Genomic DNA, 71,795 nt, shown 5'->3' on the forward strand with positions numbered 1-71,795 from the left:
TTGATTAGTACTAACCCTAGATTCTTGCCCCTAAGAAAGAAATCAATCCTTTCTACTCGAGCTCCACCATGTACTATTTACATTACAACCCAACAAAAAATGAAGGCTCTAGTGTATAACAGAACAAACGATGTCGAGCTAAGAGCACCCTAATTCCTATATACTATTGCTATATGCTATATAATATTAATTAATAGGGTGGATGTAAGAATCCACAGCCGATCGTGTCCTTCAAGTCGCACGTTGCTTTCTACCACATCGTTTCAAACGCCATAACATTCCTTAGTTTTGAACTAGTATGTAATTGATTCAATTATGGAATCGTGAATAGTCATTGATTCAACCGGTACATAGTAATCTAAAAATTTCACTTCTATTGGTTAATTTCTGAAGAAGTGTCAGAAAGAATTCAATTTAACTTAACCCCATATTTTATTGTATGAATATTTTTTTATTTACAATTCTAATATTAGAAATAAGACAAAGAAATAAGATCTTTTTGAATCTTCAAGTGACTCCATAGAACAGATTCGTCTATCTCACATTTCTTCGAGTCCCAAGAACTCATAAAAAATCCTTAAAAAGATTGAATTTTCAAATTAAATAAACTTATTCCACCCCTGGAAAAAGAGTTGAAAGTCCATCTGCACTAGGGTCTGAGGGTACCTCTGCTTACACATCTTCGTCTCCTCCCTCCGCTGGGCTTCAGCTTTACCCAGAATGTTCTAACAAACAAATCCCGTCTTAGGGGACTTGAGTTTGTTTAACACATCACTTTCACACATCAAGCCCACTAAATCTTGCTTTTTAGGGCATTTATTCTCTGAAAGAAAGACAATGAAAGGAAATGATTTGATTTTCTTATGTAATTTCTCTTTTACAGAGAGAAACCAAGATCTGATGGCTTGCACGCCTGCGCTTTTGAACTTTTTAACTTCGGCAAAAAGGTAAAATCTCTCATTCCCCTTATTAACTAACCTTTCCTAAATCTTATTATTATTTCGTACAACTCAGTGTTATGAGCTGTAAAAGCGAACCTTTTTGAATTTGAAATAGGGATTTTCTTACCAGTAATACGAATATGATATGAGTTTAATATTGTAAACTTTCCCTTTTTTAATTTTAAATAGGCATATGCTTTTCTTACAGGAAGAGTCTTTTTTTTCTTTTTTGTATATCGAATTTATGCATATTTTATATATTATTCGTCATTTTTTTTATATCTAAAGAGTCGCTGAAATGTAAATGTAATTTGACCTCGGTCATCTCGTCATTGGTAGATAGTTGTTTCCACCATCTAACGCTCTCCGGTGTCCACGTTCACTGACAATCACGAGAGACAGAGGGCGAATAAGCAGGCGCATCACTTATGAGAATACTAAGGGGCACACCAACCGAATCTCGACATAAGAAGGAACTAGATCACATGAAAGAAGATTGCTTCCTTCGTATAACTTATCTACTGGCATACCAAACATCTAATCGAGCCTAGAATCCAATCTCACTCACTTATTCACTTATTCTATTTCGAGTTAGCCCTCTCCACTTGCTTTCAACTCTCGTGCGTGATAGGGTCGCGATTACCTTATAGCTAGTTATAGATCGTTGCCCATCATTCAGCGGTTTAGGAATCGTCTTTCGCTACCATGAGATGTAAGCGCAACAACGAAAGTGGTTCACATCACATACGTAATTTCTACAGTTGCTTTTGACTAGTTAAGTTAAGGCTGCTTTACCTACCTCTCCTTAACAGTCGAGCATCGCTAAAGCCCTAATGGAGAACAAGTTCTATTGTCTAGTGATCAGAATGGCTTACCTCCTGCTGGTAATTTGTCTATAATCTTACTCGATATATATTTCAGTATTCTAGACCAGGAGTTTACGCGTGCATACCCAGATTTACCATATTATCGTTTTTTTAACGAAATCTTTATCATTTTTCCGTGTAATCATCTTGAGGAAAATAATATAGAAAAGGATCTATTGGATGCTTTCTTGATGGAAGTCTCTCTGGAAGGAGATGTAAGCATTCTCACTCCTGGGAGTGGATCTACTCAATGTAGAGATGGTAAAAAGATTTGGATAAAAGAGATAGGGTTAATTAAGATTAGGAATACGGAATCATGAATCAATGACTATCTACGACTTCTTTGCTAAACCGGTAGAAGGATGGTAGCGGGCGGGGAACTTTACCAGAAGTCCTATCTATAAAGATAGATTTACTAATCTTACATCTTACTAATGCTAGATTTAAAACTATTCCATTTGACTTTTTCAAGTTCTGTTATTCCTCCTTGCCCGCAGTAGGAAAGAGTGTTCTAGTACGGATACGGACTAGAAGTACTATACTTTGAGATCCTTCCGGCTCTCGCATGTAATAGTCATAGTCCGCAGTGGTATATCCCTTTGAAACCGTAGCAAGCCCAATCTCGTATCAAGCTTTATGTGGTATAATCCCTGTCTTTCTCCAACTAGTCCATTAGTTGGTCTATAATCTCCTTCGTGCCGTCAGTAAGATTGAAATCCCTCACTCCGTTCAGAATAAAGCAATGTAATTCAGGACCTTTCCAGTCAGATAGTTCGTTTAAGCAATAGTACTTCTAAGTAGTAGCTCGCCGTCTCTATGCAGCGAGTGGAGTGCAAGGGCATAAGTAAAGCACGGACTCGGAACGAGACATGCTGCTCAAGTCAGTCCTCCTTTCCTAATCATTAAGTAAAGGATACTCTCTGACAGACACTGTTGCTCCCTGCTATCCTCTAAACAGGTCAGTCAGTAGTAGAATAGTACGATTGCCTGGCGGAGCTTCCTTTTCTTTTCTGTCAAACGCCATTCTAACAGCTTGAAAACAAGCCCTTCTTGCGAATCTGCCTCCGGAAAATCTTTCTTTTATTAGTTGCATCCTCCTGTGACTCAAAGACTAAAAGCATTTCCCTTGGTATAGATTTTGACTGATGATAGGGTTAACGAGATAATTCCTATTTATTACCGCGGAGTGGGTACTCTAATCATTCAATTCTAAACCTTGAAAATATATATTTGAGAAGGAAAAGAATAATCCCAAGAAAAAAGAAATAATAAGATAGAAATAATATAACACCAGAAAGCCACTCTTCTGACGTGTGAACAATTCGGTAAAAAACCCTAGTGAAAAACTATGTATGTATGTATTTATAGTATAGCTCATAGAGCCGGTCACCGCATTTGCTTCTTTCGTGATTAACATAGATCGGAATTCACTTTCTTAGGAAAAGGGCTTGGCATTCAAACTTCGGTAATCTTGTTTTACGTGTTCGCTAGTGATTAGCTTATATTAGACAATGCTCTTCGCTTAAGCTTGCTTTTTTCCTGAAGCGTTGAGCTGCTGCTAGAGCAGATGAGATCCTTGTATGTAACTGAACTAGGCATAGATAGAGTAGCGTTCAAGCCAACCAAATCAATCACGATGAAATTCCAATTGTTGGAACTAAAGTCAGTCACTCCCTTTTAAATTTGTGGAGTTCCACCCGTATCCCAACCTCCGATGACCAAAAAAAAAAGGTGTGTCGGCTACTCCCTCTCCCCTATTTCGAAAAGGGAGTTTGTGACTGGATCGCCTACGGACATTTGTTCTCTTATGTCATTTCATTCATAAGCACATTCGTCTTTTTTTCCCCTTTCTATAATAAGAAAGAAGGCAAGCTTCCTCCCCGGCACACTTGCTAGATCTTTGAATGAATCATCGACTTGGGACCTATTCTTTCATTTTTCTGGTGAGGGGATCTCGGTCTCACTAACAAAACTTTACGATGATACTTTCCAAGATGGGCCCTCTTTTTCTAATAGATCCACGTAGGGAATATGTCCTCCAAACGGCATGTCATTTGTTTGCTTCTACTTTTCTGGCTGACATGGTAGCCGATGATTAGCCTTTTATTTTATTTTATTTTATTTTAAGGCGGGGCATATTTGACTTTACGACTAGTATCAGTGTACGGATACCAATCTCGATGTCTTCCCCTCCCTTTGTGAGATTTTTTGAGTCTTTCAATTGACTTACGGTTTCCCTCCTGCCCCCTCTGTGCCAAGGAATAGAACATTTCTTTGATTGATAGGTCAGATAGGAAGCAGACACGCAAACCAAGTCTTTCCAGTCGGTGCGCTCATTCCGAATTTATTTGTACCGCGCAGAACTTTCACTTATATATGCTATTTTTTGCATAAGGGCCCAAGCGGAATCCTTACGACAAGTTCGCTTAGGGTGTTGCTAGCGTAGGAGGACTGCGATCGGCCTATATACTACCTTACCTGTTTTCGAGTGTGGAAGCAAGCGGTCCTTTGTTTTGTTTTGTTAAGGCTGTTCGAGTTCTATTATTGACAAGGTTCAAAGCCATAAAGAATCGATTTCAAAATAAAATGCTAGCAGATGGCGGGCCCCTTTCACTTGGGCTAATTCCCGCTTTCAAGCGTAGGCTGCGATGTGGCATAAAGATGAAGATACTAAGGTGGATTGGAACTCATGGTCAGCTTTCTTTCGTCGAGGTTACTTCTGCATTAAATCCTGGCACAGGGTTTTCGAACATCACTATATGCTAATTCTCGGAATTTAATATATTAAATAGAAGAGGGCCCATCTTATTGCTCTTGTTGGCAGTTAGTTCGATTCAGCAGTGACGAAAGGTTATCCTATTCTAATGATCCTCAATTCAAAGTCCTCAAGGGCTTGTTGGTCTTGGTTTCGATTCCAGACATGAAATTCGAGAGAAAGAGCACAGTTAAGCTTATCCATCAAGAGGTTCCGGCTAGAGCATAGACCACTGCCGTTCTACAAGGTGCATACACCAAGAAAGAAGGAGGTCGATTATCATACCCCCTTTACTTGAATTTAAAGGTGAAGAACTCCTCATTGTGATCAATTCTACTTCAGCCTCCAAAGAAGGGATCGTCCGAGTCCAAGACTACCTTATACTTTCCTGGCTTCAGGCAGCCAACCCGTTAGTCTGAATATTAGTCGAATTCAAATTCAAGACAAAAACTAGGTTCCACGTCAAAGTTTACCTGGAAGACTCTATTAGGGAATAGGTCTATTTCCCTCATCATGCCATTTCCTGTCCTGGATGAGACTCTATCTATATCTTTCACCCCCTTTTGTTTTGTTTTGTTTTGGAGACTTAAATAGTTTCTGTCTAGCTTCCCTTCTTATTTTCCTCTGTATGTAAGCGATTACTCCATAGAAGCTTGGCGTTCCAATGATATACTTCACGATTTTGATTGGCTTAATCCCAAAGCCCCGCCCGAACGGATTCTACATTTAGCATTTCATTCAATCTTTGTTTATTGGCAGTACTCAGTCTTGTAGGAGTGGAATGATTAGGCGTATTTCCTATAGGAAATACATATTTATTACTAAGACTACAATCTTTTCGACGTGAACTAGAGCATTCATCTTTGGCGGCAATAGAATTAGCAATAACAGTTAAATATACCTATCCTTGGTTGGATTATTTCTTATTTCCTATTTTCATAGGAAACTCTTATACGCAAACTCTCAGGCTTCTTTCAAGCCTTTGCTTCACTCACCGTACGAAGAGGGAAATGAAAGAAAGACCTTAGAAGAAGGGGAAAGCTGAGAATAAGGTCTCTCACTCTCTGGTTTGGCATTCAGCTTGTGTATCGAACTCAAAGGAAATAGCCAATTACCTAACCAAAGAAAGGGGAGTTGAAGGTTTATCAGTGGTAATAGAATAGCTAACTAGAGTTTTATAGACAATATTAACACTTAGACTCCTTCGCTCTTCTCCTTTTAGGAGAGTTGAATTCCACCCTTTTTTCCTCCTCTCCCAAAGTTTGTTTAATTCCATTAAACCGGACTACGAGAGGCCTTTTCTTATGGAGTAGAGCCTTTCCCTTTTAAGGCAAGGTAAGCTTATTCCATGCCATCTCTTGCTAACTGCGCATTCTATTTCTCTTTCCCCATATCAGTTGCTTCTCTTTTCTGATCCACCTATTTTTTTTTACCTGGGGAGTGCCCCGGTGTCATCCATCTAGTTGAAGTCTTCATGTAAACCCTTCTCCTCTCCTCTGCCCCTCATCTTATTAGTATTAGTAGAGCTCAAAGCCACACCCCCCAAAAAATAGGCATAGACACCTGAATAAACAAAGGCTTGACGCAGGCCCAAGCGGACTCAGCTAAAATGTCAAACGAAAAGTCATAACTAACTAACAGAATAGGAGTACTCATGAAACCTTGGATGGTCGTCAGGTATAAAAATCCGGAATCATTAGAACCGCAGGCCCGGCCTGCTGACTCTAAAGATACGAGCTCCAGCTTTGCTTGGATTTCCCAAAGAGGAGTCATCTGTATTAAGCTTCAACCACTCTGAACTAGGAGGCTTCCAACTGATCAGTCTTTCCACTCTAGGCTTTTTCTCTCCCAAGACATTTAGTTGCTCATTTAGAGAATCTGAAAAGATCTCAACCTGCCGAAAAATAAAATTCATAGGATCATGAAGTAGGTTCCAGCCTTCTTCAAAGAAAGACTTCTTCCTCCACACAAGTACCACACTGTTACTGCAAATAATCTTTAAGGTTATAAGCCAAATCCCTACTAAGCTGAGCCTTTAGATTAAAAGCAATCCCATTTAGCGGGTTCAAAGAGAAGAACTTCCCATGGCAGTCCCTATCAACAATTTTCTCCGATATCCATTGACTATAAAGGCAATTTCTAATTGCATGACAAGTAGACTCAGCTTCCCTCCCACATCTTTCAGACTCCGCTATATGACGTCTCGCTCTTTTAAAATTGGAAGCGGTCCTTGGCCCCAATCCAAACCAGGTTACGCACTCTTTGTGGAGTTTGCAAAGACCAAACAACCTATTTGCTTTTTTCCCACTCTTGACCTGCGAGATGACTTCACCGAAAAGGATCCATTAGAGGTAGCAGGCCAGTCAATCTCATCCTTCCCAGATTTTGGAGGATTCACAGTGATAGCCGCAATCTGCAGACAAGAGGAGGAGATAGGTAAGAAATGCTGGAATAATTTCCAGTGTCCCCAGCATCTCTGCCACAGTGGTTTGCCTAGCATCCAAAGGAAGAGACTTAATACTTTTTTCCATCTCCCCCACCCATTTATATTTATATTTATATTTATCAGTCCAGAACTGAACTTTTTTGCCATTTACAGGAAGGCAATTCAGACCTGCTATAACAGTTTCCATGTGATTCTTAATATCTCTCCAAGTAGAAGATTTTCTTTTCACCTGACAGCTAGTATCTAGAATATTACCACCCTTTAAATACTTAAATCTCAAAGTTTTCACCCTCTTGTTCTTTTATCATTCATTCTCCAGCAAAGCTTGGCAAGTAAAGCTCCATTGATATCCTTAGCTTTTCTCAAGCCAAGACCCCCCACACGCTATAGGTTGGCAAATTGGATCCCAATTCACCAAGTGAATTCGCCCTTTGTTCTCCGAGTCTCCCCACACAAAACCTCTATTTAAATTTAAAGGATCCAGGCAATCAGTTACTATTCCTGGCAACTCTACCGTTTGCATTGTTTAATTTGGGATCGACGAGGTCACAGATTTAGCTAAAGTCACTCTTCCCACCATAGAGAGGGTAGAGGGAAGCCATCCCGCCAGCTTTTGGTTTACTCTTGAAGTTAAGTCTCCATAAGTAGCTTTAGTAATTCTTCCATGCACCAAAGGGACCCCCAAGTATGACCTCAAATTGTTTGTAAGCGGGATATTGGTCTTTTGGCTCAAACTTATCGCAAGAGCATGACATGCTTAGAGTAGAACAACTTAGACTTTGTCACATTAAGACGTTGGCCAGAGTGGTGACAAAAAAGATCAAGACAAGACTGTATAGCCTCAATTTGAGAGAAGCTTCCGCGAACAAAAAGACATCATCAGTAAAGATCAAATGAGTGATAGGCGGACATTCTTTAGCAATCCGAACAGGTCTCCAATCCCGGTCCTGCACACTATCCATAATGATATGATTCAACTTCTCAATGAAAATGACAAAGAAATAGGGTTCAAGAGGGTTCCCCTGACGCTCACCACGGTCTTCCAAAACAAAACAAAACAAAACAAAAGGTGTAGTGTACTTTTCTGGTGGGTATTCTGATAAACAGCAGCTCGCTTGACCTTGCCCGCCACAAAGCAACTATTGCACACCGCTCTCCTTGGCCTTTTCTCATGTGCGCTGGTGATGAAGCATAGTCCCTTCCCACATTGAATATCAAATCGATATTACCGATTTCTCAATGTGAACTATGCTTAACACATAGAATTGGAGTATGTTTTCGGGGAGAATTTAGGCTTACACAAGATTTATAGGGGAAGAGTTCCCCATCTCTCTTAGCCGTTGTGTCTCTTGAAAATGCCTAGGAGAAAGGTTCCTTTTTACTTATTTATTTGTTCGTTTGGATTCCGCTTTCACATTAATATGTGAGAACCAGGGGCGTAGCGGTAATACAGAAGAGTGCTAATGCCCTATCTAGTGTGCATCTTAGGAAGAGAAGTGGGCAAGGTCAGACTCAATTCATAGGCATATTAAAGTAAAAAATTTTCATTGTTTTGCCCCGCTTAAATTAAACAAATTAGTAAGACAATCTAAAAATGCTGTTTTTTGCTTAAATTCAACTGTAATTTTATATAATATGCCTAACATATTCATATTCATATTACAGTTAATTGTTTTGTATTTTTTGTATGGTTAAACTATTAGCACCTCCGGTCAATCTTAAACTCTTGATTGCCCCGGATTCCGGGCCAGAAAATTGAGTCTCATATATCCCTTTTATCTTTTATATTCTCGGAATCGATAAAGACTGTTATTAGCTTAGAGCAGGAAGAGGTTTTCTTTCCGTCCAGCAGGTAACCTCAGGCCGCAATAAAAGCTTGATTCGAGGTACGAACGCAAAAACAAAAGCCCCTTAAGGTAATCACCCAACTCCCCTTCTCCGTCACTTGTTGTAAAGTGCTCCTTGCTTTCGTCCGATGGAATGAGTCAATGCTTAGGCTTTTTCGTGCTCGGGCCAATCAAGAAATTCTCTTCTTTCGAACGATGAGGTTCGGCATCTGCTTCACTGTGAAGAAGAAAAGAGAGAAAAACAAAGCAATGCTCCGCCCCGCTAGACGAAGCTCTCTCTTTATCATATCGAACTCCTTCCCTTGATAGCCTTGAGTTGTTGGTTACACCGCACCGGACTCTCTCTTAAGCTGCTTCTCTTCTTTGCTATCGGCCGAGGCAGGCTTTATAAGCCTGGTCGACGAGAAAGCCTGGGATGTGAATTCAGCTGCGCTCCCTTTTCGTATGAGAATTCCCAGGGTTCCAATCCATGCGCGAGACCAGCCCTCTTTTGGCTTGGACTATGTCTCCCGTGGGCTGTAGGTATTGGCAACGCCTTAAGTCGCTACACCCCGGTTTTCGATACCCCAGTGGCTCTGTAGAGATCGGGATATATTTGCTGAACCTACTGCCCTTCCACCTAAAAGGATCATAGATAGAATCCCTTTGGCTCTCCACCTGTCAACCAGAGGCCTTACAGGTATGCTAGCCTGCAGAAGGATGTCCTGGAGAAACTAGTGAATGAAATCTGGGGATCACCATTCCACATTGATTCCGAGAAGACCAGACGAAACTCCAGGAGTGGAAGGATCTGGTGGATGCTTTCATTGGTCAGCTAAGTTTGCTGTGAACAAAAAGGCATTTGCAAAGTCCCACCCTAACGATTCTCACCCTAGCCTCGGCTTCGCCTTCGGTCTAGCGGGGCGCTATACCCTATTCTCTTATTATTATTATATGCCTTCGGCTTCTTCTTAGCCTTACCTTCTCGCTACCAGCAAGAACTCATTCTAATCGTAAGATTCTTGGGGTCTGATGCTTAGCATCTTAGCATTAGCATCAGGGTGCTTTCCATACTTGCACTGCGTTCACAGTCCAAAGCTACTGATACTACTGCTTTGCGGGCAAACCGGGTACCGAGAAGGTTCTAGTACAGTGAATCCGATCAGCAGAATAGAAGAATGTAAGAGGGACTAAGAGCTGCAAAAGATCTTCTAGCTCCGGGTAATCGGTTTAGTGGGCAGTCGTCTGTCAATGCTTAACAACAGTTGAAAGCGGACTATCCATCTGCCTTGTCGCATAAGTAGCGACCTGCACGAATGGTGTAACGACTGAAGCCAAGCCACTTGGCAATGGTGATTTATATAAATAGCTAGATTATCGCGAGATGGCATCTGTAGTCAGTCTGTCATATCCTCTTCTTATGTCTATCTTTCTTAGCTTTCTTCAACAATCCTTTCTTTGAACTCTTTTTCTTTCCCTTCGCTATTCTTTGGTTTATTCTTTCCTCAATTTTCGGAGAATGAGGCGTAGTCTTATATCAATAGATCGTCGTGGCATGAAAAATTATCCTACCTACGCTACGGACTCCTCCTCCTATTGATCAGATCTCTTATCTCTTTATGCAATTTCCATTATCTGTTCTACTAAATAATTTCATCTCATCGGATAACCTTTAAGCTAATCGTCTTTTTTATTATAAGTGCCTTCTATTAAGGTCTTTGCCTATCGGGCTAGATAAACTGACCTCTCTCTGCCCTAGGCATGTTCCATTAAAGCCGTTTAGGGTAAGCCATGTCAAGACGAGACATCACCATTCCTGGATTCGGGCAATGGGACAGGTTCACCAGAAAAAAGAAAGGAATGTAATAGAATAGGCGCGTTGGCCCTATAAGATAAGAGATCGAACCTAAGAACAGAGAAAAGCAGCTGAAACCCCGAATCCCCATTCACTCGATCGACAGAAGGAAATGACCGATGGACCCCTTATTATCTTTGTTATTAGTCAACAGTCTCATCTCCAACTGAATGATCGGGCGTACTACGACTAAGAGAATAAGGGAATGGTCCCAGATCCAGATACACTACACATTCACGCCCTCCTCCGACTGCAGACGAAGATCGAGTTCGAATTGAAAGTTTCCAAGGCGGAAGACATCAACTTAGAAAGCAATCGAAGACTTAAAACCTAAGATAGAAGTTCCACGAATCACCAGTCCCGCCATACAAGACAATAATAAAAGAAAGAACATGTCCTACAACCGCATACACATACCCTCGATACAAAGCAAGAAAGAAAGCAAACTCAATCCTCGCCTCGGGATGAGCTCCTTAGCTAGTCCCAGCTAGAAGAAGTCAGCTTGCTTGCTTTCCTGGAATGGGAATGGAAACCTATTGGTTCTGCAGAGCTAAGCCGGTAAGCAATCCTCTTCATTCTGCGAGCTAGAAACAATCCTGACTTCCGGGCAATCAATCAAATAATTTCCTGGTTTTCCATTCACAGAGGGTAAGGTGCCAGTCTCATGAAAAGGCTAGCAGGCAAGCGAACCAAGCCAGTTCCTTTATTGATATTGATTGACAGAGAGCAAAGAACTAACCGGTGTTAGCAGTGTTTCCGGTCTTGCCCACTTCTCACTGTACATGCCAGTCTTTAATGCCAGGACACAAATTATTTTTAGGAAGAGTGAATAGCACTTCCCGGTCAGTTTCCTTTCTTGCTTACCGGAGAAGGAAGAGATCTTATCTTTTACTGTAAAAATAGATAAAGTGGAAAGATATGACTTGCCTAGCTCTGTGGGAAGCAGCTGCCAAAGAAGACCAACCTGTAAGCAGACTTTTCGGTAAGCATTCCTTGAGAAACTCTCGCCACCTTCAAGCTAGGTTTAGATGGAGGGAATGATTGAACATTAGTCTGAGTAAGGGAAGTCTCTCACTTTGAAAGAAGAAGCAGCTATCAGTTACTTCCTTCCCGACTGAGACTGTCACTCTCTTCTAGTGAGAGAGTGAGACTAGGACAGGTAAGTGACTGGCTACACAGACCTCTCCTTATCAAGCAATGAGCTGGGATTGGGGGATCTTAAGGCACGGAGAACCTACTGTATTTTATAGTACACTCAGGAGTACTCCTTAAAAAATGTACAGAAGGAAGGCACACTCCATTCAAGGCCCAATGCTCACTCTCCCCGCGCCCCCCTACAGGAAGTTAAGGTCAGTACTATAAGGAATATCTCAAGTTTGAGTCTTTCCCAAGCGAGTGTGGATTGACATCCATTTAGTTTAAGTCCTATCCTAAGCCTTTTTTAAGCCCTTCAAGTTCCAGCAATTTTTTTATTTTCTTTCCCCCCACCATCTAGAGTGAGAGTTTCCAGACATCTGCTAGCTTCTAGGAATGAATCGACCGGAAAGGACTCTAGCTCTGCGCGATGATAGTATAAGTTATAAGTATGGTAGAAATTGTTCTGATTGTTCAGTTCATGATTTATAAATTAAGTCTTTTTTGAAAGGCCAGTAAAAAAACACTCTTACGAGTGCATTACAGCCATTAGTCTTTCCCAGACATCCTGATCCTGTTTAGGAAAACCATCCAGTTTCATTGGTCAGTCTCGCCTCTGGAGTCCATCGTTAAGCCTTGAAGTAAGCTAAGCTTTAATCGAATACCTTCTATATGCTTGCCATAAGAGAAGAACCTTTTACCTTCCCAGCCGATCGTTTATGGTTCCTTTTAGTACTACTTCTATTGCTAGGTCAGCCAGTGAGAGGTCTGTTACAGCCCGACCAGTCTCCCTATAAGTTACGTCTTTGGGAGAAAGCTTCCATTCATTGTGCCTTTCCCTTCAGCCAGTTTCGTTCCATGTAGATTGCAGGCTAGTTTCCATTATTTCGCCATCCTATATCAAAAATGGCTCTATCCGGGTAAGCAATAAAACCAGTTCGAATGGTAGTTGCCTGCTAGCTTAGGAAAGTTTCTTACGCAAGCCAGTTAGACTAATCCTGTGAGCAGGGAGTCCCTTCCCTTCCTAAAAGTGGATATGCGATCTTTCCTCAAAAAGGAGAGATAGAATGGGATCAAGACTCAGTCAGAATGGGAACTCCTTGCCAGTTTCCCTACTCTATCTAATCAAGAATAGAATTTGAAGTAGAATTTGAGATCAGAGCAGGACATAAGAAGAAAGCACATTGCCTGCTTTTCACTCCTAAGTCATTACTTTCGTTCGTAGACCGAAAAGTAGTAAGGTTTTTATGTGTAGTTGAGAGCGGCATCCTCGTGTGCAGCAAGGAGCGGAGGGGGCAGGTCCCCAATTCCGCTTTTTCGATCTCCGTATGTCACTGGAAAACTTGGACATGAAGGAAAGACCTTCTCCGAAAGAAGTTGCCTTTGGTTCGGTTCGTTCAATCAAAACTACTTATAAAAGGCTGTAGCCACATTTGCCTTCAAAAAAGAGTTAGCCACGTAACCATTTTTAAATTTTCTCTTAAGTCGGAACTAGAGGCAATGAATATTGGAAGGAGTAATGCGCTTTCTTTTTCACGTTGTTACGAAAACGTCTTTCTGGATTGAATATTGGTTCAGGACGGGCCTTTAATCCAGCCGTAGAGTTTGTTCTTTCTACCTCTTACCTACCTCTCGAACACATACATGCCAAGTTCCTTTTATTAATAGGACTCCCAGTTAAAACTTCCATTTTATAGCATGGGTCCGACCTTTTACTAACCTATCTATCTTTGGTAGTAGTGAGTGTAGCTTCCTTTCCATAGGGAGCTATTGATCTCTGGTCTCTGGGAAGCTCTGGTAAGCCTTAGGGAAGCAAGAACTGCTCCGGGATGTCTACTCTTCAGGAAGTGGAACTACTAATGGGAAGCTCTTGAGTCACCCTAGAGCAAGATCCACTAAGGGAAAGAACCCGCGCTTATTGAAGCTTTGATTCAAGCGGCACGATTAGACTAGGGAAAACCGTGTTTTTAGGGGACTGATAGGGCTCCTTCTCTCTTTCAATTTCAAGCATGAAAAGATCGTCTTTTTGTCGGAGAGAATCTATCTATTCTAGATACCTTACCGCTGACTTGCCTTTGAGCCTTCCTTCAGGGAGGATAGCAAGAAAGTCGAATGCCACAGGGTAATGCCTTACCGCTTTTCACCTTGCTTGGAGTTCGATCCGCCTATGAACTCTTCTTCATACGCTTACTATCTTAACTCTCTTACCGGAATGGCAAACCCTAGAAAAGAGTTCACATCCACTACAGCTTCGTCCCAAAGCTTCGATGGAGATGCCAGTGCCTATTCAAGGCTTTTCCTCTTTCCTTAGGCAGTTGCTTCGGGAGAGAAAAGAGATATTCGGCTTTCAAGCTTAGAAGAAAGAATCTTTATCCTATCCCGCATCCCTTCTACCTTACTATAAGCAATTCATCCATGCCTGCCAAAGCCGTCCATCCCAGATTTAACCGAACCTAAGGACTTTCTGAACAGCCTTGATTGAGGGAGAAAGCCCTTTCTAGGGCAGGGGTTTACACGGAATATAAGGGAGAACTTTGGCTAAAAGACTAGAAAAAGGTCTTCTATTAACCCTCAGAGAACTTCAACTCCCTTTCGGGAGAGAATTGGCTACTTTCTTCTCGTTCGATCCGTGTAGTCTAGGGCAGTAGATTCGGTATCTAAATGAATTCGCCACGCTTCCTTCATTGCTTTATTCATGTCTGGACTTCCCGAAAAAAGGAATTTCCCTACCGCTTAATAAAAGAAAGTTAGTCTTAACTAAGCATAAGTCCTTTACTTTCGAATGATTGCTAAGCCTCTTTCTTACTACTAGTGGCATTTCTTTAAGAGCGCATTCCTCCTAACTCCTAACAGCTTCTCAAGCAGCTTTTTCTGCGCATCTTCTCTTTCTTCTTCCTTCCCTAAGCCTAATCCCTAATCAAGCAAAGCCGGACGCTGTCAGGAAAGTGTTCGGTGCGGTGCGAATTCAATAGCAACTGGCATCCTTTTCTTCGTCGCTAACACTGGATATGCCGAGGTTATTCCGAACTGGGATTGACCCGGCGGGGCCACAGATGCATTGGCAAAAGTACCCGTACCTGTAAAAGCGGAAAGGGCTTATCTTAGGACAAATCCCTTTCCTCGATTCTAAACCTCTGCTCTGAATGCTGACGACCGGTAATGGCCTATCGCCTATTGAACAGAAAGCCCTTTTAGTTCATGTGCAGCCTATGCAAACAAGCCCTTATATCAAACAGGCGTCTAAGAAGTCCCTGCCCTTTCGATTGCGGATGCGAGAACATAAGTCTCACAGCTCCTTCTCGAGCAGTAAGAGCTCCTTCCGTCGTCCGATTCTATGCCTAATATACCTGCTCTTCAAGGATTAACTCTTTTGTGCATGGGTGTAGTTCTACTATGGATTCAATTCCTTCAAACAGCTTATTCGAAAACAATTCTTCCTTTAGCTGCAATGCAAGAGAGGAATTCCTTTCAAAGCCAAATCGTCCTTTTTCAAGGTAAGGAATCGGGCGCATTAAAGCAAGGGCAAAGCAGAAAGGTAAGAAATCGTTCTCCTTCTCTTTTAAAACTCAAACTCTCTTTCACTCCTGAAAGTCAGTCAATGTTGGCTGACTTTCATGGTGTTGGTTCGAAAGAAGAAGAACCAACAAGATAAAGATAGGGCGGTCTCCGCTCCTCTCTAACTAACAGGAGAAGCGGAACATGTAGCTTTTCATCCTTGCTTGATCATCCTATCAGTCATGGTAACGGATTGAATATCTCTCTTTCGGTAGCTGGTTTGACTGTTTGTGATCGAACAAAACAAAAACAAGATATATCGTAGTAAAGTAGAGCTAGACTGCATGATTGGCTTGTAGGAGAAAGATAAGAAGGATTCTAGCCAAGACGGAGATGCAAGCTTGATTTCTGTCTCTGCTATTGGATGTCATAGTGTGGCACGCACTTTATCAACTCTAATGTTACCGGGTCTGCCTTATGTGATTTGAAAAGCTTTCGAAGAAGAATTTTGAAATTCCTTATTAGGTCTTAAAACGAAAGAAGAAATAGTGTGGGATGAAAGTCCGGGCATTGATATCAAGATTTCGTAGTTAGACCGTTGATACCCTGCCTAGCTGAATAACTGACCGACGGCGGAATGGTAAGCTTCCTCGTTCACTTGCGCGGGTCGGCACTTATTTCGTATGTGATGCAACTACAATGCTTGAGAGGTCTAGTGATCGGTCTCAAAAGCAAGATGGTAATGGTCAAACAGAGGAATCGAGATAGATGTCTGTCTCTGCCTCACCGTAAGGCTTTCAGGTTGAGCTGCCATTTCTATTGGCCTGTCCTGTGCCAGTCGAGGTAAGGAGCTGATCAGGGCATTCATCTGTCGGATTAGTCTAACTCGGTCAATGCATGGATTAATGTTCTCAGTATGAGTTCTTTCTTTCTTCATTGGGTGAGTTGGGATTAGAAGAAAGTCTCCGTAGGTCCGCTACTCCCCCCTTCGTTCAATCTTAACTATGCCATGCCAAGGGTCATCGAAGAACCAACCTTTCTGCCTTTCCCCCACATCTCGAAGGGTGGCCATTAAGTTTTTTGAACAACGTTCCAGGTTCAGACAAATCCTCTCGATGAGCGGACGATAACTCCTCTGATAGAGCTCGAATGAACCATCCCCTCATGCGGATCTCACTGGAAGGTTTAAGAACATCCTGTTAATGAGTTCATCCCAACTGTATGGGACTGAAAAGCCCATGTTATTCTGCTGGGGAGCTTGACGAACATACTGAGAGGCTCGGTGCCCTTTTATTGATGAGTTTATCCCAACGCGCTGGACTGGAGTCCAGATTTTTTTTTGAGGGTGCGACAGCTTTTGCTGACACGCCTACCCGACCGTAGGGTTTCAATATTTATCATCTGTGCTTTCTTGTTTTTCTTTGCTGTGATTGATTCTCAAAACTGCTTCTAAGGCTTGCACCTGTTTCATTGTTTCAATATTCATTTGACATAACAAACATGAGGATTAAGGTGCACGTGTGATTGAACAAACGAGTTTTGCAAGGGAATTCACGATGTTTTAGATGTTGCGACAGAGCAAAAAAAAAGTAACACGATTTTATTATGCAAAAAAAACTTTCATGGAGTTTATTTGATGTTATGGTTAGGAATGTCAAAAGATACAAAGGATGTAAAGTCGAACAGTAACATAATCAAAAAATAACTTCCTTTTTCTTCCAGCGATGATACTAACGATGTATAGCGCAGCTTGTGCCAGGATTACTGTCGATTTTTCCCATGTGGTGTCGAACTTTGCCCCCATATGCTAGCTCCCAAAGACCAATGGGAGATCGAACTCGTTCTCCAGGAGATGCTTCACCGACCTCTCAAGTTTGGTCGAAGCGCTTTTTTTTTCGGGTTTTTCGACTCGGCAAGGTATCCTTTTCCCAACGCTTTAGCTCTCACCTAGACCGCCTCTTCGGGTTTTTATCCGAATGAGCTCTTGCTATTTCCCTTTATTCCTTCTTTCCTATGGGACAATTAAACGCCCTTTCCAGCTTCACCAAAATCAGATTCTTGTATCTATGTTACAGAGCTAAACTAATAGCCTGCTGAGAATGCCTCCGGAAGGAGACTCTCCCAGTCTTTCTGAAAATAAAATGGGTTGCGAAAAAGGATAAAACCGTTTTCATTAATTCAACTGATTGAGATACACGGATTTCAAGCGTAATACTTTTTCACAGCATCTGAGTTCACGGGGTTTGGTAGTTCATCTCCATCCATGTTGGTCAAAATAAGGGCACCCCCTGAAAAGGCTCTCTTAACGACGTACGGACCTTCAAAATTCGGGGTCCACTTTCCACGACGGTCGTTCTGAATAGGGATAATCTTTTTCAACACCAAATCCCCTTCTCTTCATAGTCGATTCATTAGGGTCGTCACCTTCTACCCGGAAGTATCCACCGTTTTCTTTGTCTGTTAAGCCTCACAGCTATGGGACTTCCTAAAGAAAACTGCAATCGTAGTTTATCAACCACTCACAAGACCACCGAGATCTTCGACTTAGCTCCCAAAGGTAATAATCCACCCGGCCCTTCCCCAACCTATACAAGGGGAGCAGAAGATAACGAAAGGGAGACAAAGTCCTAACTAAATCATAACACAAGCTACCCATTCCATCTATCATATCAGTCGAGTCGATCCGATTCGTTCTTATCTATAGATAACGCAAGAGACCTTATGACTTCGCGGATGGAGAGGGATTCGAACCCCCGGTATTCCTATCAATACTTCGGTTTTCAAGACCGACTCTTTCAACCGCTCAGACATCCATCCCCTTCGCGCTTCGCCCGCCCTATCTATCCGCGCGCTGGCAGGTAGGGGCAACTCTATGTGATTCGCTACGCTTGCTTGTTTCTATATGATAATATGCACCTTGGTTGCTGCGCTCCCTGCGGGGGCAAGAGAGTGAAGAACGAATGATCCTCCAAACGAGTGATTGAGTCCGACTCAAGCGAGTGAGTGAAAGGCGTGGCAAGAGAGCGAGTTCAACTCGCGAACGATCAGCAAGTGAAGGACCGATCCTTTTGCGCCAGTACTGTTGCGAAACTGGTACTTGGCGGCTTACGAGCAACATATAGACTAAGGCTGCCCATCACTCTCTCGCTCTTTTTTGAAGGCCTTTTCTATTTTCTTTCTAGTATGGTTCCTCCATAAGAACACTGAACGCCCAGCTTCGCAGAGCAGCTCTCTCCCCAGCCCACAGCATAGTGTGGAATCTGGATCGTTTCATCGAGCACCATTTCTTTTAGATATAAAGGTGTTCTGACTCTATTGGATTAAGTCATAACCTACGCCTTCTACTAGTATACTACTATGGAGAGACTAAGCTCTATTTCAGAGATTGGACTCTCTTACTGTGATTAGCCCCTACTAGTAAGAAGCTGTTCCCGAGCCAGGTTCCCTGGATCTACGTGTTCCTAGTAGGGCCTAAATGGATGAATGAAGAAGCGCGCCCCGGTAGACTTCAAGAGCTCTTGCTCTGCGTATCCTCCTACTTATTATTCTGAGGGTCATAAAAACATACGAACCGCCTACTCTTTAAAGCCCTACCAAACTATTTCAAAAAAATATAAGCTGCTTGCCCTCACTAATAAAAAACAGCAATCCCTCCCCTTCTGTTACCTACTTTTACTCATATCTTCGGTATACCTCAATACAAGCACAGGAAAGGATTATTCAATCAAAACCGGGCTATCGCCCTATTCTCTCTCAATTGCCTATCCTTTATAGATGAGGGGGAGTACCTTAGCAGTAGCTTCCAACACTTAAGATTGACCTCCTCAAGTGCTAGATATGAATGTTTTATGAATTTCATACGGGACTACCGCTTACGCCCCTAAAGTTCACTTCTGACTTACCAAAGAAGTTTACTAAAGAAACTGACCTAAGCATAGCTCTCTCTCTCAAATACAAATGCCAAGAAAGAGATTCCTTGGATAAGTGGAAAAATGCCTTTCATTTCTCTTTTAAGGCGTTTGTCCTACTTATAGTATCAGTCCTCCAGCCTATCGAAATTCGTGTTTTTATTAACCAACAACACATGCACTTTGTTGGCACTAAAAAAAAAGGTTATTCAATCCACTAGTGCAACTGAAGGTGCGTAGCCTCTTCTGAACCGAAACAAGAAAGAGCTCATAACCACTGCTTGTGAACAGCTCTCCTCAACTGAAGGCGCACCTACTGTTACTAGAAGTCTAGTCTCTTTCAGGTCCAGTTTCGATCTCGAACTAACGGCCGGAAGAGAGATTCTTCAGAAAACCCGATTTCCTGTCCTGTCTTAAGAACCTGACTCAAACCATAAAAGAAGACCGGACTAAAAGAGATATCACTTTCGACGATTGAACTGCACTTTATCCAGATTGGAACTGGATTTGAACGTTTTTGGATCCTGTTTAGAGCCGGCTTTCACTCCACTTTCCGGAATCCTTGCTCCTGGCTTATATTCACATAGGCCACTCATAAGAATAAGACGTTCAACTCCCACGTATAATTGAGAGACTCAGAATATCAGTGCCTTGGGTAAATGCCTACCTTCGGGAGAATCTTACCGAACGAGTTTCAAACCTGTCCTCTTCGCTTCCCAAGATATTTAGGGAAAAGGGCCTTGTCGGCCACCGCTTGCTGACGATGGAACGCATCGTCAATTAAAAGTCCTCGCGTTGGACAACGTTGGAAAGGTAGGTGTTCGGCATGTCCCTTGCTTGCGAACTTATTGTTGAGGGCGGGTAGCTTTGGAGATCCCATTCCTCACGTTTACCGTTGTCCCCAGACTTCACTCTTTCAACACTTGTATACTTTCTAAATAGTCAGGCGTGCCCCTGTCTCTGTCTCTAACAAGTGTGTGTGATCCACCGATTGATTTACTTAGTGACTCTTTCTTACCGCTGGAGTCCCCATCTCTTAAAGCCAACTCAGACTTCCGATCCATCCCTTGTTTTTGCCGATTGAAGAAAGCCAACTAGGGTCTCATCAAACAAGCGAGAAAAGGCCCTTTCTATGTTATGTTATTAGTAACCTGCAAGAAAACTAAAGCGCTAACGAGCAACGGCTTTCGCGCAGCTCAATCCGTTGCTTGTTGCTTTCGAGCCGGAGGGTAGTCAAGTAGTCCGTGAAGGTTAAATCACACTTGTGTTAAGCAAGCAGAGTAGTCAAGCCAGAGAGGCAAAAAAAGCAAGAAGCGGTTTTCGTTCGATCGACAAAATAAATCGTACTTTCACTGCTGTGGACCGGCTTTCATAAAGCACCTTTGGGCAGCAGCTACTATTGGGATCCAATTCCGAGATCAATTCGACAATGAAACTCTTCAAGCAATGATCTTATCTATGTCATTTCTCTTGATGCGATACAAAAGACGACTTTCGAGAGTCACTTAGCACCTTGACCTCTTCTCTCAAAAAAGACGCTGTGTGGGCAAGTCGATCAAAGTCAGAGCGGGGAGGGAATGTTTACAGTTGTTGTAGTACGACTTTGAATTTCCTGTTCGGTCTTTCAAGTTGTAGTCAGCTGCGGGCTAAGAAGCCTCGTAGTCAGACTTAACATTGATTGAAGCAGCTGTTGGAGAGAAGGCACCAGTCAGACCTGCAAGCACCAGGTAGTACGCAGCGGCAGTTTTCAATCATACAATGTGTACTCGTAGTCTGACTTTTAGTGGTAGTCAGCTGTCCTCGTTCTCCTCTTTTCATTGCCCTATTGAGTAAGGGTCGGTGTTTGCAAAAATGTCGAGCCGACGGGGTCAGGTACCAGTAGTGACAATGGCAAAGGGGGGGAGCTGGACACTAGTTGTGCTAGTGGAATGACCCAACTAGACCTAGTCAGCCCGAACCGTTTTGCGGTTCTAGAGGACCCTGAACAAGAAGAGGCAAAGATGCCAGATCTGGACACTGCGGAACCGGAAGAGATTGCTCAGGATGAGTGTCTGGGTAACAAAGCCGAGAAGGGTGTAGTCAAGGTGCGAGTTTAACGAGCGAGGAGAGTGATTTGGCCCATAGAAGCGAGGATCTGGAAGAGAGGGTTGATACTGGGTCAACTATGGCAGTGACTGAGGGGACTTGTTCTGTGATAAACAAATGACTCCAAACAAGAACCTCAGGGCAGCCAATCCTAAGAAAAGAGGTGAACCTGAGAAGAGCAGTAAAAGTAAGCATTCAGGTGATGGTGCTATGACCTTAAAGGTGGAAGATCCTCCCCTGGTTCTAACCACCCTGAATGAAGAGTGGGCGAACAAAATGCAGAACATATCAGAGATGTTGAAAAGAGGGGGGAAGGGGAAAGTCAAAGCCAAAGAACAAAAGACAAATAAGGGCTGCACAAGACGAAAAACCAGAGGCAGCGCTAAGGTGCGAGGGGAATGTGAAAACAACAATAGTTCCACATGAAGGTCCAACTATGGAATGGAAGAAGGATCGGTAAAGTCGAGAAGCAGAGAGAGGCCAAAGATTATATAAGAGCGCAAGAGGCAGATTTGATTGGCTTGGTTGACGGCTGGCGAGCTTAGCTTAGAGAAAAGGTTAATTCTAGTTCCTTTCGGGCAGCGCGAGTGGAAAGCCCTACAAAGTAAGCCCTCAAAGTCTTTAAGTTAAGGAAGCCGAGTTGAACAGAAGATAGAGTTTCAGTTCCAGTGAAAGCCCCTACTCCCATAAAGTTGGAAAGTGAAGTTCAAGTGCTGAAGTCAAAGAGAAGTTTCTTATTTCTGTGACCGCGAGTTGCAATAAGTACTTTAAAGCTCAACAAGGAAAAATACAACCTTGCTAAAGCAGATCAGGAAAAAACCTTATTCCGGGCGTGAGCCATAGCACAGGGACTCTCGGTTGGTCGTAGAAATGAAAGAGTTAACAGTTTTCGCTAGTGAAGCTTTAAGAGATAGGGCAAGTAGTCTACGACTATCCTTGCTTTGTTGCCGGCTTTCATAGTCAAAAAAAGAAGTCGCTTTCCCCCTTCCTTTAGGGATGAATTCCCTAATGCCGATCTGGCCTGGGAGGATAAAGGCAGGAAGTGGGATGAGAAGTGTCAGCAAGCGTTCGAGCAGATCAAAGAATGTTTGATGAACCCGCCTGTTTTTGTTTTGGTCCCGACGCGACCAGGAAAGCCTCTGTTACTGTACTTGTCTGTTATAGAAGCGGCAATGGGCTGTATGTTAGCACAGATGGATGACGAGGGAATCGAGAGGGCTGTTTACTATTTAAGTTAAGTAAGAGGATGTTGGCTTATGAGGAGAATTCTTCTGCGATTGAGAAGACTTGCTTGGCATTGGTATGGGTTACGAAGAAGTTACGTCATTACATGCTAGCTTACCAGGTTATCATTATCTCTAGGATGGATCCGTTGAAGTACTTCGATCCAATCAATCGATCGATCAAGAGGCTAATCTCTTTTGTTTAGGCCAGTAGCTAAAAAAAAGTCCTCGCTTTCTCTTGAACAAGGGAAGGACAGCATAGCATTAGCTTCAATTGAACAAGCTCAACCTTGAAAAAGAAAGGGGGTAGGCCGAAGAACCGTTGAACGCTTCAACTTGGCCACTGAAGAAGGCGAAGGCTGGGCAAGAGACTGGGCCAACTTACTGCCATGCCATGGTTGAAGCTTTAAGCTCTATAGACGGAACTCTTTTTTAGGTATTAGAGGAGAGAGGACACCACTCAGCACCCCACGGAGCGGTAAGGTTCAATGCCTAACAAAAACAAACGGCCAAAAGCAAAAAAAAATGTATGGCTGAGAGGAGAAGAAAAAGAACGCATGCATGGAGTCTGTCGGAAATTATAAAATCTATGAAAAGACATCTAAGGCTAAGAAAGAATTCAAGAAAGTTCATTACTGAGAGAAGTGGTGATCTCGTCTTGCTTGCTGGGAGAGAGGAAGCTTCCGGACCACCTTTTTCAGCCAGATAGCGAGCGATCACTCAGCAATGAACACTAACTGAAAGCGGCCGAGAATGAGTACCTATCCCTTACGGGAATCGAACCCGTGTCTTCGACATGAAAAGACGATGTCCTAACCACTGGACGAAAGGGACCAAAAAGCCATTCTTCATATACCTCAGCTCCGAGAATAGAAGTGGTTCGTTTTCTTTCTATACGCAATTCACGATTTCGTTTGTGTTCATGTTGGCGATTTCTGATGTGAATTCGGCGGGTCGTCCCCCCTTCCTACGGGTTCCCCCACCTACCCAGTGATACACCAACCACGCTCCTTTCCTTTCTCCGATCATAAAGTCCCCTGATCTCTTTCTTTGTCTTTCATCCCCCCCTGAACAGAATAAGTAAGGCCCCGTTCTTTCTAATTCAAAAAAAAAAAAAAAATAGGGGCGGGGCGAAGCGCCCGTTTGAAGTGTCGAAGGCCTATGCTAAAGTAAGAAAGAAAGTACGTTAAGGTTACGAAGTCACTTTTTCGAACTATAAAGAAAGGGAGGCTAAGGGCTTACTTTGTAAGGTCAGCTGATTAAGAAAAGCTTAGGTTATGAAATCGCTTAGCCGTTAATTAATTAATTAAGTAGTAGTGAGGCGTCAGTACGGAGTTGCGTCAGCTGTAGATATAGACTAGGCTAAGGGACGGACTTCATCTCTTCTATTCTCTTTACTTACACCTTAAACTTCCGCTGAGTCTAACGAGGCTCGGGTGCGGAGCCTTCCACTGTGGACCGAGACTACGCAAAGGTAGAACACCATAGAAACTTCGCTGACTTTATCATAAACCTTGATTTCGCTACGCTCAATAAGAATCCAGAATAGCGGAAATCGGTTCGTGTTCCGCTTCCAAAGTAAGTCGTCTTTGCCCAAGTGTGAACTGCAGACGACTCTCCAGTGATTCCATTCCTTCTTTCTTGACTTCTGGGTCAACCCAACCCGCATGGGAAGAAGAGGGTCAGCCAAACAGCGGGCAGCTCCATTTTTTACATTTGCTGAGGCAGACCAATTAGGCATTTTAGAAAAGGGAAGGGAACTTCTCACCGAAGGGGGCAGTAGGAATGAAGGAGGCGGGAAGCTACCGCTTCTAGAATGCAAGCTTATCCTTTACTTTTTTTTTAGAGCTATTGAAATAATAAAAAAAAAATTGTTGGATGAAGTAATCGGAGTGACAAATGGTTACGGTTGCGGAAACCGGAGAAAGTCGGGAACCGTCGGTTACCTTTTGAATCAAAGTAGCGACAAGCCGAGTACTACGGGGGAAGCAAAGCTTCGTAGACAGCTTCGCTTCCTCGTCGCTTCTTTCTGGCGACTAGCTTCTCAAGTGGGTGGCTTGGTAAGCAACAAGCTACCTTCAGCATCGGTAAAATCCCTATCAATAAATAATAGGCCGGAATGGGGGGAAGGAGGCCCCCCCTACTTCAATGGAAAGGGGGGAATCGCCGTTTCACAGCCGTTCCTCTACAACTACCTTTCGCCCAACATGATCACAAACGAAGACAGAGAATTGCGTAGATAGGAGGACGAAACGCCCACTTGTCCTGATCGGAACGATTGAAGAAAGAAAGAGAATGGTGGCCCCTTTCGCCCAGGGGACATCGTCGGAGAACAATGTCGGGGACAGGGTGAGAACCTTCCGTTGGTTACGCCCTTTAAGTGTTGGTTCTTCCATATTTAGATATGGAGATAGATCCAGAGATAGAGATCTATATCTAAATATCGATAGATGGATATATTGAGAAATGGATATTGATCTGGTTTCAAGATCTATGAACAAGAGAGATCCCTAAATATCCATTTGAAAAAAGAGATGAATAAATAGATAGGGCGGAGCCAGCTGAAGGAAGGTCGCGTTAGCGCCCCTGCAATCTTTCTAAAGTAAGAAGCGCGAAACTTGACTTTGAGAAAGAAGGGCCTTCTATTAGAATATTAGTAAAGGCGCGTTAGCCTATCTAAAGGGGCTTCTTCAAATATCCCATAAAAAAAAACAGGGGCTTCTCAAAGCTTGTAGTTTAGGGGTGCGTAGGTTTGGAACCCTATACAAGGGGCTAGCGCGCAATGGCTTTCTCTGAGAGGGGCTACCTTCTTCAAGCTTCGCTTGCTGCTTTTCATTTTGATAGGAGTAGTAGGTGCTTGCTGCTCGCTTGCTGTCTACTAAACGAGCCTTCACTGCCCGCCCGGCCCCGTTTCTTTAATCTTAAGTAAAGTGAAGTCAAATCAATGAAGTGAACAGCCCAACCTCTTTGTTTGAAGCTTTTCCAGAATGTTACTTGTTGAAGCTTTGCTTCCCCTAATTCCAAAGCACAACAATAGACTTGCAACTATAGTATAGGAAAAAGCTTCTCTTTGATAGCGGTCATAGGGGGGTTCAGAAAGGATCTGATCGTAGATAGAGACTGAAACCGGGGGTAGGGGCGGATGTAGCCAAGTGGATCAAGGCAGTGGATTGTGAATCCACCACGCGCGGGTTCAATCCCCGTCGTTCGCCCATCAATAAATGGACCATTTGTTACGGAGACACAAGACAAACCTAGAAAGCATTTTTTCTGCAATTCATCTCTTGGCTTTCAAACGCATCCAAGCAATTGGTATCCGATTAAAACATAGAAAGCATAGATTCGCGTCGCCTACTTGCTGAAAGCACAAATGGAATGGCTGATCATTTCTTGTATGAAGTTTTTAAGACCTCACTAATCAGCCTTACACTTTTTAGTTCATAATGAATGAAATGAACCCCCAGATGAAGAGAAAATCTCCCCTCCCTTTTACTAAACCATGGGGAGCCCCGAGTAGTTTACCGGGCAAATTTAGTTGTCGTGACGATATCTTTCTTAGTGGAAGATCGGAAAAGACTTCTCTTCATCACGAGACTGATCGGATCTGCCGTAGACGCCCGAGACCTCCACAAGGCAGGCTAAAAGAGTAAGAGGACAACAAGAGCAAAGAGTTATGCTTTCATTTCTTTGTTGAGATTTCAATTCGGCACTCGGTTCCTTCGTCTTAAGTAAAGTGAAGTTTACTTTTTCGATTTTGAATTCTTAGTCGAGCTGATGGCGAGATCGATTTTTTGGTCGAGGTTCAAGAGAAAAGAGAGGAACCACCGCCCAATGGTGCTTTTACGAAAGTACGGTCGCCGGTGGCTAATACCTTCTCGACACTATCGAACCCGAAATCCACTCTCAATCGCTCTTTTTAGTGGGGAGGAATTCTTTTCGTATCCTGGACTTAAGGAAGGCAAAAAAAAAGTGCCCTATCTGCCTTGTTGTGATAGGGGGTGTTTGTTTTCAAGTCAAGCTCCGTATCCCTACCTCTTTTTAGGTTGGCATAACAAAGAAAGAGAGTGCCAAGAAACAACACATACCCATCACTTTTGGAAGGTTCGGAATCGTCAGGGAGCCCTTATAGACGTAAAGACTTTACTTCACTGAACCGGCACTACTATTTGTCGGCTCCTACCACTCGTCCCTCGTCTGCTTGTCGAGTGCGTCCTCGGCCCTTGCTCGTCTCTAGTAGCCGATCGAGTTTCTTCGCCCCTCTCCCGCTTATTGATTAGGGTGAGTCACTCAAGTCCCTTGTCACTCGACTCTCTTTTACGAAAATCCCGGGGTTATGCGTTTTTCGGAAACTAAAGTCGCTCGTCAAGCTAAAAACAGAGGAGTTCCCTCACTACGAAAGGTGTCCCATGGACGGACGAGTTTCTAAACTACGAAAGATATGGAGCGGATGGCGTACTGATAGATCTCCTATTCGTTCTGGATCCAGCTGAAAAAGCCCTTTTTATATTAGTAAAGCGCTAACGCGCCCCTTATTGAAAACTAAAGTAAAGCCGAGAAACTTGACTTTCAGAAAGCAACAGCAACCTATCTTACTAATAATAATGAAGGGGCTTGGCTCGAAAGGTTTACTAGAGCAAGGGTTGATCGAGCTTCCCGAAACTAAGAAACCGGATGAGGTGGGACGAGTAGGAGATCAAAAAGACTTCAAATTCCATCGGGTTAATAGTCATCCGATAGACGATTGTTGGATTCTTAAAGATCAGATCCAAAAGTCATTAAATGATGGTGTCATTGAAATAGACCCTCCTAAGCAACCTGTGGTCACCTCAAATCCGGTATTTGTAATAGTTGGAGATATTCTTTGCCCGATAGCTGAGATCTCGCCAAGCATAGCCTATTCTAGTTCTAGCACCGGAAGAGCCATTTCAGAGGCTCAAAATATTATGAAAAATATATTCAAGGAGAACGGAGCACTCGTGTTAGCCGGGAAGCGCCAACGACGATTGATTGCTATGCAGGCGGCCCTTGAGACGAGGTTATATCAAAAAGAAAAGAATAAGCATCGTCAGAACGATCCGAAGAAAATAGGCAGGGGGCAAAGACCAAAGAAAGAGCAAAGGAACTCAGACTCACCTAGTGAGTATATGGATTTCGTGTCTAAGTTACTGATGATTCCGTAGAACTTGTGACAAAGGAAGCAATGGGGGAATTGCCTTAAGAAGTTGACAATAAAGAGGTGGTGCCTTTATAGAGGAGGGTAGCTAAGGGTGTGGATGAAAAATGAGAGATAGACAGGCCACTTCATCTCAGGATACATCCAACGATGCACAAGAATCAGATTCCGACCAACTCTTGAACTCCAGAGACCCAAACAAGGCCTGCTTTTCCTCTCTTTAAGTACGGTTACCTATTTTCTTATTGGGTTAACAATCTTATCCACCAGGATATTTAATTCCCGGTACGACGGAGAAGGAAAGCCATACGAACATTTGGTACTCTTCCTTCAAAGATGTGGAGATAGAGCCAGAAGTGAGGCTTTGTGCCTTCGTCAATTTCCATTATCATTGACAGGTGCTGCTCTTACATGCATGGCTAACGCCATAAAACCATTCCTACTTGGGATGCTATGGTCACAGCATTTCTAAGAAGATTCTTCTATAGATATTTTTTAGAAGGGAACCACGGAAGAATTCAGATTAGAAATGTTGAATACATCGAAAATGGTCAGGAAGAAGAAGAGCTCTTAGGGATAGAAAGGGACAAAGGGAAGATGAAGTCAATAAGCCTGAAGATGCTGAAAACCAAGATGAATTTGACGAAGTCTCCATTTGCTATTCTTTTGTTGAGAAATTTTTGTTGATTCCACAAGCCTTGAAAGTCCCACTTATGTTGAATTCGAAACACATAGCTCCTTATCCAGAATGGATGGAACATGTCCCATATCCCCCTGAATGAATACCAAATCCCTAACTTTTTTCCGGTTTAATGCCGGAGATGACGCATTGGCTTATATTTGGTCTATTTTCAACAAGAGTGTGGGGTAAGAGCTGCTGTCGAGGCTCTCTGTTGCAAACAATTTTGTTACTCGCTTATGGGAAGAACCCTTATTTGGTATGATAACTTCGCCTGGGGATCCATACCGACATGGGGAGCTATGGTGGTAGCTTTTCTAAAAGAGTTCGGAGCAAGAAAGCCCCCTCAAGGATGGAATATTCCAAATCATGAATGGAGTGATTCCGATGATGATTGGGACTTCCAATCTGAACAACACCGACGGTTCTCATACTTCTTCAGTCTCAGGGGATGTGGAGAGTGCAGCATTTGACGGCCGGACCTATAAAGTTGATGAATTTTTTTAAGGTAGAGTCTAGTCTTATCATGCCAGATGGTTCAGATTTCTTTATAACCCAAGTAAACCAGACGGAGTTACGATCTGGCAAGAAATTACCTCCCGTTCCGAATTATGGTAAAAATCTTGTGCAAGAGTTGTCTCAGTCTAAGAATAGATCATCCCCAAATCCTGAAAGTCCCGTCCAGGATCATGGTCTATCGCAAAATCAAAACCCTGGGGGGCATCCCTATAGACCGAAGTGCTGGGGGCATCCTATAGAGCCAAAACGCAGTTACCCAACGAGGGAGACCACGAATGCTTGCTGGTCAAACATTAGCGGCTAATGGACAACATGTTCGCTATGACATATTAGCTCATCTCAAAAAGATTCCTGCACTTCTCAGCGTATACGATGCATTGAAGATGTCTGCAGAACGTTGGATGTGCCTAGTATACGCATTAACGAACCCAGAGGAGTTTTTTTTGAAGTTAACCAAGTTGAGATGAGAAGTAGTGAACCAACTTTTTCCGAGTGTTTGGCTTTGATCACGTTTACGGACGATTACTTGCAACCAGGACTCATGTTGCATAACAGGCCTTTGTTCATTTCAGGATACCTTAATGGATTGGAAATAACAAGAATCATGATAGATGGGGGATCGGCTGTTAATCTCCTACCTTTTAGAATGCTAAAACGTCTCGGGATTGCTATTCATCGATTGGCCCCAAACAATCTACTTATCCAAGGATTTAACAAAAGTAGGCAGAGGTCTCCGGGCATTGTACGGTTTGAATTAAAGATCGAGGAGTGGTACAATTTTTCCTTTATGTCATTGATGCGGAAACATCAAACAATGTTCTACTTGGGCGGCCTTGGATGCATGATAATTGTGTCGTCCCTTCTACCTATCACCAATGTTTCAAGTAAACCAAAGGTGGTGAGCAGAAGAGGGTGAAAGCAGATGCGAATCCTTTTTGCGAAGCAAAAGCGCATTACGCATCTGCTAAATATTTTTTTTCCGAAGATGAAATAAATGCTACAAAGCTCAAAGAGAAAGAGATTTCGACCTCAGACGACAAATCGACCCCTATGATGCCATCAGAAGAGAGGCTATGAAATAGGTGAAGAAGTTCGAAAAGTTGAAGATTAAGCAAAAAACTCCTGATACGAAGAAGGCCCCCAAAAAGCCTGCTTTCCGTTTCGTCCCAAAAAGTCACAGGAAGGATGGTGAGCCAGCCCTTATGCCAATTCAAGATGAGAGTTCCACTTCGCTTTAAAGGATAGGGGGGGATATCTGAGTCGATAGGGCCATATTCAAAAGGGAGATAAGTGGATTGAGCGTACTTTAATGCAAAAAAATAAAAAGAACTTCAAAAATTCCTCATCCCCCCGAAACATGATCATCATCCTAAAACCATCCGGATGCATCACTTGGAAATGCTTGGGCCAAAACCAAGAGCTAAAGGAGATGGGAAGTTAGCTGACACAAAGGAGCTTTACTAATAGAAAGGGGCTTAAGATATACGATTCGAAAGCTCTTCGAATGATGCAAGCAATGGGATACTCAATTGAGGAAGCCCAAGGGTTGTACAATGGAAGAGGAATGTTAGCACCGTTTGACGCCATGTATTCTCCAGCACAAAAGAGAGCTCTCTTTGAAGATCCAGAATGCGGAAAGGTCTTTAGGCGGCCGGGCTTAGGGTGTGACGAGAAGGTTGAGGTACCCGAGCAAGATAGTCACATGTTCGAAGATGATAAAAAAGTCTTCCACATTTCTGAGGAACATGATTCTGATGAGGATGACGAAGTTAAGAAAGAAAAGGAAAAAGAACTAGAGCTATTTGAACAGCACGAACAACTTTGACTCGTCTCACCAGCTACTGGATAAGCAGTCAAAGAAACTACTTCTACTTGAATTTAAATAAACAGGATTTTGTTTCAATTCAATGCATCCGGCGTTGAGGAAGAGGAATAGGATCAGTCTTTTGTGAAAGTGCCCCACCCACAGTCTGACCAAGAAAACCTCCTTTCTCGATTCCGATCTCAGCCCTAAACATCGTATCGATCGTTTAGCGGCCTTCAAACGGCCTATCCGTTGCCTTTTGATTCAGAGGCTCATCAGATCTATTTTTCTACGCGCCCCAACTCTCGTAAACTCGGATTACCCGCCCCACTTGGCTGAATTTACATTCCGACTTCTTATAGTCCAAGTAAAGGATGAGGGGTGCCCTAAATGTGTGCGGTAGCACTCCTTATTTCCAGAAAATAGAAGTAGAATGAAAAGAGGCGCAAGCTTGTAATCTTCGATTTTCCGCCTTTGAAATGAACTTTTGCTCTTGTTTGATGTGACAACTCAGAAAAGCTCTTTGCCTAAGGTTTCCGTAACTAAAAAGGGGCAATCCAGAAGGAAAATGACAGAAAATTACAATAGCTAAGAAAAAGATAAATGACTCTTAACTTAGCAAAAATGTAAAGCTCTTCCGACCTGGGCAATGATTCAGTGATCTCAGGGCGTCTATCTGCAGGAAAAGCATCTACTTCGGCCGAATCGACTAGATTGACTCTTTTAGGGGATGAACGGACCACAGGATGAACTTGTTCGTTCACTGCGACGAAAGGGTTCCCTTTCTTCTTCTTCTTTAGAGCCGCGATCTCAACGATATGGTCCCTAGTGTATCTCCCCCAAACCTCTCTTATTTCCCTGTCCTCCGAAGTGAAAAAGTAACAAAGTTGTCCCCAGCTCTATCTCTTGTTTTGGTTTTCTGCCCTTTACTAATAGCTATTAGTAAAGCAATGACCAGTTTCTTTCTTTCAAGACCTCCAATCCGAATCCGAACAGACCTATTAGTCAGTCTATCTTTGGAAGAATCTACATTTGAAGGCCTGGGTGAAGCATTCCGGAAAATGAAATAAACATACCACTGGGAATACCCCTATCGTAGATCAGAATCATATGGTTAAGGTCCCGGCACTCAAGACCGTACGGCTAGTGAGACTTATGAATAGGTTAGCTCGACTTATCATCCGAAAAGAGTGAAGAGAGGAACCTTCGGAGCTCCTCTTCTATCGTATCGATTGAGCGGTTTATATCTTCTATCATCTCCGTAGAGGGTTCAGTCTCCACTATTTTCAGTCCGTATTGATCTCTCTTTTACCTACGTCTGTAGCAGATCTCAAGGGCATGGCGGCAAAGGAATAAAACCTCTCTTTTACGCCTGTTCTGTGATTACCCTTAGTAGAGTAGTCCCATCAGAAAGAGGTGAGGGTTGTAAAGTCTATCTACCAGTACTAGACTAAGACTGAAAGCAGATCTTCAAAAAGCGGATCCGAAAGAGGAACTTAATACCCGCACGTGCGTACTTTTTTAGAGTAGCGGGAAAGGAGGAACAAATACGGGTTCTGCAGCCCATACCTCACCGATTCGGGTTCGAGTACCAGATGAGACAGCAGCTCGGAAAACTACATGCATCCGGCCAAGGAACCAAAATTGAAGTAGAAAGGGCTCGCCCTGTTGGGGAGCTGAACCAAGACTTTGTAGAGGTTGTTTCACATCAAAGAAAAAAAGAGAAAATTCCATTTCTTGTTCAGCGATTGGCTAATTGCTAACTACTGAATGAACTCGTACAATGAATGAAAGCTCTCCCTCTGTTGAGAAAGGGCCAAGCTGCTCTCAAGATGCTTCTTTTCTTTGAAACCACAAATGAAAGGAATCAGATCAGTAGCAAATACAGAGGCTATTACGGAAACTACTATATATATTCTCTTCTTTTTGTTTTTCGCCTTAAAGAACACCACACGCGCAAGTCGGCCCAAGACTGAGTTCAATCCTCTCCTTTCGGCCCAACATAAAGCTAGCCTATAACAACTCTTCCTTGGACTTGGCCCTAGGGTGACTTCATATCAAATAGGTCTTTCCCCTGCTGTATCCCACAAGCCTTCCCAACAGTCGGTTGCCCTCCGTTCGCTGTCTCTTTCCCAATAGTCTCTGCTAAGCCGCTACCCACTCCAGAGAAAGATTCGAGAGGGGTCGACGAAGTTGACTGAGCCGATAGACGCTTTTTCGCAGTTAGTTACACCAACCCTTTTCTTATTCTATATGAGGATGTTGAAAGTCACATTCTGCATACATCAAATTGGCCATAGAAAGAGCTTTTCTCCTAAAGTAAGTAGAATCCTTAGTCGGATCAGTTTGCCCCAGAGACAGGGGCAGATTCAGTCACGAGCAGCCCCTACCCGATGGTAGCCTACTCGTCCATAATAAGGGGTGGTAGTTCCCCTAACTCAGTGAGATCCGGGATCAGAGTTTCAGTCGGTCGTAGCCGAAGCTAACTTCCACCCTTTCCTTTCATGCTCTTTCTCACGGGAAGTGGAATCTGGCCAATAAAAGAAGCCTTTGTCTTTTCCGGGAACATCTTTCTCCTCACTAAGTGGCTGCACACACCAGTCTTACAGATAGAGTCAAGCACGAGACGGGTACGTACTTGTTCTTTTCAGCATGTGCTAGCAAAAGGCTATCTGCGGTGGAATTCGTTGTTTTGCTGGTCGGCTGAGGAAAAGGCAAATGTTATTTGTAGGGATAGACAAGGCATGATTTTCGTCTTGATGAAGTGTAGAACGGGGTTGTCTTTCCATTGAGCCGGGGAGACAATCCACAGCGTAGTCAGTGTCCATTATTGGAGCACGACCTAGTCTGCTAGTCGCCTTAAACCACCCGAAGGAAGCTACTATACGGTCTCTTTTAAGCAGCCTAGGCAGAAGACTATGTGGGGAGTTTCCCGAGACGCTATTCCGAAAGCAATAGAGTAAGGCTCGTACCATTTACAAACTCATTCGAGAAATAAAGAAAAAAGAAGTCTCCTTATTAGCTTCATAAAGTAGACGTCCTTCTTGTAACAGGAAAGTCAAGAAAAAGGGTATGTCCTTTGTACTTTAGGTTGGAATACTGCCTTCGGTATTTAAAGATAAAAGGAAAAGTATTCGCGAATGGTTCTTTTTAAGGTTGGGTTAGGTACCGGGTATAGAGGGCAGCGTGGAGATTGCATCTTTCTTTCGGGAGTTGGGTCTGGAAATAGGGGATAGGAAAAAGAGTGTTCCTTTTTTCGACCTATTCTTCCCGAGTGATTTTCGAAATGTAGAGATTACACGCCGCCCCGAGAACTCTCTTTGTGTTGAGAGAGATTTCCGGGGTTGTTCTTCCTATCATTCCAATAAAAAAAGCAGCCAAGCATTCCTTTCGAGCGGATGTCCGGATTTCTCTAATACAGACAGCCAGGAGACCTAGCCCCCGGAGGAGATACCAGAGCAGAGGGAGGGCCCCAACCTTGCTGATGGCTTGTGTCATTGGGCGGGGGAAGGCAATGTCTCCTCATGTCGAGAGTTAGTGGGGGTCTTATGGATACGTTGAGGTTTTGCTCTTATCCTCTATTTTCGACTCTGGTTTTAGAGGAAGAAAGGGGGCAGCTAAAAAAAGAGCTAGGAAAGATAACTAGTCCGGAAAACCTATTCCCCTAGACTCCCGTCTCGGACATTAACCCTTAGGGCAAGAAGTTCCTTAACAACCCTCGAACACTGTCTTGCTAAGACCGGATATGCCGAATCTGAGCTGAGAGATGCTAGGTCTCGTCTAAGCCCTTGCCCCTCTAGAGATGAATGTGAAACCTCTTCTTTTGATTCACTTGCAGCATCTAGCCTTTGAAACCAATTACCATGTGATGTAATATCAATCCCATAAGCTCGGATTTATGGTTAAGAAGTTCCTTGACTTACTATGAATCGCATCTCTCAAGTGAGAAGGATATGATATATATTGGGCATTGCCTTCCCTTACTTACTAAGTAGGCAATCAATCAGTCCAGCCTTTTCTGATTCACGTGGCAAAGAAGCCCATCTAAGAGCCTATGAATGTGCAACTGACTAGGGCCAAATATAAAGAAATGGGGCTATTTCTATTCCGAGTTGGCCATTTTATTCTTGTCCGAAAGTCAGTGCCCCAGCTGAGTCAATAGCTGCCTAAGAGCCTGTGTCTAGCCAACCGGTGGAGACCCAAGCAGCAAGAACAAGAGGGCATTTTCGAACAAGAACAGTAGCGAGAAGTTGCCTAGCCTTGCTAACGGTTTTCAACCTTTATACCTCACTCAGGGCATAGCTCGAATCTAAAAAAGTTTTTGAAAGTGTTCAGAAATCGTCTGTGAACAAATCGGCTCTTGCAAGAGAAGACAGATCCATAGGCAGCAAAAGAAGACTTGAAGCGGTTGGCATGAGCTATTGAAGATGTCTTTAAAGGTGCTTTTTAGCCACTCGAGATAGGCACTGTGAAAGAAAGAGTGAGATAGACGTCTAAGATAAAGTGCTAGCCAGCAAGCATTCCTTTAGCCATGAATCCGATTCGGGGAGCATATAAATGGTATGCCAACACCTTTTTTTCATCTTCCTATTGAGTTGTCTTTTGAAGAGTACGCCCGGTTCACCAGGTATCGCTTACTTATGACACCTCTTCCGTCGTTTTTGGCCCCCAATGCCACCACCACAATTGATCTTTTCCCGATCGAGAGAGTGAGGTTCTTTGCCTTTACGAGTTGAGTAAACGAAGCACTCGGCTCCCACTTTCTTAAAATAAGTTTCCTGTGCTTGTCTTGTATTGAGGACACCCTCCCACTGCTATGAGAAAAAGCACTTGGCTCTCATTCCATCTTGAGTATAATACCTTCCGCGGTTAAGCCATCACTTCATACCCTTCGTGTCACTAATACTCATGTGCAGAAACTGAGAATTTCTTTCCTCCACTGACACGGAAAAATTCACTCCTTTCCATAGAGCCCAAATACCACCCGAGTAGCCATTAGCCTCAATTCTATGATGAAACTGAAAACCCAGCTTCAAACAAACTTTCCCTTTAATAAAACTTATTTTGTCACCCTAGGAAAACTTTTCAAGTGCCTTAAAACTGGCCGTAGAATTAAGAATTGGAAATTGATGGATAGGGTTCTTTCTGGTTGACTTTCCAAAGACACTAGGCATAGAAGGCTAAGGGCGGAATAAGCGCTATTAGTACAAATGAACTGACATGACATATTAGCCCTTGCTTACAGGAGTAGCCTGCACTGGTCTTGATTGAAAGAGTGTTGTTTCCCTGAGGAGGGTTCCACCGGCGTTTATGGATAGTCCTTAAGGGCTTCCTCTCTTACTATCAGAGTAGGATGGCACTGGTATTGACTTTATTGACTTTCATTTTGTTCCGTAAATAGCTTAGCTTAAAAGCTTCTTCATTTACTGAAAGGAAAGGCTAAGCTGCTTCCTCTGCTTATATATATTATATGGCAAGCAAAACATTAGCTCTTGCTTGCCATATTACTGGTTCTGGCATACTGGACTTACTTATTAAGCACTCCACCCTCGGCTCAAATAAGACCAAGCCAATTTCGATTAAATAAAGAAAAGGTGTCATACGGCTTCATCAGGATAGCGCTGTCATCCTAGCATAGATCTTTCTGCGTAGAGATGGATTCTTTCTTTCTTCTATAATAATATCGTTATACATTTCTCCTTTGCCTTACTGAAAGGCTGTTCAAACAATGAAGCTGAGTACGAAGCGCTCATTGCCGGCCTCCTGGTAGTCAACCAAATTGGTATAAAGGTCCTCATGATCCTATGGGAATTCGCAGTTAATCATTCGCCAACTCTAGGGTACATTTGAAGTATGCAAACCAGAATTGTTGCCCTACCACGCCATGGCTATGGAGCTCATGAAAGAGTTCGAGCTACTCGAATTCTGCCACGTACAAAAGAAAAAGAACGACAAAGCAGACGCATTCGCCAAGTTAGTAGCCGCTCTAGCAGCCCCCCTGGTGGCAGAACATAAGTCATTATACATGACAGGGTCCTTTTTCCAGGCCGGAAAGAACAACTCCAGGATTGCAACGCTGTCACCATAGTGGAAATGGCTCCCTGCATGGAAGTATCTATTGAAGATTGGAGACATTATTTTATTAACTACTTTAAGCACGGCAGATGGCCAGAAGAAAGCCACAAAGGAACCCAGCTTCGAAGGAGGTTGCCCCAGTATGTGTATTTAAACGAAACTTTATACAAAAAGTCTTATGCTGTGGCTGAGATGTTTGTCTAGTGATGAAGCAAGGCAAGCCATGTACGAAGTACATTCAGGGGTGTGTGGTGCCCACCGGTCTGGGCCAAAGATGCGAGTTAAGCTCAAACAGATAGGGTACTACTGGCCTACAATGGTCCAGAATTGTATGGACTATGTTAAACGCTGCAACATTTGTCAAATCCACGGAGACTATATGCCAAACCCCTTGCGTCCTACCGTAGCATCCTGGCCTATCTTTCTGATGCGCTAGTACTAAACTTACCTGCCGAGCATACGAAAAGGAGTATCTTTTCCCTATCTAAGCTATATCAACATAGCCAACTAGAAAACTCATCCGCTTGTCAATTCTTGGTGTAATACTCACTTGTAAATGATTGGTGTCAGAATTTTTCACTGATCAGGTGTGATCAGTCTCATCCGTGTAAGAATTAGGAATTCCTTTTCCAACTCGTCCCGGAATGGGCGTTATGGCAAAGAACAAGAAGAAAACAAAAGGAGAAATTTGTCCAATAGTAACAAATGGTGCCTCCACAGGTTGACATCCGATCCAACCTAGTAGTAAGCAATCCGCCAAAAGCAACCAAAAGATTCCTTGGTGAATCGGGCGAAAACTTGAACTACGCACATACATACTTTTAAAAAAAGGTAAAGCTAACAGACATATAAAAACTGGTGCTATTGCGGCTACACCTCCCGATTTGTCAGGTATACTACGAAGAATGGCATGGATCGGTAGGAAATACCATTCCGGCACAATATGAGGCGGGGTGGGCATCGGATTAGCAGGTATATAATTGTCGGGATGCCCCAAAACATTAGGAGCATAAAAAATCCAAATGGAAAAAAAGATAGCAAAAGCTACCCAACCTACTAGATCCTTTACATAAAAATAAGGGTAAAAAGCAATTTTATCCATCTCTGAATGTACACCCAATGGATTATTTGATCCATATTGATGCAATGCAGCCAGATGAAGAAGACTGGCGCCTACTAAAATAAAGGGGAGTAAATGATGAAGACTAAAAAAACGATTTAAGGTGGCATTGTCCACGGAGAAACCACCCCAAAGCCAAGTCACTATGGTATCTCCTACTACAGGTATGGCGCTAGCTAAGCTTGTAATTACTGTAGCTCCCCAAAAGCTCATCTGACCCCAAGGTAGTACGTATCCTATAAAAGCTGTCACAATCATTAATAGGAATATTACAACTCCGAGACACCGAACAAATTCCCTAGGACTGCTATAACTCGCATGATATAGACCGCGAAAAATATGAAGGTGAACCACAATGAGAAACATACTTGCCCCATTAGCATGCATATAACGGAGCAACCAGCCCCCTTCAACATCTCTCATAATGTGTTCTACGCTGTTGAAAGCTAGATCCACATGAGGTGTGTGATGCATAGCTAAAAAAACGCCAGTCACTATCTGAATGACTAAACAAATACCAGCTAACGGACCGAACCCCCACCAATAACTAAGATTGCTCGGGGTTGGATAATCTATCAAATGCTGATTAAGTGTGGAGGATATAGGTTGTTTAAGAAGAGAGAATCGTTGGTTCCTTATAGTCATTTCTCTTTCCTATCGTGACAACTCTTGTTCCCCCACCTTTTTATTTAGCGTTCTGGGGCCCTACTGACTATATATATATAATATATATAGTACCCTTTCTTCCACCTCCGAAGGATGGAGGGGGTATACAGCGAAAGAAGCGTCGAAGGGGTCATCCTGGCTTACTGAAAAGTCGTCCGACTGCTCGGTGACCGAATCAGAGAGGTTTTTACCGCTTTCTCTCCAGCCCTCTCGGACTGATCATCTTGCTGGAACAAAGCAAGCTTAGGAATGAATCTAATGGAAATTTAGGTCTCTGTCCGCTTGGAAGATTTTCTTTCCTCTTCGGTGAAAGAGGGCAAAGGCGTGTGGGAGAAAGAAAACTAAAAGGAGAGAAGATTTCGTCCACCAAGCGGGACAGAGTGCGACCCCTAAGCAATTGGAGGTTCTCGATCATCTCTTGGGGTCCATATCATCTGAAAACTTTTCCTGTTCCATTAGCATAGCTAAATTTGAATAGGATGACTCAGTGTCAGGAAAAGTAAGCCCCCCTTGCCTTGATTGAATTTGGCTTCGCTGCGCCCTGAATCAATCAAAAAGCTTATTGATTTGATTCATCCCATTTCATTTAGGCGAGAGGGAGGCTGTGAGTCACCTGGGCTACGGATTTTTCGGTTGGTTGATTCTTGAAATCACCTGTTGAGAAAAAAAAAGGCCCTCGGGTCCCGACCCACAAATGAATAGGAAGCGGGGCGAGGGTCTTTCATTAAAGGGGGAAAGGGTGGGGTTTTGTTCTGGGGGGGCCACCTTGCGCAGCTTTAGAAAGGAGAGAATTTCAGAAAGTCATTCTCTCCAACCCTTTCTATCTATCTTTACTTTAGAAGTAGGGCGAGAGAAAGTCAATATGATGTGCGTTGGTTTTTCCAACGAAACTAAGCACTTTTTTTTCTTTATCATTCGAAGGGCTCAGTCCCACACTCTGACTTCAATGATGGGAACAACCTCCGCACTCCGGCGCTCCAATGAACAACAGTTCTCCGCCTTACTATATTTAGAATAGTGGTCGACCCCTCGGGAGTTACATTCGTAACTTAATGTTATGTTTACGCGGTGATATTCTATCTTTCCAAGATTACCACCCTGTACGTAGTCTATGTCTGGGGAGCATACTTGACAGGAGATAGACACGGGCGGTAGAGAGGTCCCCCAGCCCCGTTAGCATCTCCGATCCGAGATAAGGGATTACTCCGTTAGGTCTTTTCGGTCCGGAGCCGGCCGGTAATTGACCTACTTACCTTGCTTATGGACCAGCTGCAGAGCTAAGCCTTGTTCTATTGGTTTGGTGGTTGCTACCAAGACGATTTCTTTATGCCCATCAAAGGACCTCGAGATGCTAATCCACGAAAAACGATACGAGAAATTCGAAAGAACTCATATACGGAACGAGGGCGACCCGTGAAAATACATCGGTTTCTTACTCGTGCAAAGGAACTCTTTTTTGGCAACTTGGACAACTTATAACGATGTTTGTCCCGCATATCACTAGGAGGATCTTTACAAAAGGCTTTATAAAGCTTTCGTCTTAGCCGCGAGCAATCTACGTTTGTGATCTCGTATATTTCGCTTCTCCGACATCTTACTGACTTTCCCCCTCATCTTTTTGAAAAAAGCCGCTCCACGGTGGTAAAGTCTCATCTTGTGTGTTGGCCGAAGTGACAATAGTCACATTGAACCCTCGAATATGTTCGAGGATCTCGAAATGATCTTCCAGTTCTGGGGAGAATTCGCAAAACTCCGTTTCCATCGAGAATTGAATGGAGTTTTCCCGTATTTCGACCGGAGAATCTAAGAGAGACATTACTGTCGAGATTCTGACCGAAAAATTAGACATTCCATGCCCTCGGAGAGTGCTTTGTCGTGCTAGGTCACTGACATATCCTTTTTTGTCTTTATTTGACCCCAAGAATGGATTGGATCGAAACGACTTTCCTGTCGAACCCCTTTGTGTCTGTATGAATTTCTGACCGCATGGAATCTCCATAGCCAATTTTCCATTTTTGATTATGAAATCATAAGGTGCCTTTGGTACTACTCTTATTTCACACAATCCAGGAACTTCCATAACGTTGGCGTGATTCGGTTTGAGCAACGGATCCTGACGTGATACATCTTCGTAATGAAAATAGAGTGGAAACATGAGGTGGCTTTTACAGTATCTATAGAATAAGCACTGTGAACTATCTGCTTCAAAAAGATAGTTGTAAGAAAGAAGACTGAAGATTGGAATACGAATGAGATCAGAAAGGCGGGCAAACAATGCAATAGCTTCGGTTAGATGGCGGACCTCTGGTCACTGCACAGAGGGCGTATAGGAGCGCAGAAGAGAATTCCATAATTCAATTCTTATCTTTCTACTAGAATATAAAGAATGAACAAAATAAGAAAAACGAAATATCTATTTTCAATAGGGGTTAACGCCGGTTGTGGCGACGGTTGTGGCCCAGGCGCCGTTTCGTCTATTTCCCCAATGAATATGGACCATAAAAAAACAAATATGAAATGAAAGACACTACATAGAAATAGAACGATTATGGGGATGTACGGCTTAATCAATGTTTCAAATAGATATCCGATACCTTGAAAAATGAGAGCTACGAAAACGGTTCGTTTAACCAACCAATTCCAGTTGATCAACCATCTCCCGCTCTTGGGGACGAAGCTGCTTTTACAACCGAACGATTGATTATTATTATTAAAATTACGATTTTTCAGTGGGTTTTGGCGTTTATGGCGTCGTGTGGCATGTGCCACCGCTATTATCTCTTCTTTTGAATAACCACCATAAACTATAAAATCCTGTACGGACAAGAAGTAGATACAGATCGGTCCCCACCCTTTTTTGAATTGAATGTCACATTCCATGTCCTCGAACAAAGTTTTGATCTTTCTTGCTAGGAAGGTGCTTTTGGATGAATCAAAAGATTTTCATTTTACTCCACAAAAAAAATCATAATGGAAGGTGTCTTCTTTCTTTGCTTCTCCTTGTGCTATCAAGACTGATTTACATTCAAAGGTACTGCAAAGCCGCTCATGGATTGTGTTCGAATTAATACCTTTTTTTGAACTATCGTTCAGAATGAGTAAGAAATGAAAATCTTTGGCGGGTGTCATAGTAGCATTTTGTACTTTCTTTCCTCCTCTAGTCTATTAATCAAAAGATCCCCGAAACCGGAACCGGACAACGATTTTCCTTTCCGGATTATTCCCCGTTCTCCGCGAGAAATATATATATAATCGGGGATTACTTATTAGACTCTGAATCCATTCTCTCTCAGAGGATTCAATCTTCTTGGTAATCACCTACGTAATTTGAGGACTCCTATTTGCTTTTGCTGATCAGCACAGTTGATGGCTGAAGATAAGACTGCCAGATTGGTTTCTGCATATGTTTCAGAAGATGGATCAACCTTTCGCATGGATTTTTCCAGGTTATGCAGAAAATGTCGAATCTTGATGTGCTGACTGGACTTCAAGACTTCAAGGTCAGGTCCGCCTAAATTGCTCCCTACCTATAAATGCTTCTTAAGTAATTATGCTTCTGCTCGTTTCCCCATTCTATTCTAGACCTTTGGTCCCTACATTCCTCCTCTTTAGTCTTGCTCTTGTTTTTGCACTTACTTACAGTTAAAGCCCAATTTGAGGCCTGCAAACTTCTATCCACAACATCATTGGAATATATAGGGCTCAAACAAAAGAACTTGATGAAGAAAACTAATCTCTGGCATTGACTCAATATAAGACTGAACACAAACTGCAACGACCTAACAGTAGACAGAAAACAGTGTGTAATGACCGCAAAAAAGACAAAAAATAAACGGAGACGTGTCACCAGAGAAAGAAGCACTCTCAAGTGACATTTACAGCAGGGAAACCCCTCGGATATCTGTCGTCTTGGCCCTTGTTCGCTTTGTCAAATCATCTTTTGATTTGGCACTGCGCGCAGGAGGCGTACCCAGGTCGTTATTTCGATCGTTATGGGGTACTCGGTGATGATGTGGTCATTGCCGACACAGAAGTAGCTAGGTTGGCTCAGCACTATCTGTCCAAATTAGGTGTTAAGATTTCTTATCCGAAATCCCTAATTTCGGATAGTGGTGCTGCCTCGTTGCTAAGGCATACAACTGATATGCGAAAACAATCAGATATGTTACAGCCGATAAGCGACAATCAATAAGATATGTTGGTTTAGACTGATAATCGCAAAGAGAAGAGAAGATGCTCGCCTAAAAGGAGAGGGAAGTGAAAACTCCTATCCCTATTTTTATCTCTAAGTTATCCATGTTTTGAAGCCTTGAAGCTTGATCTGCCTGATCCACTTTCCACTGTGAACCTGCCAAAGAAAGCTGGCCGACATATTGGACGGACTCTCGGATCATGGATGAAAGAGCTATCCGGTTCCAATCTCGTTTAAAAGAAAGGAAGTGGAAAGTCATGAGCTTCTCCTTCTTCTTTTCGTTCTAGTGTTGTATTGAGGAGAGAATGTGGTGAGAATAAAGGATAGACTGTCCTTCCGATGAATCTACTTTGCTTTGATCACCAGTAATGAATGGGTTGACTCGCTTTGATTTTTTGTTGAGTGCAGTCAACCCCGCGTTCCCTAAGTTCAGACTCTTGCCCTAAAAATGCATTTCCCAAGAAGGAAAGCAAAAGACATAAACTTTAAGCAAACAAAAAAACACTCCCCTCTTCTCTTAAAACCCTTGTGCCAGCGTGGAGCAAAGCAAGATGCTACAATGAATGAAGAATCGCAGTTTACATCGAAGAAAAAGAAAATGAAAAGCTGCTCGACGAGCGGTTAAGCATCATCAGAGAAACTAGATATTAAAAAATGGATTTCCAAAATAAAATAAAATAATGTCCAGGCCATTTCCTTTCGAGGCATACTCTTCTTAGTTTGAACCCTTTTCAAAAGGTATTAAGGGGCAGGAGCAGCCAGAGGCGGGGATCAATTTATCTCCTTGGGCTCGGGAAAAGACTATTCAAGCATTAATCTTCATTCCGGGATGGGGAATCTCTTATTATGCTTCTAACCCACCGGACCAAGAATGAAGTTATCACGAAAAGGAACTGAGTCCGATCTTCTTCCACCTACGCTACGTCAACTGGACTTTTTCACTATAGTAGCGAGTAGTTCGAAACCCGCAATAGAAGGGATTTAGTTTGAAGGGAAGAGTTCCGGTCCGGCGTTAGGCGTTATCGGTGTGCTCATTCCGGATTTATTTGTACCGCCCAGAAGAGCACGAGAGAAGAGCGGATCCAATACCAAGTGACTTCTTTCCCAGAATGATAAAAGATGGTGTTTTCTATCTCTTTTTTTTTTTTTTATGAATTGAGTCTGTTTTTTATGTTATTTTGTACTGTACAACTACTTTTTGTGGGATCGTTTTCTCATGAGAGGTAATTAAAAGAAATTATAAAATGGATTGCTACCTATGCCTAGATCTCGGATAACTGGAAATTTTATTGATAAGACTTTTTCAGTTGTAGCCAATATCTTATTACGAATAATTCCGACAACTTCGGGAGAAAAAGAGGCATTTACTTATTACAGAGATGGTGTGATTTTATTTTTTTATTTACCGCTGTCAAGTCTTAGGAGAAAGACACTTCCAGACCGAGACTCTACCCTAGAAGACGAGCTTTCTTCTCTTACGCAATTGTTGACTACCTAGAAAGATTTTTCACTTCACACTTTCTATATATCTGTTTTCATCAAATCAAAACTTTCATTTAGCTCTGAGCGAGAGCCAAAAGCATTCTTTTCTACTCTCTTATGAAATTTCACGAATTGGAGTTAGCGTCACAAATCGACTGCTAATCTTTTCTCAAGTCAAGGAAAGCCCCTTGAATTGGAATCTTTCAGCATAAGGGTAGGCTTAGGCTTAATTTATCTAACCCGGGTGTTATTACCTCTCTTGCTTTATTTAATAAGGATTGAATTCATCGCCTTGCCTTTCGCTATAAGATAAGAGTAGATTCGTTCACAGACGATTCAATAGCAACCCCTTCTTTTCTTGCAGCAAGAAGCGAGAACAAGCCCTTCAGATTCAATTGCGACAAGAGAGCGTTTATTCCGACAACAGGAAAGTCAGAACGTAAGAAAGGCAATCAAGCATGCGGCTTAAGGACTGGTGCTTTACTATCCAAAACTCTTAAGGCAACAACAGCTCCTTCTCTTCCGAGTTGGCATGAAGCCTATTCTGTTGATTCACTGTCCATCTTCGATTCGACTGATGCCATACTTTCTTATAAGATGCATAACCCCCCCCCAATTTAGAATCTAGAGGCATAAAGACTTCTAATTTCAATTCAAAGGCCTTAATCATATCCCAGGCCGTCAGATTGCTTTTGATGCTTCCTAGCTTAAGAATCAGTAATTGTATGCTATCGAGTGTTATCAAGGAAGATTAAAGACATGGGCAGAATCCTCTCTTTCAAGATTAACGGTCTATTCGCCGAGATCCAAAACTTCGCCATTGCTGCTAGCTATAGCCATGGCAAATCGGTATAATCCACTAAATTGCCTTTACTTTTTTTAGCATCTAGCTATTTGCTAGTAGAATAGATACTCATTCATTGAATACCATTCATTCAAACCCTTCTTCTCTGCTCCATATGAAGAAAATAAAATGATCGAATTCTCACGTAAATTTGTAGAACCTTTGGAGAGAGTTTCCTAGCTACAAGCTAAGATAAAGTAGTTTCAAAGTTGGTAGTACTTCTTCACAATAAGACATCTTTTCATTTCGAGATGCTGGCCTTGCCGAGAAGGGCTTGCAAAGGACAGATGTCCCAGTTAGATGACTTAAGGAGTGGAAAAGAAAAGCCGATAATGCCTCTTGATAGGAGGACTTCCTTGAAGAGCCTGTTTAACCCCTATTTATGGAAGTAGGGAAGCCCCCCTCTTCTGATTCTGGTTATGCCTTGGGATTGGGACTTGATTTAAGGGAAATGGCATGACATGATGAGTGTTTTGAAGCTATTTCATCTGGCTTGATAACAGCCAATTCCACTAATAAAAAGGACGGGGATTAGATTAGGATTAGGCGGTAAGCGAAGTAACCTCCAGGAACCGTAACCAATGCCTCACCAAAGTCTTTCTAAGCAAAGAGGCGAGAGCTTTCTATATTATGATACCACAGCAAGACGTTAATAAAATAAAGTCAAAAGCATCAGACCATACATAATTATGACTGACGGGCAAAAACAAAAACAAAAGTATTCAGCCGAGCTTGAATTCAATTCCAGCAAAGACAAATGAAGGAGAACTGACTTCAATTTCAATTGAAAAGAAGGCACTGCACCGGGAATTCCTATCCTATTCGATTAGGAAACTTATAATTCTAGAGCAAGTGACATCCATATCAAATCCTCCAGAAGTTATGCTCAACAGGAAAGTAATTAAGAAGTGCCACAGCACTATTGCTATTGATCGGACATTCACAATTGCATTACCTGAATGGAATGGCAGCAGTCTTATTAGTCCCAATCCCTGCGCATTCAAGAACAAGCCCATCTAGGAATATCTAATCCCTTGGGTACGAACTAGCATTCGATTCTGTGCACGTGGTAAACTCTTTCTCCTTTAAAGAGAAAGAGGGCATTCTCCGCATCAACAATTTCACTTCCTTGCCCTAAAGCTCGCTGGCTTTCCAAAACAGCCTAACAGGATTGGTGAAACTGGATTGGTTGGATGCTTTTCCTTGCTCTCTACTTTCCTAAGCCTGCTCACTGACTTCACTTACTAGCTAGAAAAAGATGCGAAGAGTCTGCTCTCATTTGTTTAAAATACAACTCCGGGGACGAAGTCATCTTAATAGTAAAAGAGCCTGGGACTGATGTAAAGGCTTTCAAATGCTATAGCCTAGAGATAAAATAAAATGATATAAGGGAAGAAATCTACCTATTATCTTTTTTAACCTACAATGGAATTATCCTTAGCCCTCCTAGAGAAACTATTACCTCCTTGAGTACGAGCGCGAGTAAGATATTGAACGTCCCTCGTATAGATCTACTGTATTCACCTATTCCCTCGCCTCGGCTGGATCGACATGAAATGAAAGAGATTAAGAAGGGAAGGCGAAAGCAAAGGCATTAGGATAGAAATGACAAGGATAAGAACTAGACTGCTTCACTCCTGGCTTTTCAACTAACTGGCCAGGAGAGTTTACTTATTACTTCCTTAGGACTGCAATAGGACTTGCTTAGTCACCTCCTTAACTCATAGAATGCTTGAAAACTATCTTAACTGATCTGATTGTGACTTGCTTTCGAGCTAACTTGGCTTGGTGAAATCACAGCAAGAGACAGGGCTAATGGTTGGTTTTGTCTACTATATTTATTATGATTGATATCCTCGATAAAAATCGCCTTACCTTAAGAGGCGGGATAAGAAAGAGAGAGAGCCCGTGGAAGACTTAAAATTTTAATATCTGTAAATTTCTTCGTCAATTGATTCCTAACACCTTGAAGGTTTTTAATCAAACTCCCTTCCTGCTCCTTTGAATGAGAAGGCAATCAATTTGTTAGCTTTCTCGGCTTAACGACTCTTCAGCTTAAGGAGTTTACTACTTACAAGGCCTCTCTTTCTTAAAAAAAAAGCCTTCGATGTAGTGATGAAATTGTGACACATAATCAATCCTATTTGTTTTGTTCATTACTAAAATGAATAGGATTTTAGCTGTAGCTTGCTCCCAAGTTCAAGCGCTAGTTGCCCCCCCGCTTCCGAGCAACGTCTTGTAAGAATTGCAAAGCTTTTATTTGCCAAACAAGAAAATCTTTGGCCAATTCTAAAAGCTTCACCCGGGCTTTCAGCTGTGTCACTTTTTGCTCAAAGTCTTCTTGTGCCTCAGCCGAGGGGAGATTTAGATCGGGAAGTTGCGAAGGGCCGACATCGCTTCCACCGCCTCCGCTAGAAAGAGGCAATGAAATTGATGAATGAATGCATTAGAGGGATTCTTTTCTAGCCTAGTTCTTCCACATGAATACCATATGATAAAAAGAAAGACCGATTTACCTGTGTTAAGGATAGTGCACTAGAATCAATAGAAGAAGAATCCGATATGAGTGAGGGTACTATAATGTCCTAACCGTAATGACACAACACATAACCCTAAATAACATGTATCTCTAAAATAGATATCTCTTTTATCTTATCTTCTCTGGCTTAAAGGAGAAAAAGGCATAAATAAGGCAGCTTTTAATGCAGCGGCCATTCCGCGCCCGAACATCGTGAGGGTGCCACCATGCCCTATTTATAATGAACAAATACAGGAAAGTCAATCTTGTGTCCCCTAAATAAAATATATCTTCCAGCGAACCCTAAGGCCTTTCTCTTCTATCTATTAGTCTATCTTTTAATTTATCTTTTAAGGCAGATACAAACCCTTTAACTGCATTTAAGGCATTTAACTTAGCCAGCAAAACAAGGCAATAAAAGAAAAGCGGACATTTAATTTAAAGGCCTGAGGGAAATAAACCCAAGGAACTGGCGGGACGCAAAACCCTTAGCTGCATTTAAGGCATGAGGCCTGAGATACAAAGGCAAAGTGGCCATTTAACTTCTACCTTCCCGGTAATTAAAGGCTAACCTGTTTTTTGTTACTCGGATAGGTGAACTGATTAATTGGTTTTTCTAGAGTTAAGTCTTTCTTTGGTGCCTGTAATCTTTCCCTTTAAGGCAGGAGATAAACGGCTAAGAGATAAAACCCTTGACCTTTGGCGGCAAAAAAGACATTTCAATTTCAAGGCCGTAAAGGCTAATCTAATTGAGTTAACCTGATTTAAGTTACCCGTAAAGTTGATCTGATTAAGGTTTGGCCTCCGGAAGATTCTTAAAATTAGAACAGTTTAATCGGTTTGGAGAGAGTTTTTTCTTTCTTTGGTCCCGGTAATCTTTATCTTAGGCAACCCCGCTTTCAATTCAAAGGAGCCCAGCAATTTCTGCTTATTAGATCCAGAACCCTCCCTGGCGGTAAGAAGTTCCATGTGTGTGTGCACGAGCCAGCCAATTCTGTCTTTCCAAGACATGAAAACCGCTGGCTTGTGTGCGGTTAGAATTTTCAAAAGGGGAGAGTATCCAGGGTCCTTCCCAACCAATATCTGCAATCCCACTAGCACTTCTAGCAAGAAGGAATCAAAGAGAGAACGAAAGCAACTCAAATTGGCACTCAAACCTTTAGTACTGGAAAGAATAGATGCCTAGTACTGATAGACACCATATCCACGTAATAGACCTTAGGAATGTTACCCCCATTCCCCTTATCCATTTCATTTGATAACTTGCTTGCCTTTTTTCTGCTAGTGGATGGGCTGGATTGCCTAAGAGGTAAAGAGACTTTCCTTGCTAGCTTGCCCTAGAGTCTTTTGACCTATAACCTGCTGGCTTAAGAGTGGCTGGAAGGCCTAAGTCCCTCTATCTATTGTTCGAGTAACTCCGTTCCTTTCAAGGAAAGCCTTTAGCAGTACCTTAGGGAAAAGCCCGTTTTCAAGCGGGTTCTAGGATTAGCACTCCAGCAAGACAAGATTCGAAAGCTAGCACTCTTTTCAAGCCTATAGCCTATATATGAATTATTCTCAGCCATCCATATGGGAGTTCCCCGCCAGCCTGTGGGAGTGCCACTATCAATAGGTTTGCAGAAGCTTTCCTTCTTGTCCACGCTTTGAAGGCTATAAGACAGATTCACAGTAAGCACAGCTCTTGCTTATGAGGCTGAAAGAGAGACTAGAAAGCAGGATCTTGGCGGATCTCTATGGTAATATCGGTTGTTGATTCTTTTCTTAGAGTCCTTTGCTTTCACTAGAAAACCAATCACTCTAAGTCTGTTCTCAACTCTAAAAACTCTCATTCTCTAAATCTGTTTTTAATTCACATCTTTTCTTTCCCATCATGAAACTAAAAATAGCATAATATATGGTCAGAGGGTCAGAGATGTGAGGTTCAACCTCCAGGGGAAAAGGCGACGGTCAATTCATTAATATCGGCAAATTTCGGGGCGGGAAAGAGAGATTGTTAAGTTAAGATCTAGTCTCTTGGGAGATAAAATACACGGCGCCCGGAAGAACTTATTTCCTTTCTTAGCTTGTGCGAGAGTCACTGCGCGGGACTATACGGACTAGTAAGATAGACTCTCTTCCCAGTACTAATCGATATCAAGGGGCGTGGCGCTTGCTTACTCCTTAGAGAAGAAGGTCTTGAGCCTGTAAAGGAGAGCTTGGATGGCAGGAAGCTCGACGGATAAGTTTAGGGTAGATGGCGGGAAGTGCTTTGGGAGAGGATGGAATCTTGATTTCCCTAGAAGGCTGATTGCGACAAGGTCTGCAAGAGAGGACTACTTTAGATTAAAACTGAAAGAAGATACAACCGAACCGTGGACATATAATATAAAGGCTATTTCCAGTTAAGTAGGTTCCTTTTGCGGGGAATCCACCCTAAATAAGTAGCACTTTTAGTCTAGAATTATATGTACACAAATCTCGGATAAAGGAAAGGCCGTGTCGGGAAATCTTCTGTTTACTTTATCAATCAAAGTAAGAGTCTTAGCCGCTTGTGCCTCGATAAATAGGCTTTATAGGCGCCGTAAAAAGCTTTAGAGCGAATGCTTTCAAGAGTCGGTTGAAGCCTTGGCATAAGCCTCAACGGAATGAATTCCATCCAAAGTTACATCCTTCATACTATAGGTTGACAAACCGTCCTTTTTGATTTGACACCACACAGATTTCGACTATTGAATAAGGTTTGAGACCCTTTATTCCTTTTTTTTTTTAAACTATCGTTAAAACGCTTTATAGAAGCCTTTAAGTTTTAAAGATAAGATAACGCCTCTAAGGCCGCTATTCCTGACCTTAGGAAGGAATAGAGTAAGGCCTTTACCGATTCGGAACTTTGTTTTTCTTTTATTGTTGATTATCTATTTCTTATCTTTAGTATTGGTCTACAACTATTTATTTCAATTAAAAAGCAAGGACTAATATAGCACCCCACGGAACACCTATTTGATCCATCTAGCCTGCCAACAAGGGCTCGGGCCTCTGTTCAAGGAGTGACTTTGTTGAGCTCTTTTAGTGAGTGAACAGCCGCTTTCCTAATAAATACATTCCATTCAGACGATTCGGTGGCCGAGTTGGTCTGACTCAGGAAGCTCCTCCAGAGCAAAGCAAGCTGTAAGTCAGTTTCAAGTCTGCCTTCCGCTAGAAAGCTCACTACACGCCACGTCACTTTTGACTTAGCAAAGAAAGACAAGCTACGAACTACCGCTGCCCTTCCGTGCTCGTAGGTTGACTCCCCTATGCATCCCGACTAAGGTCTCACAAACGTGCACTTCCCTTATGCATCCAGCCGCTTCACTAATGTGAATAGGTTATATAGAAAGGGTGGGTTTCTTATATACTCTTATGTGCGTTCCTTCTTCGAACCTTTTGGTATGTATTGCCCCCTAACTATAGATCAGATCCACCGGACGAGAAACTCAATTCCGCACTGCTGCTGAGTCGTCGGACTTATCCACCAAGGGATTCGTGGAATTTCTGTGGATTGTGTTGGGGGAAATCTACCAAAGCTAGGCAGATAGATAGACTCCTTTCCCGCTGCTAAGGGAGAGCAAGAAAAAAAATAAAATGATTGTTTTTTAATCAGCGTCCCCTTTTGGGTATGCAGATACTAAGAGTCCTCTCACTACCAACCAGTAGACATCATCTGGCTGGGTCTTGCCGGTATCAACAACGAGAAAAAAACAACCAAATGAAAACAGCAACTAACTATGGCTCTTGGCCCAGACAACGTCCTAGGCGTAGGGGGGATCGGAGCAAGAGGGAACGCCTAGACGGACGTTTTTATTCCTGGGCTGCAGTAAGTAGATCGAGAGGTCGTTCCGCCCCTTGTCCCCGAAGATGGGTAATATGTTCTCAAAAAATGTTGCTCCAATCTGACCTAGCTGGCGAGCGATCCCAGTTCGCGGCAGAGAACAAGACAGCAAGCGAGCGTACCTTTGTTCGCTTCTTCTCCACCAAGCACGGAAGTTTAAGGATAACTGTAGGTCGGTGGCTACCTAAGGAAACTCCGATTCGATCCGCCCCCCGGCTGGGAGGCATTTACCTCATCCCGATCACAAGGAGAGGTTCACCATGATGGGGGGTACTTCTTTTTTTTTTCCCTTCCGGAAAGAATGAAATGCATAGGGGACCATCCTTTTGTTGCGGCATGCTCTTCAGATTTACGGATTCGCAGGGGGCCTCAGGCCCTACTTAGTTGACTGACAATGACAAAGGCTTGCGAAACTAAGTAGGGCCTTTTGAATTGAATCTTAAGTAGTCTATCAGTGGTGCGAAGCGGCTTTGCCCCTTTTCAGTAGGGGAGCGAAAGGTTAGACCTTAGAAAGTCAGCGAACAGCGGTTCTTCTATGTAGGTATAGGTATGGCGTTCCCTCTTGACTCTCCTAACGTCGAGCTAAGTGACTTCGTAACCTTTGCGTAGCGTAGTAGAATGAAGGCTACGCACCGACGCTCTCTTATCTATTAGCCTAAGCGTCTTCGCTAACTCGCTCGCCTATTATACTACACCCTACTATACAATACATTAGTAGGGTAGGCTAGGCTAACGCTTACTTCTACTAATGTATTGTATAGTAGCGCCTTTTCCTTTTTGAATAACCCCATTATCTTTCATAAGTCAAGTAGGCGCTCCCTAACCGGTCGCCTTAGTAGCGTTGACAAAGAAGAACAGCCGGTTAAAAGACAGCGAATCTTTTTATTTATATCCTTATATATTCAAAATAATAATAAATATATATATATAGAAGAAGGCCAGCTTGACAAGCTACCCTTCTTCTTGATCTGAGGTGCGAAGATAAACATCTCTTTTTTATGACTTCCACTTATCGATCCCGGCCCGGAAAAGTGACCGACCAGGGCCCTATTGATGAATGAAAGAAAGGGTTTATAAGCCCTAGCCCTTGTAAGCCCACACCTGTGTAGAGTAGATCGTTCAACACCTGCGGCACAAACCCATTTTTGACCTATTGGTCCTAGTATCATAGGCGACCGAACGGCCGCCCCCTAATTACTAGACCGACCTGCTATAATAATTCCATAAACACCTAGCGAAGATATGGCAAACAAATAAAGTAGCCCTATGTTCGGATCTGACAATACCATACCATAATCAAAAGGTACAACGGCCCGAGCGACCAGACTTAACATAAATGTAGCCACTGGAGCCATTCTAAAAAGGGAGAAATTAGCACTACTTGGTGAAATAGGTTCTTTTAGAATCAATTTCGAACCATCTGCTAGAGGTTGTAACAATCCGAACAATCCCACTACATCAGGACCCTTTCGACGTTGCACAAAAGCCATTACTTTACGTTCAGCTAGCACTAAAAAGGCTACTCCTAGTAGAAGTGGTAGAATTATTCCAAGTATTTCAGCTGGAACAGCTATGTACGTTTTCGATTTTCTATTCACTCATGATCTGGCCTGGTCGAGTCGACCCAATCATGATATTGAAGGATGGGACCTTTTCTCGAAAAACCCTGGATCCCGGGAAGAGTTGAAGATGGTGCAACATCGAATCCTGTTACGTTACTTCGAATGGAATCTTAGCCCGCCTCAAAAGCTTTCTTTACTGCATAAGGGCATAAGCGAAGTCAAGGGATTTCCTTCTAACTAGTGGCTGAGAATATACCTTCATTCAACAGATTTTTGATTGCATGCTCTGGGTCTGGAATCTTTGCTCTTCTCTTTTGCATTTCCGCTGCCTGCGTTCTTTCTTCGTGTCCGTTCGTATCGCAAAGCGGGTCGACGCCAGCTATAATGGTTGAAAAGAGGGGGGCCAACCAAGACCCCCTAGCTTTGTTCGATAAAGCAAACGATTCGTTCCGACAACTTCGGACCAGATTAACCCTTTGAATTAGCCGATCTTACAAAATCGATTGGGCGGGCTGGTTGGGAAGGGGCGGAGAAAAGAATCGCTGAGAGATAGATTCTACTATTTAGTCAGGACAAATGAGTGGCTGTGCAGCATGCTCCGGAGGAGATTGACCTTTCCCCGAGTCAGTCCAGTCAGAAAGGGGAAGGCCCGCTGTCTAGACTGCATTTCGGGAGTTTGAACACCATCCCATTTCAACCAAAAATACAACCCTGTCAAAGGCTACGCACCTTCCTTCCTTATGAGTGGAAATCCAATCCCGTTTTGTCTTTTTTGCATAAAAACCAGCCAGCCGGTAATATATATTTATATTTATATATATATTTGAAACCCGTTCTTCCGACCATTTTTGAAAAGCGCATAGTTTCTCCTCCAAAAATGACCTCTCCAGTCGGGGAACGCATGAGATATTTACCTAAACCAAGTAGGTCCTTTAGCGGATCCCACGTTAGCCCCAAGACGTTGGTCTCTAACTAGAAAAGTAAATGCTTGAGCTTGAGTGAGAAGGGCCTCCTCCCCCCGCTGATATTTTGCCTTTATGGTGTTTACCGGGTGGGACCCTCGATCCGGAAGGTATGCCACTATCAGCTACTATCTATATATGTCTGCCTCCCTTGAAAGCTCCCGGTGCTGCGACTATCACCGGTAAGTTGCGTCGGATCAACATCGGGATTAGAATCAACTGCAAAAGCAACTAAGTCAACGCCTATTTGCTCTGGATCTACTGGCCCGGACGCTTGAATCTATTCCACCGCAAACAACCGAATATACTACTGTAGGCAATTACTATTGCTTCTGTTGTTATTGCTCTCACCTGTCACTACGCCACCTCAGCAGCTGGGACTGGAACTGCTTCCGCATCTGGCACTCCCCAACCTTTTCTATCTATCCTTAGAAGTAGGATATAAAAGTGTATAAAGACCGGATTATCTCTCTGAATCAGGTTATTCACTGGGCTGTTAAGCCATCTAGTCTTCTAGGGTTGATCGATCCGTTTCAAGAGGATTCATCCAAGACTCTAGATTTCGTTAATTCTAAGGAGGAACCCATTCCATAAGGAAGATGAGAGGTATGCAAATAAGGCATACATAGTTGGCTGGTTATTTGTCTCTCCTATCCCTGCTGCTACTGCAGGTGCCCGGAATTCATGGAATCTCTGGTAGAGGGGAGTCGAGAAAAATGCAGTAGGAGCTTATTTTGCCTTTCATGGCTTTAATTTGAGCTTCAGATCCTGAATCTCCATAAATGGGTATGGGTATGACTGGTTAAGGTGACCAGCTTTGTGCGGCAACCGCAAGTGTTGGTACTCTGGAACGTTATAGCTAAGGAGCGGATTTCAAGGTCCCTTGACTTGCCAAACGATTTCCAGTATGCCTATACAGTTAGTCTTTACACACATGATAGTGGCAGCCAGGTTATCGACGATTCTACAATAGGCGGCCGCTGGAAAACCCGACTTAGCGAATCACTTCCAGGCTGGCAAACAATCTATCTCGTGCCAGTGGCTCTTGTTCGCCTCATTTATGCTGGTGGCATCCCGTACCGTATTGTGCTGAACACTCACAAAAGCCGTGGCCTTCCGCTATGTTAGACCGTCCCCTAGAAGTACAATGGTTGGTCCCTCCGGAACTGGTAATCTCCGTTTGACTTGAAAGGAGCCTTGTTCAGCAGGTGCGCAGCAAATATTCTTTCACAAGTTTGACGCAAGTCGTACCTCCCAGCCCCCTTAGCTACTTGTACTAAAAAACTAGGACGCTATACGGAAATTCGTGCCTGCTTATCCCGGCTACAATAACTATCGAACAGCGATCCATCTGAAGAATGGCGCTCGTATATCCCTAGACGTGGGTCTGTACTTTTCCCTATTAGAGAAGGGCGAGGTTTGGAAGTTAGAATTATTTCCTCTTTACTTAATTTAAAGATTTATCATATAAAAGAGGAAGCCGGTTTCGGTGTCTGCTTCAACGGGAATTCTAACTTGTATTCTCTACGCATCAGTTCGACAGGTCGAGGTCGCTTTTTCTTAGAATATGAGGCATTACCAACTTTGGCACCTGCTCGTTTAGATTTATAAATTTCGGCTTTTGTTCTATTAGTTGCATTGTCCTTGAGACGATTTCTGGGGAGTTGAGGTCTGAGGTATAAGTTTTCATTTCAGCTTACTTATTTGGTTTGGAGTTCGACTCTTTAAGTTTGAAGTAGGTTAGAGTTGGATCGAAGGCTTTCTTTGAAAGGCTACTTTTCGAGACGCAACTTTCTATTTTAGAACGGCTACTATATTATAAAATGGGCCGAATAAAGCCAGCTTTTAGTAGCCTCGTAAGCCCCTCTTTTATCTTTAAAACGACTTCCGAACTCATCCTACGTGGTGCTTGCTTGAATGGCCGAAACCCTTCTTTATCTTTTCTTTAACAGGTAGCCGGTGCTCAACAAGTCTACGGCTAAAACCTGGCATTGGAAAAACAAAGAAAATTCTATAAGTAACTGGATAAGACTTAAAATAAAGACAAAGTAAAGCACTAACATAAGTAGGCCGTGGATAGTAAGAGTACCTAAGTGAATCTGCTGTAGTGGACATTTGCCTTCATCTGGAATTCTTATTTCTTCAGCCTTTGCTTCATCCCCCTCCCACACACAATCTGCATCAAAGCAACTCTGGTAGGGAGTTGGACTTCCTGACTTCAGCCAAGTAATGATTTCTTCTGTCAAGGGTGACCGCTGCCTTTTTCGGAATCCGTATTATGGAAATTATCAATCAGGGAATTTCATCAATGATGCAAACTGACTTCGGCCTAGTTGGTACTATGTCCATTGTCCAAGCAGCTTTAGTAACCAGCTTTTCCGAGATTCCTGTTGGACGGCCTTTCCTTTTCCTATAAACTTAACTATAGTAAAATTATCCGCTTCGATTGCATTTTAGTCTATGACAAAGAGGGCTGTTGGTCAGCCCACACACACTACTTAAACTCTGTCTTCAGTCTTCATAAAGATAAGATAAGGGAATCTGTGATAAGCAGAGAATAGGCTTTTATATGGACCTCATCGCTTACCGAATGACCTGTCGGAAAAGAGAAAAGAAGGGCTAAGTCTAGTCTAATAGATAGAATATAGGAACTAGAACTTTCAGCGGGTGAGCCTTGCCGGCTTGATGGGAAATAGAATAGATTGATTGGTAGACTTTCCCGAATAGACTCCCGAAGGAGAAGAAGTAGTTAGAACTGAAGCTCTGGCATGGTAAACTTCCTCTCAGAAGGACTGATCCGGAGGATAGTCAATCTGTACATAGGCGCATTGAATTGGCTGGAATAAGTTCTGGTGCTGTTGTAGCCGAAAAAGTTTTACATCGGATAAAAACTAATGAAACTTTCCTTTCAAGATTGGAACGAAGACCAAGAAAGAATAGATCGCCTAGTCTCTAGTATAATTATTAAGTAGTTACTATAGGCAATGAATATTGTAAGGAGTGGGAAAATCATTAGCTCTGGTTCACCGTCTTTATTAATTTAAAGTTGATCGAGAAACCTCCGCCCAGGAGCTCCTGTCGCGGTTGACCCATCATCATCTCGCGTCGCGTCCTCTCGGATGGGAGCCCGAAGCATATCTATAGTTAGTTCCTGAGCTCCATGTTGCCAAAGCGAGCAGTCCCCCAACTAGCATCTTATGGGGTTGGGGAGGAGATAGACTATGGGAAAAGCCTATACTGGCGCTAGCGTCGAAGTCAGTTGACTAACTTCCTTCGCTTCGTATCGAAACAGCATTGGAAGGTGAAGGGCAAAGGGTAAGGTCAAGCGAAAAGAAAAGATAAAGAGCAGCATCAGCCGAATACAAAGCTATGTCTGCGATTTAGACTTTACTGTAGCTTGAAACGGTGAGAAAACGATTGACCATAGGGTGGAAACTTCCCCTTCTTTCTGGTAGTTAGTGGGGCGTGTTTACATTAATTCCATCTGCACCTCACTTTTTCAATTTAACCTCTGGTAGGTAGTAGAGTTAGGGCAAAGATGCTTTAGTAATTCATTCTTGCTTTTCTGTTTTGCTAATCCGAGATAAGGGCGCAAAACCAATAAAGAAGAAAATGGGACAGAAACATCCATGGAACAAGAGACTGAAAGAGGGGAACCTCAGGCAAGGAATACAGATTCCCTTGACCGCTCGAGCTTACAGTTATTCTTGATTGCTAACGTAGTTGCTTCCACCGTTCTCATCAACAAAAACGAATAGAATTACCCGGTCAGGGAAGGAAAGCCGCGGAAAAGGAGTGAATTCTCAATTGGCCGTTTAAGCCCTTAGGTGCAATGCTGGAGACAAAGCTAGTTCCAAAAATGAAAATCTATTTCTTGAAAGAGAGATAGTAGCTACGAGTGGAATAGACGGTTAAAAGTGTTGCTTTCAAGCGACTATCCTACACTTTCTTCATATCGATTGGTGGTCTTAAGTCAGCCTTTGCTTTGGTAGGGCCAGATCCCTCGCCCCTATGTGCGAAATATGACTATTACGCTCCCTTGACTCAGAGGCCGTCCCTGCCATTTCCCCCGTATATAGCCATCGTTACAGTATGAATCAATGCCCATGTTTTATGGAATTTCTTAATATTTTTATAGGTCCGATCTCTTTAAGACAACAGGCAAGTCCTTTGCTCCCAATATTTTCCAAAAGGGGAAGTGTAGGGGGGGCTCTGAAGTGAAGCTGACCCTAAGAATTTGGATCACTCACGTGAGATTTGCTTTGACCGCGTTCTCATCGATAGCACAAGATCCGTCTCTGACAGAATAAGGTGTTCTCAAATAAACATCAGTTTTTAATGCTAATTATCCCTCACCAAGGGTTACAGCTTGCCTAAAATCTACGGCCAATGGGAAAGGATCAAGACCAACCAACAGCGAATCAAGCATGTACTTAAATCCGACCGAAATGATATATATAAGATAAGCTTTCGATACGAGTCAGACTGCACTGACACGATTGGCGAGAGAAGACCAGAATGGATGGAGAATGCACTATCGATCTGAGATTGTAGCTTGATACCCAGAGGGTTCCCACTATTTCAAATTTAGATTGTGGAGTATATTAAATATTAGCGTAGAGAAAGAACGAAAGGCGCTTAGTTCTCCCTTCCCCTGGTTTCTGAACAAGGACCTGCTTTTCCTATTTTTGAGAGATAGCCCATAGGGCAAGCTATAGACCGAGACTATGAAAGGAATCGAGAACGCTAGCAATATGCTTACCACAAAAAATTTTATCTATTTTTAGGCCTGTTTTTACTTTGTAAGTACATGCATACCTAATACCACCAATTCTGAATTGCCAAGGTAGCCCACAGATCTGGGCTGATAAGAGCAGCTGACCAATGTGTCCAGTGCCCAATCTTCCTCCACTACTGAATGCGAATGACTAACTGATCTAGGGAGCCCAGACTGAGGCAACGATGGTTCGGTTCAGTAAATCAGAAGGAGAGCTAGCCATGCCCGAAAGTCCTCAATCGAAGCACTGGAAATTGCGTAAGAGACAGAGCGCAATCAAGAGATATACTCGCTTTTTCCTATGCTAAGCCCTTTAAGTCCTAATAGAATGCCCGGCCAATTCGTTTCAAGCCAACAGGTGAAATAGCAAGGCTTAGCCCTATAGAGAGGCACTTCACAGAGTGTGATACTCGCCCTATGTAGAATGACTCCCTCGGATTATCTGAATGTGAACAAGCCAAGAAGCTAGGTAGCTAAAGGGCTAGACGAGAAATAAGATGTTTTAGAAGGGATGGGATGCTCCTTTTCTTTTTATAATAAATAATAATAAGGGTTCTACGGCACCACGGATTCGTTCAGTGACAGTCAAAGAAAGGAGTTCAACCCCAGTGTCCCCCCTCTTTCCTCTGAAATAGGCTGAATCTTCTAGCTACTCTGGGATTCCCCTTGCCGGGAGAACTTTGCTGACTTGTATGTCGATGATTGAAAACAACCCTTTCTGACTATTCTGTCTTTTCTTTTTTGACGGGGAGCTTTGGAGCTAGATTAGTTCTAGTTACAGAAAGGAAAATTTCATAACATAACAATCAGACAGGTGGGATCACTATGTGGGGAACTTTCATTTCAAACCTTCAATTCAATTAGATTAGAATTAAGAAAAGCTCCCTACCTAGTTCTCTTCTACATACAAAAGTAAGTAAAAGCGTGCTACTGGCTTAAGGTTTTGAAAGAACTAAGACTACCAGTAGCTCCACTACCTTTAGGACTAGCCACCAAGACCCCAACCCCTCTAATTGTCTGTCAGTGCTTTTGTCTGTCTTTGACTTGTGCTTGTAGGCCGTTTTCAAAGCTAGATAAGAATAGCTTTCTTTCTCCTTCTTTCTCTTTTGGGTGGAAAGGTTCCTCTTGCTTGAGGCCATTCTCCCCTCTGTTAATTGTCTTTCTTCTATGTCCCTTATTGCCTTAATGTCTGTTCTGAGTTCGCTGCTTGAAGGCAATCTCCTGGTCTCAGGGAAAGTTTACTATGGGGCTAGCGAATAACTCCTGAAAAGTCGCCTCACCTACTCAGTGCTATAAAAATCCAAGTGCAGATAGTTGGAATTGGAAGACCCAGGTCCAGACAACCAATGCTGCAAGACAGTTAACGGCTGTCGGATAGGGCATCGCGGATCCTGGGGAGATAGAATGAATGAAAGTCAGTCACAAGCGGGAAAGCCTGACCAAGTCCGACTAGCAAAATAGTAGAGAAACAGGAGGAGCGAGGGGTTGGAGTTGGGCCAACCCGCGTAAACATCGAGATTATTAAAATATAAGAATTCTAGTTTCATTCAACTCGAGAAATCAGAATATAATCTTTCTTCTGAGACAGACTTTCGGAATTTACTCAGTTGTGACTAAAGCTCTTTTTTCCTATCATAAGGCCAGGCCTTTAGGTGAGTGCGACGAATCGTACAAATCAAAAGTCTTCTCTGGGTAACTGGATAGCCCAACTCTAATCTAGAAGGTGCATCAGATAAGATGTATCAATCATGAAAGCATCGACCAGTTGGTTATCCAAGAAGATGGAGTGTCTCAGTCGGTGGCTCTTATCAAGACTGTTCGGAAAGACCATTCCTTCTCCGCCCCCGAACTTCCAGCGGAACCAAAGACAGGCCGTGGATTACTTGTCCGCCCAAAGGCGCTTTTTTAAAAGCTTTGCCCATGGAGGCTTGCCTTAGTGAACGTTCTACGAGGGCCTATCGCTTTGGACCTTTGTGCCATCATTGGATTTTTCTGTCTGAAGTGAGTTTGTGTTCATGTCCCGAAGCAACTTATCAGAAAAGACTTGCTCCAACTCCTTAACAAGCGAAGGAAATAAAGAAGCACGAGGGCAGGAAAGAGTGACCTTTTTTTGAAGAAGGGGTCAAAATCTTCCCAATCAAATCCATGCCATCCCCGAAATGGCCAAGACTTGACTATGGGATTCAGAGGTATAGCTGATCCTGGATCGGTCCATCCTTGTGTTTTGACATGCCTGACATCCTTTTGCGTATTCCATGCAATCAGCTAGGAAAATTCAATTGGCCAGTAATACGAATGCCTGTGAATCAGCCATATCATCGGCTTGATGCGTACCACATATACCAGAATGTGCTTCGGCCATGATTACCCCTGCCTCCTCCTTACTGGGTTCAGATATTTATCCTATTTAGCTATCAGCGCTGGCATTGGAATTCGCCTATTATAGACTCGTTGTGATATTGCTATTAAGGAAATAAATCTTGTTTTCAAGGAGTGGGGGCTTTGGTAAAAGATTTAGTCTAACAGGTATTTATTCAGTTGCCACGTATGGGGCTTACCGCCCTACAGCTTCACCAAAGAAAATCGAACATTTCTAGCAGGAATAGAGAGACCTGACCAAAATGTCAATGCGCTTCTTCCCGGGCTGGGTAACGAAGCGAAAAAAGAAAGTGAAAAGAAAGTCTTTGACATTGACCCCTCGTACGTCTATTTCTTGAAATGCTCTGTCAGGGCAGGGGCTTTTTCTCGGTTTGGAGAAGGAGTTAGTTCGCTAGGGCGATCAGTGAGACTTGGTAGGTATGGAAGGCTTAGGGCTCTTTCTCAAGCGAGTTCTGATTCCTATTGAAGAATCTCAGATGCCTGTAAAAGCTCTTGTTCATTGTCTCTTGCTGAGCACTCGTTGAGAGCGGCATAAAGCCTTTGTCCTTGATCTGATCGCTACCTTAGCCCCCCTAAAGGGGTCTTTTTAGAGCAGTCAAAGAAAGTTCGTTCTTAAAATAAGATAATCCCACCCCAGGGCTTCTTCACTCAAGCAGCACTCAAACGAAGTCCTATTGTCACCCACGCGCCAGCCTGAGGTAGTCATCCCCATAGAAAGTTCCCTCGAATGTCAAAGGATTGGGATTCCTATGATCGAATACCAGCAGTGGCTGAATTCCTTTACATCCCCTATGTTGAGGAATCGGTTACCTACTTTTGAGGAAAGGATCCGGTCTTGACCTTCAAACTCGAAAGCAGCAGGCAAAAGCCACAGCTTCAGCTTGTTTTGTTCCAGGCGAGTGTGCTCTTTTCGAAGAGGTAGGTAAGGTCGGTCTGGTCTCTCCTGTGGAGATCTCAGGCTTGTCTATGGTGAAAGGGCAGAAGCGAGCTTTCTTCGTATGATGAAGACGAGGATGAAGTATTTGATGCTGTCGGGAAAAAAAGTAGGCCTTTAAAAAAGAGGATTTCGACTCCGCCGGAAGGAAGTCGTTTTGCACCTACCGGAATAAGGTAAACCTCAGTTTGGAGACTATGGCTGATATCATACAAGCCTTGCCCTCCATGCCGTTCCTCCAGCATTTCGCTTAGACGCTCCGCCTGATAGCCCCCAGGAACCTTGGTGCCTAGGTCCCTTAAGAGTTCCTGTATTTTTTCTGCGATTAGCCTTTGGTTTTCTATAAGCTGGCGAAAAGCTTCTAAAGGTGCTTGGTCCACGGGTGGGTCGCTTTCCCAAGACTGAACCAGCAGTAATCTACTCATTGAAAAGATGATCTGAGCACTTCTATGCGTATCAGCCAACAAGGGGTTGACCCCGAAGACCGAACAGAAATCGACTAAGCAAAGGAAGGACCCTAAAAGAAAAGCGGGAAGCTAAGCGGATCAATTTCTAATAAAAGCTTTAGTCCGGGCTGATGCAAGAGAAAGGAATGGAATCTTGAAAGTCTTGTTCTGCTGATCTCTTATCATGCGAAATTAAAGATTTCGCTTTGTTTGGCCGCCCGCAAATAAGCTTGCTTTACTGCCTTAGATGATACAAAGTCCATTGTAGTCCTTTATCGACGGTTTTTCCTTATATATTTTTTATCGATGTCTTCGATCCTTTCTAAACTCTTATTCGAGGAAGCATCGATAAATGGAGTGTAAGCAGATCAATTTATCCAGTTTAGTAGTCACCCGCGCTATTCTATGATCTTCTTTTCTGCTCTTTTCCCGTGCTTTTTCCCATGTCTCACGAACACGAACAATCACTTCCAAGAGGCAGATTTAGACAACCAGCCTACCCTCCTACATTCTTTGCAGAACCAACTAATGGAATAGGAGAAGCGGGGACTTTTGTGCCAAATGTTCGAATTCCCTGGTAAAGGGCTTTGGAAGAAAAGAATTAGTATAAATCTTAAGTCCCAGCGGAGAAGTTCTCCGTTCCACAGCTGCTTGTGAGCTAGACTTGCCTGTCTGATCACCTTATTATGAGAGAATGAATTCGAGTAGCGGATAGGTAGGCGGCTCAGAAAAGGCATTTCCCAAGCTTTATGGGTGCTCCAACTGATGGTTCTCCCCACCTCTTTCTTTGAAGCAGAAAGGCAAAGAGCTGTTCGCGGTTCCTCTTGTTTGTTTGTTAAAACTCAAAGGGAAATTGATGAGCTATTTGAAGGAATCTTTCGCTAAGAAGTGACCCTACCGAGAGAAGGGTTTAGTTTTCCGTTAAGGCTTGCTTGTTACGTTACGACTTCACTCCAGTGATAGACTTTTTCGCAATGTAATAAGTGATTCTTCGTCGCTTGCCTTACCAATGGGTACTAGCGTCTCAACGCCCCTGAATCTGAATCTGCCTAGCCCTTGAACCATGGGATAGGCTAACTTCCCAAACGGCTGAAAACCGCTTTAAATTAATTAAACTAAACCCCTTTTGAAACCATACTTCCCTTTGCCTTTGCTTCCTTCTATGCTTGCATGGAAAGAAGTAAGCATTCAGCCTCTGAATCAGACTAGCCCACCGCCCCTGCATTCATCCTGAGAGTTCTATCCCGGGAAAGCTGCTCTCTGCTAAACAGCTGACTTCACTCTGAAACTCAGGGAGCTGCCTTAGCTTAAGCTTAGTAGCTTCCTTAACTCTGAAACTCGAGGAGTCACTCCTACGGGCGAAAAAAGAAGAAAGTCAAAGCTTTTATTCGATGCTTCTGATTCAGCCCCTTCAACCCGCACGGATATCTTTAAATAAAAGTACACTGTGAACCCTTCCTTTTGAACCTCACCCGAGCGCTATAATTCCTTTGCCGAAGGTACTGGATCGCTAAAGAAGAGAAGATCGCAAGAAGTAAGTCAAGTTGATAAGTTAATGTTTGATTTTTTCCTTTCCTTTCTCCTTTTTCTTTTTCCATTTTTTCTGGGTTAAAGCAGGAAATCCTCAAAGGTTGTACGCTCTAGTTGAAGCTTTACTTTCCAGTGATAAGAGTCGCACCTTGTCTTAGAGTTGAATCAGAAGCTGCTACAGAAGCCGCTTCTAAGCCAATAGAATGAGCAACGGCTGCTGGTGCCGGTCTTGGTGCTTGAGTAAGGGCATTTTTCTTAGGCCTAGGGGCAACTATTGAATCGGATGTAGTTGAGCTGATACGCAAAAAAGACCAAGGCCCCTAACCTAAGCCGTACGGAAAGAACTAAGCGCGATTCCCTGACTATTTACTTTAACGTAAGACGAACAAGCAGCGGAGATAGTCATTAGAAAACGAAGGGCTTCGACCCTGAATGCTTGGACTTGGGATGAACCCGAAACCACCTTGCTCAAACCCATTCAGTTGGGGGCCTTTCCCCTATCTACTACTCTTATTCAAATACATAAAAACATGCCCGTATCGTCTCATTTACATAAAACGCGATTGCTTAAGCTCAGAGTAGCTTCTTTTGATTACTACTTAGCTTAGATCTTTTCACATTCTTAGGAATGGGAATGGCTTTAAGGATAGGTAGAAAAGAACGTCTAAGTCACTATCTGGGGCCCTTAGTCTTATCCGATAGGCGAAAGGAATCCCCGCCCTTCCTGGGACCTAGACGAGAACATCTACTTTATGATAATGCCGCGGGGAGATACTTTTTGAATCAAAGGACGCTTTTGAAGGCGACAACTGGAGGCCGGACTTCTTCGGCATTTAAAAACTACACCCCACCGGGATCGCTAACCCTGCAAACCCAGGCAGCAACACAGGGAAATTCATTGGGGCCGCCTAAACCTTCGAAAAGAGTAAGCCAACGGAGTAAGGCTGGAAAGGGAAATGTATGGTTTAAAAGCCCTGCCCTTACAAGTGATTATGCCGGAGACGGAAGCTTCAGCCGTAAAAAGTACATCTTTTAATGCAATGAAAGAAGATAAGCATGGAAAGCCGTCCGAAGCGTGTCAAAGAAACCTCAGATCTATGACCTCCCAAAGGCGGGTCGGTTAGTGAAAGCATCTCGTGAACAAACAAAAGGGCTTAGGCCCGGAATGTGGAGATATTATGTAATATAAGTATAGGGGAAGCAAAAGAAAAAGCTAACCTATTCTTCTTTTTTCGTGTGATAAGCTAAACCCCTGGGGGCTAGGACTGTCGAAACAATGGAAGCCTATGCTAATGGAAAGCTACGAAAGCTAGTCAATGCTAGTGGAAGCCTATGACAATCAAAGCTATTCCGGAAGCGGATTTTTGCATATATGTATTAGGGAATGTGGATAGTGAGTTGGTTTACTATAATATTTAATAAAGTCACAGCTTACGTTCCAGGATTCTCGGCCAGTTATTTACGCACAGGATCCTGCCTTGCTTTCTTTGGGCGTTGTTCCGGGTTAGCATTTCTTTCCTGTTTCTGTTTGTTAGAGAAAAGACAAAGGTATGCCTTATTTTGCCTGCAAGGGTATAAGAAGAAGTAAGGAAAGCTGTGCTTTCGCTTTCCCGGGAAAGAAGTCCCATGGAGGTTGAAAAACCAGTGCAGTTGGGAAGCCTCTAATCGAGAAGACTTTGAACCTGACCGCGAAATCTTCTTTGCCGGCTTCTTACCTTTTTCTTAGCGTCTGCCATTTTCCTTCTTCTTCTTATCTTTCTCTTTCTTACCTTTCTATATCTCCTTTGCTGTCTTCACCAGGGGGAATTGGAAAATGTCAGCCTTGGATATGAAGCTAACCCGCCAATCTTAGGATTAAGTAAGTAAGAAAAGTTATTCTTATCTAGGATGTCGCAGATCCGCTGTTGAATAAGCAAATTGGCTACAGCAAAGAGGAAATCAGAGCAGTCGTGTGGAAGGTCTTCCTTCGGCCTTTGCTTCCGCCTAGCCCCTTCCAGGTAAGGAGAAAGAAGTGAACTCGAATAGGTTTCATGATTGGCTTAGTCAATCTCTTCTTTTTCAAGTCATTCAAAGAGAGCATGAGATGCATCAACTATGTTAGTTGCTTTATTTAAGCAAATGCCATTCCCCTATGCAGAGGAAGAAGGTATTCGCAGCAAGTACTGCTTCATGCGCAGCTGATTCTCAAACAAGAAGAGCGTATTCTGTAATAGGAGATTTGCCCCCAACTTGGCCTGGGATACCTTGATTAGATAGGCTATTTTCTGTGTCAAAGAGCAGATTCTCGGCATCAATTCCATTCCTGGATATCACTACTCTTGATTCAATTCATCTGCACCTCCCTCACAGTTTGCATGAGATTCCCCCTACTCTATGTTATTGTAAGCCTTAGTGTAAGCCTGAGGTAGTTTTCCTCCAGCAGTTCAGTTCCTTTCCTTGGTCTGAGAGTCTTGTTAAAGTTTTCAATTTCCTTTTTCTTTTCTCTCCCGTACTTCTCTTCCTTTCCTTCCTTGTCCAGTAAGGTATGAAGCACTAGCTCCACCACAGCTTCTTCTCGAGCAGCTCTTATTCCAACTGTAGCACCGCTTACGAGAGCAAGCAAGGGGGATTTTCTTATTCTTACTTAAGTGTCCTGCAAAGGCTCACTCTCTAAACGCGACTTGAGATCAGATGTCGGTATTCTCTACTACTACTATACGTGATTTGTTACGAATCAAGAAAGGATGCTGGCATTCGATCTTTTTGATGCTTCTATTCAATTGTTCCTCGAAAGATAATTAATAGAAATAGAGCTAATAGTATTAGAGTGGTTAGCGACTAAGGGTATTGGTTTTCCGAATGAATGAGTGGGAAATTCCGTTTTTCAAATAAGCGCGACTTTCTGGATTCCCTTCTAGGTCTACAAGTGATAGATGTTTTTCGGAACTAAACTCTAGAAAGCCTGTGCGATCCATGTCATTTTATGAATACGTAGCGAAATGAATGCCATGTTGGATTTTCTTTGGAATTGGTTCCCTCTTTCCGGGAGTAGGGCCAGCCTTTGCCTTTGAATCCATTGAATTCTTCGGCCTATGAAATCATACTATAATAATAAGTGAAGTACGGCCTAACTTCTTCGTTTCCCGAGAAAAATAATGGAATTCTGAGCTGGAGAATCTGCCTCAATACTTAGTGAGCTGCTATGCCCAATGGCGACTTCCCCTGCTCTATAAAACTGGTTGATCACTAGCACACGACCAACTATCTTTTCAGACTGTAGATACGTGTATATTCCTCCGGCCACGAAAGGGATTTTGTCTTATGGTGAAATGAGTCTTCCTTCCATGTAGGATTGGAAGCAGTATCGGAACTGCTCTATTGCGACGACAGAGAAGAGACGCGCAAACGAATAAAAACCTCTGCTTTAGTCTATCTTAAAAGTAGAGCGCGGAAGTTTTTACATAGCCGAAAGAAAAGGAATGGCTGTTTCGAAGACTCGTAATTGCGCCTAAACCTAAAAAAGGCGGGTAAATCAATCAAAAATGTTGCTTGTGAGTAGATCATCTCTAGGAACACCCTATACTTAGACTAAGACCCGGTCTATAGAAAGGGTAAACCCTCTGTAGTTGGGGAGCGATAGGTGGGAAGCAAGGGATTACTTGCTATTTGAATGCCTTTATTTGTGTTATACCTCTGGAAAGGAGGTTAAGAAGCACCAAAGGGAAGTCAAGGATATCTAATAATAGGCCCGGTGAGAATCAATCAGTCAGTATTCATCTTTTGGTAGAAGTATGATAAGTGCCTTCGGGAAGATAAGTCAAGGAAAGCAACAAAGCAGATCTGTACTGATAAGTGAAGAAGTCCGAATACCTGTAGTAGTAGTCCACTTATAAAGTAGCTCGCCTGCAGCAGTAGTAACCCTGCCAAGTAAAATGGAGTTCTCGAGCAGGAAAGCTCATCGCGAGGTAACGAACGAGTCGAAACAGATGGTGATCCTACATAAATAGCTAGCGTGGAGCAAGCGGTTAGGATTCTATGTGACGGAATAGAAGTGATTATCTATGGCTTATAGACGGGCGTAGCGCTTTATGATTCCCCTTGGTTGCTTCATGCACTTTCCCTTAAGTTAAGGCTTTTCCTTCATGCACGGGGAGAGGTTTCTTGGCGATGTAAGTAAGTGACTTTCTTTTCTGGACCTTTCACCCTCAGGGATGTAGCTAAAAGTCTGGGGGTTAGAAAGGATTAACTGGGTGGGAGCTCTCTTTGAATACGTTAAAGGCTCACTCCGTCCAGCTTCAGATCGAAGTCCTGATTCACCAATCTCCGAGTAAGCAACCTTTTCTAATAAGAAAGGGACTCGTGCTCGCTGCTTTTCTCATCTATGGTTTCTACCATGACTAAAACAGAATCGGAAACAGAGATCGGGATGGAATCGCCTTTCCTTCTTCGTCTGCCTAAGACAGAGTCCCGCTTTTCTAAGAGAAGAGGAGGTGGACTACTGAAATGTATATTCTTTTTCTATGTTATTCATTGGTCGGTCTATCGATCGTAGAGGAATGCCCACGGTCCTGACTTTGTTCCAACTAGGCCTGTGTAGCTTTCTTTCACTGAACACCAAACGGGCATTCTCCGTGCTGGCATGAACAACCTAGAAAGAAGAATTACAGATTTGCTTTGTTGCACCGATCCTACAGCTAGAGTGAACTAATCGGAGCTCAATAGACTTGATCTTGACCTTATTTTATAGCCCTTTCCCTATCGCAGCACTGCTTGATGAGATCTGAAGCTGACAAGACAATGATTGAGTTTTCCAAAGCCGCGACTTCTTTTTTTACTTCAACTTCCAATTGCTTATGTCTGAGCTGCTTCCTCTGTCAGAGGGTTAGTCCATTCCCCTATTGGGGCAGTAGCTTGACTCCCAATAAATGCTATTTTATAGACAAGAAAGAGAGGACAATTGTGATACCTAATCCTAACCCAACCCAGTCGGCGTGTAGGCGAGATTTATCCCAGTCCTGCTAGCCAAAGCTAGTAGTCAGTCAGATGAGTCTGTCCCTCCGGTATGTCTCTTTCAAAAAGGACAGCTTTAGTATTGAAGTCAAGTTGGTTTATAACCGAAGCGGTCCTATTGAATCAGATGTGGGAATAACCTCTGCATCTCATGCCCTCTTTGAATGGCTTGTTCAAGAAGGGATTGCTGTTCTTAGAAAGAAAAAGCTCTTGGTGAATCCGGACAAATGCTATCGAATTAGAGGAATTTATTTGAAAGAAGAGACAAGAACAGTGTAGCATTGGAAACGATAAAGGTGAACTTTGCTCTTAGAACCGATTGGAAGGAAGGCAGTAGCTCCTAAACTCGGCGGTATGGAAAGAAGCAGCCTAAGAAGAAGGTAAGCAAGCCAATGAGATTGTCAGTCCCAGGTAAAGATTGGGATAGTCAGCAAACAAGCTAGCAAGTAGTTAGAACCAGCTAAACCAGTAAGGGGATAGGAAGAATTTAATGACAAAGCGATATTCTATAAAAGCGGACTAGGAGCGGAAGGCGAAAGGGAATGGATTTATGAGTAAAATAACCCAAGGTCAGTAGCATTTTATTCAACCATTTCTGGAGAGATGCTTTGAGTAGTTAAGTACCCAAGCCCAACAAGGGGTGAGACTTTCCTTTAATAGTTAGCCACTCAGGACAGAGATTCGGCTTAGTGAAAATAGAACTAAAGAGAACGGGTTCAACTTATCCCAATCCTCGTCTTCCTGAAAAGGGAGCGGAGCGAAGTCACTTCTAGCTTCTTTGCCAGGAGTAAATGCAAAGGCCTTTGTCTTCTTCTTACAACAAACGGTTCGATCAAAGAGTGCAGCTGGCTAAGCCGCATTTTCTGCTTTAGCTTTAGCGGGAGTGCTTGAAAGTGGCTGTCTTCACTTAGTCCAAAGAGAGGGAAAAATAGTCTTCCGTTACTAGCCATTGCTCGTCATGCTCTCGTCTCGAAGAGTAATAGTTATATGCCGATCTTCATGCCATCTTCATTACTAGCTCTGACGACTAGTCCTCTGCTAATGAAATACCCGCAAACAACCCCCTTCTCTTCCTCAACAGGGCATTCGTGCAGAACCCCTTCTTTCAATGTCTTGCCATTCTTCATGTGCAGCTAATTACGAATCTAAATCAGTCTTGTCTGTACACCAATCCCAATGGCTAATTCGGCTCTTAAGCCTGGAGCCTGGAACCCCTTAAATCAGTTAACCCTCACTCTGGCCTTGCATTCAGGCTTTTGTAGGTAAGTACAATGTACACCATTCTTCTTGGTGGCTGCTTGAAGGGCTTTCCCCTTGCTTAATTGGAAGGTTGTGCTCGACTAACTTCTCGCTTTCCTTCTTAAATGAATGGGCTTGTCAAGCTTTCGTCTCAATTCATATCTAGCTGCGAGTAATTTCATTTCGACTTTTCTCTCCTACCAAAGCAGGTGGCCTCACCTTCTTCCTCTTATCTTATGCAAATATGCAGTTTAGTTCTTATTCCTAATGAGTGAGGAATTTTTTATTCAAAGAAAGGCTCCGTTCCTTCAGGCCTTTGAAAGAAGCCAAAATAGGATGCTTTTTCTAGGTTCCGAAAGTGCTTATTCCGCCTTGAGGGGCGATGGACGGTATTCCAGAGGATCAGACTTGATCAGTTCAGGCTATGGAAGTTTCGATCTTCCCATCAATCTATCTTTGAATTCGATAGCCTGTCACGTCCTGGTAAGCGATCATCAACTTCTTTCGATCTTGAATGCTCTGTTCCGCTCCTTGATTACTTTCTGGGATGACAGCAAGTCTTCTCCCCATTGGTGAGATTGATCCCCTCCTTTGTTCTTTGTCCAGCTACTCGGTCAATGAAGATGGAAAGGTAGTGAAGTAACCCTAAGGTTCGGTTCGGTGTAGAGATAAAGTACAGTAGGCCATCACTGGCTCTTCCCCTCGGATTCTTTCCTTCGGCTTCACTTTCAACCTTCCCTACCCCTTTCGACGCAGCAATGAGAGCAGCAGGGACGGAGCGCTTGACCTTTACCTCTTGGTAGAGGAGTCTCTTCTTATTTTAGGCTGGCACGGTCTTAGAATGTACGATAGAAGTGCGGACTCAAAGTAGTTTAGCGGGAGAAACCCTGTGGGATAACGGTTCTTTGAAGGAATACCTCTCTTTCTAACTGTCTTGCGAATCTTGCTTGAAAGCTTTCACGTGGAAAATGGAGAATGTCAATAGGCATTCGAACTCCTTTTTCTTTTTCGTAGGAAGGGTACACGTCCAGCTTCAATAAGATTCGCGGACATCCGCTTTAGCAGACGATTTTTCCACTTTCATTAGACGTTCTCCTGGCTTTCGCGGAAGAAAAGCAGTTGGTAAGATTCTAGGTAAGAAAGAAGCCAATGCCCCTAGTATCAGGAAGAGGCTATTAGGAATCCCTATAAGAAGAGAATCGATGCCATCTCGTCGTTCGGCTCCTTGAATCTGTTCGTGGGCATTTTCCTTATAATTTTGATTAACGTCCTTTGCTACGCTTTCTCCTGCTCTTATTGGAATCTAAGTCTATATAGAATAATAGATATGTCAAATAGCTTCTTCGAAGCATTCTTCCTAATACCGGGGATTCCCCAAAAGTCACTTTCACACTTGGATTCGATGGTGCGTAGCGTAAAAGACCCGCAGCATATTCGTCGCAAACAGGGGATTTGCCCACTAAGAGCCCATCATTTGCCCGAGATTAGTGAGTCATATGCCGAATGCCGAAAATGGTCTTCATTCTA

At 43.0% G+C, this 71,795-nt stretch overlaps 2 protein-coding genes and 2 non-coding genes across 4 annotated transcripts; all 4 read right to left on the reverse strand.

Annotated features, from left to right (window-relative positions):
* Positions 1 to 18,048: 18,048 nt before the first annotated feature.
* TRNAS-UGA (transfer RNA serine (anticodon UGA)) lies at positions 18,049 to 18,135 on the reverse strand. The gene has a single exon. It is a non-coding gene; the product is annotated as a tRNA-Ser (tRNA).
* Positions 18,136 to 23,296: 5,161 nt separating this feature from the next.
* Positions 23,297 to 23,368, reverse strand: TRNAE-UUC (transfer RNA glutamic acid (anticodon UUC)). Its single transcript has one exon. It is a non-coding gene; the product is annotated as a tRNA-Glu (tRNA).
* A 13,934-nt stretch (positions 23,369 to 37,302) lies between these two features.
* On the reverse strand, positions 37,303 to 47,185 carry LOC131180017 (60S ribosomal protein L5, mitochondrial). The gene has a single exon (XM_058147602.1). The coding sequence runs from the start codon at positions 40,723 to 40,725 to the stop codon at positions 40,165 to 40,167; it is 561 nt and encodes a 186-aa protein (XP_058003585.1). The 5' UTR covers positions 40,726 to 47,185; the 3' UTR covers positions 37,303 to 40,164.
* A 5,322-nt stretch (positions 47,186 to 52,507) lies between these two features.
* LOC131180018 (NADH-ubiquinone oxidoreductase chain 1) lies at positions 52,508 to 53,153 on the reverse strand. The gene has a single exon (XM_058147603.1). The coding sequence runs from the start codon at positions 52,938 to 52,940 to the stop codon at positions 52,641 to 52,643; it is 300 nt and encodes a 99-aa protein (XP_058003586.1). The 5' UTR covers positions 52,941 to 53,153; the 3' UTR covers positions 52,508 to 52,640.
* Positions 53,154 to 71,795: the final 18,642 nt, after the last annotated feature.

The sequence above is a fragment of the Hevea brasiliensis genome, chromosome 5 (assembly GCF_030052815.1).
Source record: "Hevea brasiliensis isolate MT/VB/25A 57/8 chromosome 5, ASM3005281v1, whole genome shotgun sequence".
NCBI lineage: Eukaryota > Viridiplantae > Streptophyta > Magnoliopsida > Malpighiales > Euphorbiaceae > Hevea > Hevea brasiliensis.

Coding starts and splice junctions, on each gene's coding strand:
- LOC131180017 (XM_058147602.1), bottom strand. CDS start 40,725: ATGTTTCCACTCTATTTTCATTACGAAGATGTATCACGTCAGGATCCG.
- LOC131180018 (XM_058147603.1), bottom strand. CDS start 52,940: ATGGCTTTTGTGCAACGTCGAAAGGGTCCTGATGTAGTGGGATTGTTC.